Raw genomic sequence first — 72,089 nt, 5'->3', positions numbered from 1 at the left:
TTGTGCACCAGGATTCAGAGTCTGATCGGAGGGTCCTGAGATGGAGGATTGTCTCCGCGGATCACGAGCTTGTCATGGGCTAAGTTGGGACACCCCTGCAGGGTTTAATCTTTTGAAAGCCATGCCCGCGGTTATGTGGCAGATGGGAGTTTTTAATATTCGGTTGTATAGAACTTGACACCAGACCCGAAATAAAATACACCAACCGTGTGCGTAACCGTGACCGTCTCTTTTCGAGTGAGTTCGAGAAGAGAACACGGTGAGGTTATTTTTGAACATAAGTAGTTCAGGATCACTTCTTGATCATTACTAGTTTGCGACTGTTTGTGTAGATTCTCATCTTACTCTTGTACTCGTAAGTTAGCCACCATACAATTCTTAGTCGCTTGCTGCAACCTCACCACTTATCCTTTCCTTACCTATTAAGCTTTCCTAGTCTTGATACCCATGGTAATGGGATTGCTGAGTCCTCATGGCTCACATATTACTACAACAACAGTTGCAGGTATAGGTAATGCGATGATCTGACGGGAGAGCGACGTTTGCTTGTTTTGGAGTTCTTCTGCTTCTTCTTCGTTCAGGGGATAGGTTCCTGGTCAGCAGCCTGGGCTAGCAGGATGGATGTCGTTTGAGTTTCTGTTTGTGTTTCATCCGTAGTCGGATGTCTCTCTTTTGTATGATGTTTGACGTATTCATGTTGCATTTGTATGCCTCGTATGTATCCCCAACTATTATGTAATGGTACGATGTAATGATATCCGCCTTGCAAAAGCATCTTCAATATGCGGATCTATCCTTGGTGGGACCTTCGAGTTCCTCTCGGATAGGATCACATATTGGGCGTGACATGGGGTGTCCCAACTTAGCCCATGACAAGCTCACGATCCGCGGAGACAATCCTCCATCATGGGACATTCGATCAAACTCGGGATCCCGGTGCACAAGACATTTCGACAATGGTAAAACAAAACCAGGAAGGCCGCCCGATGTGCCGACAAATCCCGATAGGAGCCGCACGTATCTCGTTTCTCAGGGCACACCGGATGAGCGAAGCTTACAGGAACCAAGTATCCTAAGTTGCCTAGGGGCAGTCCCGCACGGTGCTCTAGTTTGGACCAACACTCAGAGGAGCACCGGCCCGGGGGTTGATTAATTATCCTCGGGTACTAGTCGGTCCCTATGCAAGTTTTAGTTGTTATTAGGCAAATGGTAAAACCAAGGTTGGGCCTTGCTGGAAGAGTTTTATTCAAAGCGAACTGTTAAGAGGAGCCCATAAACCCTCATCGTGTTAGGGACGCAAAATCAAGGAACATAACACCGGTATGATGGAAACTAGGGCGGCAAGAGTGGAACAAAACACCAGGCAAAAGGTCGAGACTTCCATCCTTTACCTAGTATATAGATGCATTAATTAAATAAGAGATATTGTGATATCCCATAATATCCATGTCCCAACATGGAACAACCTGCAACTGGCAACGCTATAAGAGGGGCTGAGCAAAGCGGTAACATAGCCAAACAATGGTTTGCTAGGATGGTGGAAAAGGTTAGAGGCTATCATGGCAATTTGGGAGGCTTGATAAACAAGTGGTAGGTAGCGCGACATAGCGATAGCATCGAGACAACTAGCATAGCAAAGATAGTAGTGAGATCCAAGGTGACGGCCATCTTGCCTGAAACCCGCTAGGAAGAAGATCGAGTCCATCAAGAAGACGAACCCACGTAGTCAAACGAATACTCATGGTCGCAACAAAACAGGAACTATCGAGAAGTAGCACAACCGGAAGGAAGCAAAAGACATGGTAAACACACAACACATAAACATGACATGATGCTCACCCAAGTATGATGCATGTCCATTTTAATGAGGCATGGCATGGCAAAGTGCAACAAACAATACTACAAATTAAGTGGAACTCAATATGCAACGAATTGCATATTGACGAAACACCACATTCAAATATTTAGTTAACTCTCGTTTATGTACTCATCAATATTAAATGTTGTTAAACATGGCGAGAGGTGAAGCATAATTAATCTAACTATTTAGGCAAGTTTAAATGAGGTCGAAAACATCAAATAATAATTCCAAAAAATCCCCACATGACATTTAGCAATTTAATGCAAACAACAATTTTACACATTTTAAATGTTGTTATCATGATGCGAATGACATATACAAGTTTATGCAATTTTATGAAAATGTTGACATGAGCATGTTATGAAGCATTTGGTCACCATGGCGGAACGAAAGCGGTGCCATGGCAACGACAACGGAAATGATGCCACGGCAACATTCCAATGATCTGACAACTCATCGAGATGTCGGTGCAAAAGAAAGTGTGGATGTACGGAACATGCAAAAGATGGTGGGATGATCCCGGTTATCGGGTTCCCACGGGTAGGCGGCATGGTAAATGAGGAGGAACGTGCAGTGACAACTCAGACATGGTGCAAACACGAGCATCTCATAGAAGACCCATGCATTCATTCACGGGCGTCTCCTCGGGGTTATACCTTTGAAGCGTGCATTTTTGGAGAGGATCGGATTCGAGGCGGTGTAGGGGAAGTAGACGTTCTCGGGACGGTCATAGTGGAAGTAGTGGTACACGGCGACGGTAGTTGTACACGAGTTGTAGAGGAACTTGATGGGTCCGATGTCTCCGATGTAGTGGTACATATTTCGTAGACACTGTGACGGAACATGGGTGCCGTGGTACTTGGTGATATCCGAGACGGTCTTGGCGTATCCGTGCGTAGTGGTACTTGGCGATGTTTCCATGAAGCACAAAACGAAGCACCCGCAAATAGAGGCAACCAGTGCCCCGATGCTCGGGACGACTGTCGATGCACTTGTGGCCGGACAGAGGAGGGACCAGGGCATCCAGGAGAAGCATGGAGTAGCCTGCAAGGTCGCCGTGGTGATGGTGGTGCAATAGGTAGAGGAGGGTCATGGCAGCTGCAGCAAGCAAGCACGGAGGAGATGGTGGTGGTCGAATGAGTCAGGGGCAGCTTAGTCATGTGCGCTGTGAAGAGGTCAGTGAAGCCGTCGTGGCGATGACGGTCGGAGGCGTTCAATAGGTTGACGCAGCCAACTCCTTGGGCTAGAACATGACGGAACACGAGCACGGTGACACGCGGGTCAGCGATGCGGTAGCGCGGGCATGCAGGAGGCGAGCGGACGGATGCGGGCAAAGGAAGGGCTCGGCGAGGTGGCCGGAGTAGAGGACGCAAGCGGCGGCGCCGTCAGCAGCTAGGGGAGGCCGGTGGACGACGGGGACGGACGGAAGTGCAGCAGCAGATGCAAAACAGCTGCAGTAGCGAAGAAGCCGGCGGCAGTTGGAGCAGATCGAGCGCGAGGAAGGGGCGGCGCTCGGCGCTAAGGAGGTGGAGCAGAGGAGGTCGGTGGGCGTGCTCCGGCGGCTTCGGTCGCCGGCGGTGCTTCTGGCAGGGGAGGCGCGCCATGGGGATCGGGCGCGGGCGCTCCTCCTGGCTCTGGCTGTGTGTGTGCATGTGTGAGTGGCGGCGCTGCGTAATCGAGAGGGAGAGATCGAGAGGAGGGGGTCGGGGCTAGGGTTAACAGGGCACCGGCTGGGCTGCGGATGGGCCTTGGAGGCTGGGCCTAGGAGGTTAGATGGGCTGGTTACAGCTTCGGAGCAAAAAGGCCAACCTTCTCGCTATTTCCCATCTACAGAAAAATAGACAGAAGAAAAAGGGAAGGAAAGAAATAGCTAGGGTTTTTGGAAAATGCTAAACTTCTCCTACATAGTCTAAGAATTATACTTAGCCCAAGAAAAGAAATTTCACGCGATATGGAAGAGTTTAATTCAAACTCATTTGAATTTAATTCAAATAGTTTGAACTAGGACGAGGTTTTAGGAGTGTCAGAATTTAGGAGGAGCCTCGATAAATGGAGAAAGAATTATGGAGAAAGTTTGGAGAACAAACATGAAGCAAAAAGGCATGAGAACTAAAATGCAAGTGTGTTCTGGTTAATTCCAAACTAATGGATTATTTTATTATAGCTCCCTAAAATATTGGGAGGATATGTTATAAAGGGAAATCACCATGTGATTTCCCTCGATTTAAATAGATCAACGATCTATGCAATTTATTTAGTTGAGTTTTCAAAAAGGGGGTTGCATGATGACATGATGCAATGACGGATGCAACAAACAAAACAAAGCACACGACGAAACTCGGAATACATGAAAGGCATCTGGAGCGCCGGTCTCGGGTCGTCACAAGGGGGCAGCTCTGTAGGGTGATCTTGGCGACATCAAGTGTCAGCTGGAGGCCCAGCGGCAGGAGGTTGTGCGCATGTCGACGTTTTCCACCGAATCCATCTGTAAGTCATTGGGCTGCGTCTGATCCAATAATATTTTACTGTGATCTTGTGTTCTGGCTAATTGCTTTCGACTTCTTGTTCCGCAGCTGCTAAGGAGTCTGCGGACTTATAGCAGAAGCTGCAAGAGTCGGAGAAGTCACGTGGCGAGCTCCAGACTGTAGTGGGCATCATGGATGGCGAGCTCAAGGAGTACCAGTAGAAGGTAGTCATCCTTGAGAGCTTGCTGGCAGCAAAGACGTGGAGCTACTGAAGCAAGCGGTTGCCCTGAAGCAAAAGGAGGCCGCCGCATAGCAGGCCGGTGAGGCCCGACGTGCTATTCTAGGTGAAGAAGTTGATGAAGCGACTTCAGGACCTGGAGACCACCGCTATGCGTAAGCTTTTGTTTGATTTGATTTATTTCGAGGTTCCCCTTGCTTGAACTATGGTCTAACGGGGTCTACTTGTTATAGTGCCACTTCTTGATGTCGTCCATGTAGACGCGGTGAAGCAGATCCAGCATGTCGCCGACCTCGCATAGCGGACGCATAATGTGCTAGGTATGGCGTACGAGACACTATACCATGGTGAAGAGGACCTCGATGACACCTTGAATGGCGTCATCAAGTTGCTGGTGTGGGCACCTTGCAGCTCCTTGACTGGCAGTACTCTGTGACGTATAGGGCACCATGCGGAAATTGGCTAGTGTGAGGGTGCAGCTGCCTGCTGCCGATTTGGGCCTTATCGTCCATGGCACTGCGTAGTGTCCTCCACTGGATCCATTGTAGGAGGAGGCCGGGGCAGAGGCCAAATACGTCGTGGACGCCTACAAGATGGAGAAGATTCTGAAGCGGTGCTCGACTAATGAGGAGGCGAATCAACCTCTTATAATTTGAAACAATGTTACTGTATTACATACATTGTTTTTGCGTGTAGTATATGTGTGTCTCTTGCCTATGTTGGACAAGCATCCAAGTTAGCTATTGAGAAATGCGACCCCACTGCACTGAAAGCGTCAACATGTGTGTGCGGGAAGCTCCTGTTTGAGCCCGGCAAAACGCAGAACGATCATAAATCACCGGAGACCTTTTGGCTAGGGTAGTATTCTCAGCTTGTTAGGAGATGGGCATTGCAGAACTCACAGGCAAAAGTGAGAGGTTGGCCTTATGCGGGTCCACATGGGAGGCCTTTGGGTTAGTAAGGCCCCTGTGCGGGTTGTACTGTGATACATTGATACGTTTCCAACGTATCAATAATATTTTATTGTTCCATGCTATTATAGTATCAATCTTGGATGTTTTATATACATTTATATGCTATTTTATATCATTTTTTGGGACTAACCTAGTGCCAAGTGCCAGTTGTGTTTTTTATTTTCAGAAAATCAATATCAAACAAAGTCCAAATGGGGAAAAAATCTTTGGATTTATTTTTTGGACCAGAAGGGACCCTCGAATCTTCGGGAGGAGACCAGACGAGATACGAGAGAGCCACAAGCTCATGGGGGCTTCCCCGGAGCTTGTAGGCCCCACTTAACTCCATTTGACCTAATTCCACTTATATAAATCCCCAAATATTCCCAAACCAACAGAGAGCCACCCAAAATGCTTTTTTCGCCGCCACAAGCTTCTATTCTTTCACGGTCCCATGTGGAGGCCTTTTCCGGTACTCTGCCAGAAGAGGAATCGATCATGGAGGGCCTTTACATCATCCTTGCCGCCTTTCGATGATGCATGAGTAGTTCACCACAGACCTACGGGTCCATAGCTACTAGCTAGATGGCTTCTTCTCTCTCTTTGATCTTTAATACCATGTTCTCCTCGATGTTCTTGGAGGTCTATCTGATGTAAACTTCTTTTGCGGTGTGTTTATGATCTAATATTCATGAGAAGTAATTGAGTCTTTTCTGAAATTTATTATGCATGATTGTTATAGCTTTGTATTTCTATCCGGTATATCAGTTTGGTTTGGCCAACTAGATTGATTGATCCGCTACTAGGAGAAAGCCTATAGATAGAATCTTAGGAGTAGCGAGGGGACAAGAGATGCGCTAATCCTAATTATTAGTAGCGAGGTACAAGAGAGCATGCTACAGGTAGAGAAGTAGTAGTAGCACGTGTAGGCCGCGCCATGCTACTGCTAAGTGGTCCCATGGCCACCGACGGGGGCTGCCCATAGTAGTAGCAGTGGGTGCAAAACCGCACTACTACTATAGCAGTAGCAGTAGTGCGTTTTTGCGACCACCGCTACCGCTGTGTGTGTACGGCGCCAATAGGTGGCCCCCACTTAGCAACAACGATGTTCCGCCGACATGTGCTACAGCTATGGTGATTAGCAGTAGCGCCTTTAGCTGTCCCCCACTACTACTACATGTAGCAGCCACCTTTTCCCCACCCTCCCTCTCCCTCTCCCCCCTTCCCCTCCCCTCTCCCTCCTCTACCTCCCTCACTTATTAGTTCTTCCTTCTCCTACCTCTCTTCTCTCCCCATTAATGCCCCCATACACCATCTCCTTCAATAATGACCTCTCTTTCTAGCTAGCTTCTTCCTCACTTTATTTGTCTCTCCCTCCTTCCCTTTCCACTCCTACCTTTGTCTCACTAGCTAGCTCTGCCTCCCTCTCCATTAGTTAGGTAGAGCATCTCCTTCCAACTAGATCTAGCCATTTTATAAGTAAGCCATGCACGCATCTTAGTCCACTACTTTTGATCCCTAGATTGCGGCATCGGCCGCCATCTACCATGTGCTCGATTCCTCTTTCGCGCTGATGGTGGGTGAGTAAAAAGTTGTGCTTTCCAAGAATGGAAATATGTGTGTTTGCGCTATATGATGGTAGGAATGTGCATGTGGCATGCTTGAGTTTCCGCATACATATGTGTATTTGTCGGATCTTGCATGACATAATGAGTTGCCTATGTTTTGCCAAAATGTCGATTTATTTCCGTTTCGGCGAATTTCGGGCAAACTCTATATGTCCTTTTTAGGGAAGGTCATGCATAATTTTCATATGACTTTGATGCATTCATGCATGGATGCGTTTATAATCCTTTTGCTTATTAATTATACCACGCAGGTGATCATGAAGGTCAGCGGAACGCTGGTGAAAGATGGTTACGATCCGCGGTGCAAGACATGTATGAAAATAACTGAAAGGAGATTTTAAGTCTGTGTCGAAAATGCAAAGGAGGAGTCTTGCACGACCCCTTTCAGGGAGGTCATGTGAAAGCGCACCTGCTCATGCATGGTTTCGTGGATGGCTATACTCGGTGGATAAGTGAAGATGATGACGTCGATGGGGCAGCCAATGACGACATTGTTGGGCTAGACGAAGAGATGACAACCGATAATGGTGGCGGAGAAGAGGCCGGACATGGCGCCAGAGAAGAGGCCGGACATGACAGCGTAGAGGAAGCTGCACATGGAGGCGGAGATGAGGCCGGACATGAGGGAGAAGCCACGAACACACCTTAGCCTTCTTTGGTACTAAGTTCAATCATGGGGAACCCTCATGTTCGAGACCTGCTTCACAAGAAGACAACTAGCGACAGAGCTACTTCTAGGGAGGAGTCCAAGCTTGAGCAACTGGAGAAAGACTCAAAGAGTCCATTGTATGGTGGTTGCGATCCAGAGGTGACCCGCTTGAGTTTCATGCTGGAACTTCTAAATATGAAGGCTAAAAAGAAATGGACCGACAGAAGTCTCGATGAGCTTCTCAAGTATCTAAAGAAGGTTCTCCCCGAAGGGCACCCGTGTCCTACTAGTGTTGACGAGGCCAAGAAAAATAGTGTGCCCTCTTGATCTGCCGCATGTTAGGTACCACATATGCATCAACAATTGCATCATTTATCGGAAGGAGCACGCAGGAAAAACCTGTTGTCCGTTGTGCAATGCTTCTTGATACAAGAAGGCAGGAAATAAATGTCCTCAGAAAGTTGTATGGTACTTACCAATCACTCCCCATTTGCAGCGTTATTTCATAGATCCTAGGGAAGCAAAGCTAATGCGTTGACACGCGGAGAGGAAAAACCCGACGATGGAGATGATCCGAAACTAAGACCCCTCGTGGATGCAAGCCAGTGGAGAGCGTTCAATGCCGCATATTGATTTTTCGAAGGAGATGCAAGGACCATAGTGCTTCATGCGAGTACCGATGCCATGAATCCATTTGGCACCTAGAACACCAACCATAGCACATGGGCCGTGTTTGTATGGATGTACAAGCTCCCCTGGTTGTGCATGAAGTCAAAGTACATACACATGAGCATGCTGATTCAAGGGCCAAAACAACTGGGAAATAATATTAATCTGTATCTGGGGCTACTGCAAGAGGATTGAGACACGTTATGGAAAACACTAGTCAAGACATGGGACGCCAGCAAAGGAGAGTATTTATATATGAGAGCCGCACTGATCACGATGGTGCATGACTATGTCGGTTAAGGGTATCTAGCAGGACAGGTGTGCCACGAATATTGTGGATGCACCCGGTGCGTGGATGATACAATGTCTCAGCAGCTAACGAAAGATGGCAGGTCTGGGAAAATTATGTACATGGGGCATCGAAGATGGCTCGAGAAGGATGACCCGTGGAGAAACCATGGAGATCTATTAAATGGTGAGGCCGAGCATCGAGGACCTCCACGTAAGAGGAGCGGCGCTGAAATCTATGAGTTGTTGAAAAAACTGGAAAGAGTTCCCCGCACTGGGAAAGATAAAAAAGCACTGGAGCCGCTGCTGAAGGTATGGAAAATGAGGCCAGTTTTCTGGGACTTAGAGTACTGGCCCAAACTCAACACGCCTCATTGCCTTGATCCAATGCATATCACAAATAATGTCCTTGAGAGTTTGCTTGGGACAGTGATGAACATGCCGGACAAGACCAAGGATGGGCCGAAGGCAAGAAAAGACTAAGAAGATTTAAAAATCGGGGCAGATCTCCACATGCCCAGTAAAAAGTCGGCAGAGGACACGGAGGCGGAGACGGAGGCGGGGGACAGGGACAAAAACTCAACTATAAGGAAGATAAATATTGCCCCCTTCTTGCTTCACCTTAAATCCGAAGGATGTGGATCAATTCTTCAAGTTCCTTACAGAATCAAAGTTAGCTCTGGTTAATGTGGGAAGACAAGCAGATTTCTAGACACGAAGAAGAAAAGGTTCAGCGGTATGAAGTCTCATGACTGTCACGTGATGATGAGGCAGATACTTCCTATTGCCATTAGAGGGATAATGGACCAACACGTCCGTTACATGCTTACTGGTCTCTGCAACTTTTTTGATGTTATCTCTCGAAAGTCGATCAATGTGAAGCAACTCCGAAGGCTACATGAAGAGATCGTTGTCATACTAAATGAGCTTGAGATGTACTTCCCGCTTGCGTTCTTAGATGTCATGGTGCATTTGTGTCTCCACATTGTGGATGACATCATCGACCTCGGGCCGACATTCCTGCACAGCATGATGCTGTTCAAGAGGATGAATGGGGTGATCAAAGGATTTGTTTGTAACATGTCCCGTCCGGATGGAAGCATCATCCAAGGCTTCTTACCCAAGAGTGCATCTCCTTCTGCAAGAATTATCTAGGCATCAGAGACCCTGTTGTTGGTTTTCCCGTCAACAAGCACCTTGGGAGGCTCGAAGGTGAAGCTCGCACCAACGGCCGGAGGGAACTTCATGTGGACACGATGGTAGACGCAACGACTTTGACATATCAAACTTCATAGTTCTACAACACCTAGATGTGGTAGATTCTTTCGTATCACTGCACAAAAAAACCGCCGCAAGAAATACCCATGACCAGGGGCTATGCAGGACGGATGCCGAAGTTATTAGAGATCACAACCTCACTTTCTTTACTTGGTTCAAAAATCATGTTCTTTCTAACCCCACAGAAGAGGGCTCTACCGACAGATTGCTCATATGAACAGTGATTACCAAAACTCAGGGATGCATGACCGACAACAACGACGCAACTGAAAGATTCTATGGAAGGGTCGAAGAGATCTGGGAGCTTGACTACTCTCGACTACACAGTGCGACGATGTTCCATGTCAGATGGGCTAAGTCCGTCCAAAGAGAAAACCGTTTTTTCACCACCATGTCCATACCCGACGCCAAGAGCGCTACTGTGAATGACATCGCCAAAAATGAGCCATGGGTACACGCTAAGCACATGACACAATGCTTCTTCCTAACCGCCCCGAGCAATCCGAGCGTGTTGTCGTGAGGAGAGGCAAAAGGAACATCGTCGGAATGATGGAGTCGCCAATGAGGAAGTCTACGACCAGTACGGCAACCCTATGAGGGAAGTTGACAATGACAATGAAGCTTACGTCAAAAGAAGAATCAAGACTACATTACCGAAGAAAGATCGTAATCCGGAAAAGAAAATGTAACAATGAGGGGCTCAATTATTCGACAGCGAACAAGAAAGGAAAGAAGTTCACTCAGAAACGAAAACGTCGCCGCTGAGTACTAAACAACATTTATATTCGTACCTATTTTGTATCCACACTCAACCGCGTTATCGGTCAAATGATGTACCTATATGTTATGCACTATTAATATACCCGCGTTACGTACAAGTCAAAGGAATAAGGAAATGAAAAGAAGAAGCAAAAGGAAAGGAATAAGAAAATGATAAGAAAAAGAAAAAGGAAAGGAATAAGAAAAAGAAAAGAAAAAGAAATTGAAAAGAAAAAGAAAATAAAAAGGAAAGAATAAATGGAGAGGAAAACGCGCCTGCCTCTAACTTCACATAGGAGTAGCACGTCTTTTAGAAACGCCCTATAGCTAACTTAGCTATAGTGTGTGTTGTGAAAAAGCTTGCTACCGCTACTAAGAATAGCAGTAGTGCGCTTTTCCTGCCCGCACTATAGCTAAGTTAGCTATAGTGTGAGTTACTAACCCTTGCTACTGCTATTTTAAGTTAACCACGCGCGGGCCTCCCATTTCTTCCCCCAAATCCCCCTCTCTCCATAGTTTCCTCGATTCTTCCTGTCGCCGCTGTCACGCCCACACCGTCATCGACCTCGTGCCCTCGCCGTCATCGCCGGACCCCTCCCAGCACCATGGTCGCCGCACCCTCACCCTAGCCTCGTCATCATCGCTGCGGTCTCCCCTGCCACCCGAGGTCACCGAAGCACGGGCCGTCGCCACTCGAGCACGCCTCTTCTCCTCGTCGCCGCCTCCCCCTCCGCCCTCTGTAGCCCTCCAGTGAGCTCTCTCTCTCTACCCTCCCCCTCTCTTCTGTGTAACACTAGCTAGGATTCAACAGTAGCTAGGGTTCCTGGTGGTCGTTAGCTAGGGTTCATTAGGATTTTAGTTATAGGATTTTATTTTAATAGTAGGATTTAGTTACAGGATATTAGTTCAACTGCAGCCCATTATAGTTCAACATTAGGATTTAGTGGATGATGATATATATATGAACCCTAGGTGCTGCTGCCGTTAGGATTTAATTAGTTATAGTGCTCTAGGGTTTCTTGTTCACTATTTGACAAGTGTTGAAATTATGAGTGTATGAACCCTAGGATTTCTTTTTACCGTTCAGAGTGATTTAGGGATAAGTATTAGGAATTTTTGATGTGCCAAATTCTGCAATATGGTGTTGGCTGTTGTATTTGCCATATATATATGATGTGCCAAATGATGGCTTTATTTCTGCAATATATGATCTTTCAGGGAATCTCATTCCGAGTGGCCTATGTTTTACCGGAATGTTGATTCATTTCCGTTCCGGCGAATTTCAGGCGCTCGATATGTCCACTTTTAAGCAAAGTGTTGGGGAATGTAGTAATTTCAAAAAAATTCTACACACACGCAAGATCATGGTGATGCATAGCAACGAGAGGGGAGAGTGTTGTCCACGTACCCTCGTAGACCGACAGCGGAAGGGTTATCACAACGCGGTTGATGTAGTCGTACGTCTTCACGATCCGACCGATCAAGTACCGAACGTACGGCACCTCCGAGTTCTACACACGTTCAGCTCGATGACGTCCCTCGAACTCCGATCCAGCCGAGTGTTGAGGGAGAGTTTCGTCAGCACGACGGCGTGGTGACGACGATGATGTTCCACCGACGCAGGGCTTCGCCTAAGCTCCGCAACGGTATTATCGAGGTGTAATATGGTGGAGGGGGGCACCGCACACGGCTAAGAGATCTCAAGGATCAATTGTTGTGTCTCTAGGGTGCCCCCCTGCCCCTGTATATAAAGGAGCAAGGGGGAGGCAGCCGGCCAAGGGGAGAGGCGCGCCATAGGAGGGGAGTCCTACTCCCACCGGGAGTAGGACTCCTCCTTTCCTTGTGGGAGTAGGAGAAGGGAAGGGGAAAGGAGAAAGAAGGAAGGGTGCGCCCCCCTTCCCTAGTCCAATTCGGACCAGACCATGGGGAGGGGTGCGGCCACCTTTTGAGGCCTTTCTCTCCTTTCCCGTATGGCCCATTAAGGCCCAATACGAATTCCCGTAACTCTCCGGTACTCCGAAAAATACCCGAATCACTCGGAACCTTTCCGAAGTCCGAATATAGTCGTCCAATATATCGATCTTTACGTCTCGACCATTTCGAGACTCCTCGTCATATCCCCGATCTCATCCGGGACTCCGAACTCCTTCGGTACATCAAAACTCAATAAAACTGTCATCGTAACGTTAAGCGTGCGGACCCTACGGGTTCGCGAACTATGTAGACATGACCGAGACACGTCTCCGGTCAATAACCAATAGCGGGACCTGGATGCCCATATTGGCTCCCACATATTCTACGAAGATCTTTATCGGTCAGACCGCATAACAACATACGTTGTTCCCTTTGTCACCGGTATGTTACTTGCCCGAGATTTGATCGTTGGTATCTCGATACCTAGTTTAATCTCGTTACCGGCATGTCTCTTTACTCGTTCCGTAACACATCATCCCGCAACTAACTCATTAGTCACAATGCTTGCAAGGCTTATAGTGATGTGCATTACCGAGTGGGCCCAGAGATACCTCTCCGACAATTGGAGTGACAAATCCTAATCTCGAAATACGCCAACCCAACAAGTACCTTTGGAGACACCTGTAGAGCACCTTTATAATCACACATTTACGTTGTGACGTTTGGTAGCACACAAAGTGTTCCTCCGGTAAACGGGAGTTGCATAATCTCATAGTCATAGGAACATGTATAAGTCATGAAGAAAGCAATAGCAACATACTAAACGATCGAGTGCTAAGCTAACGGAATGGGTCAAGTCAATCACGTCATTCTCCTAATGAGGTGATCTCGTTAATCAAATGACAACTTATGTCTATGGCTAGGAAACATAACCATCTTTGATTAACGAGCTAGTCATGTAGAGGCATACTAGTGACACTCTGTTTGTCTATATATTCACACATGTATTATGTTTCCGGTTAATACAATTCTAGCATGAATAATAAACATTTATCATGATACAAGGAAATAAATAATACTTTATTATTGCCTCTAGGGCATATTTCCTTCACAAAGGTCATGCCAAAATTTCCCATGAATTTCGGCACGACTTGTACTAGAAAGAAGGACATATCGAGTGCCCAAGAATTGCCGGGACGGGAATGAAACGGCATTCCAGCAAACCATAGGCCTTTTTAATGTCATTATCCATTTTATTATATATAGTTTGAGAATTGAACGAGCAACTAACCCATACGTAGGAATATGTCAAACAATGACGAAGTTTGGGCTTCCGATTATCATGTGGTCAGCAATCCCTTACAGGGTGAACACAATTACCTTGACTTTTCGTGTACTCGGGAAGGACAGGGCGCCGACCCCCTTGTCATAGCGGACGGTGCTACTGCCATCGACCCCGACACTGGCTCCAGTGGTACCGACACCGGTGCCGAGACCGGGCCCGATACTGGGGCTGAAGCAGAAGAGTTCGAGGACACGAAAACCTAACATGCTTGACACTGGCAGAATTGCGGTTATAGAGGTACGCCCCAGGAAATTTGAGCCACTATTGCCGGTTGAAGCTTGCATGAACTACGACAACCAACTCGGATGCATCCTACGGGAAGTCGCGAGCATCAACGACAAGGAGTTCAGGGCTAAACCAAAAAATATGGTGCACCTCCTCCTAATGAAGTTGCACTAGAGATACCATTTCCCCGGCTGGGATTACGTCAAAGATCCATGGGAAGATGATGGCATGAAGAAGATAAACAACGCCGCTGTGGGGAAGTTCAGCGACACTTCGTCCGCCTGGAAAGTCAGGGTGAAACGATCGATTACCAAGAATGAACCATACTCCAAGATTTTTGAGGAAAATACCACACTTTCGGAAGAGGACTTTAAAAAATTAAGGAAACTTGCGCCACCAAAGATGCCAAGCATAAGTTTGAGAACTTCAAGAGGCTTTAGCTAAGGAACACTGGGAACCACTTCCTCAGGAGCCTTGGTTACCTTGGCAAGAAACCCATATGGGATAAGGACGACGTGGAACGTGAAGCCGCGGGGATCTCAGACCCCTTGGCGGAGTTCACCGACCAGCTGGAGCATTACATCATCAGGGCTCGGTACAAGTGGGACAGAGTCAAAAAGGTTTTCTACACTAACGAGCCCACGAGGAAGTTGATGAGAATAATAGTAATTGCCACCTTACTTATATTAGTTATGATCAATTCGACTACACATTGTGGTAACATTTCTAAATGGTCAGCTCTCGTTTTGCAGAAAGATCAACACAACAAGCTTGCGGCCAAAAGCGACTCCTCGTCTCATTCGTCGGCGAGGCCCAAGTGAGACACCACTCTCAACCGGGCCTTGAACATATTCAAGGGACTTCCTGAGGGCCAGGGGCCGCAGTATGGATGTGTGCACGGCGTCGGACACGACGCCACATGGACGTACTACTACCACGAGGACCCAGAGGCCAAAAGGAAAAGAAGGAAGTTTAGTCAGGTGAACATCGATGAGAAGGTGGCAGTTGCGGTCGACTAAAGAGCAGCTGAGAGCCAAGAAGCCATGAAAGCTGAGTTGGCCAAAGCGACAGCTGAGAGCCAAGAAACCATGAAAGCTGAGTTGCTCAAAGTGGTAGTCGATGCAACAGTATCTTCCTGCAGAGTAGATTTTCTATCTTCGGCGGAGGCCTTGGTTCCAGCTGTTGTCGAGTGGACGAAGAAAAAGCCAGACAAAGGGCCACAAGACTTTGCCATGTCCAGCTTCATCGGGAGCAACTCGATGGACATCGCACCAATAGTACCTACTGCCGCTACCACACAAGGTCCCACACCTGCTCATAGCAGCCCATCCTCTGTCTGTGGCGTGCAAGGTGGGGTTCGACTTTGCCTGAGCTTGAAGCCCTCACGGTAATTACGCATCCGACCAACATATCTATAATATTCTGCTTCCATTGCCTTTCAGATGTCTGACGTCGCAGACATGTCTTTACAAGCCGACCAAACCCCATGCACCATACTGTACATGATCAACGGCTAGAAGATGGACGTGGGAACCGTGACGATAGAGAAGCCCAAGGAAAGCTTGTTCCACGGCTAACCGATCCCTGTTGGCGCCTTCAGGATTTCCTTGGTGAGTGTCAAAGCGGGCCACGAGGGTTTGGCTCCTCCAGTATGGCTCGGGGGAGAGGATGACGAGACCTCGATGTGGCTTGGTCAATGCAAGGGTTGGGTGCTGCTGTGGCCGAAGAATCTTCATCGTGTGGAGGCGGCCGAGAGTACACCAACGACAACATCACATCAGCAAGGTATGAAGTATGAAAACCACCCCTCCTATGCAATTACCAGTGCCTGATCTCGCACTACTGCAGGATGCTGCTAATGCGACACTACGATAAGAGACCATTCGACGAACTGTGTGCGATGCATTAATCGCAAACGATGATTGTAGGTGGGAACGCCACCTATGGGGTCACTGGGATCCCTTCTATGGTCGGCGGGCGCGAGGTTGTGCAAAGAGCAGGTCTGACAGGCAGCACATGGGTCGTTTACCCAGGTTCGGGCCGCGAAGATGTGTAGTACCCTAGTCCTACTTTGGTGGATGTATTGAGTGTTCTTGTGTTCTTGAGCTAGCTACGGGGTGCAACTTGCCCAAAAGAGCCGAATGCCCCTCCAGTATGCCTCGGGCCTCCTTTTATAGTCGAAAAGGGGTCGCCACAGTGGCATACAGGAGGTGGAAAGGTGTACAGTGCGTGAGCTTATCGCCCGGCATTACGGGACAAAGCGAATAAAATGCACTACTTAGGTGTCCATTAGCTTTATCGGGGACGGGAACGAGGCCCATCCCGTCCGTTGCCGCTCCGCCTTGCATCGACACGCGCCCGGGCCAGCTATGCGTGCGGTGCCATGTAGGCAGGCAGGCAGCTGAGGTGGCGCGGTGGCAGGGCCTTCACAAAGATCTGCATGCCACCACGCAGGTGCTGGCTGAGTTGTCCTAGAAGTCGCATGTTGCCACGCAGGTGCCTGCCCAGCTGGTTGGTCTGGCATCTGCATGCGAACGACGGCGGAGTCTTGGTTGATGCGGACCTGGCAGTGGCCCCGCTGATGCCTTCGGCAAGGGTCTTGCCGGGGGCCCGACAAGGGTCTTGCTGTGGCGTTGCAGTCGTCCCCGGCAAGGTGCTTGCTGGGGGTCTTGTGGATTTCCTCGGCTAGGATCCCGCCGAGGGTCGCCATCTTCTGGTCCTCATTTGATCTCATATGTTCATGATCTTGACGAATATCTGCAAGCCACCACGGAGGTGCCTCTCGAGCCTTGGTTCCAATGTAGTTGTTGGCGGTGTTTGGAACTCCTGGGCTCAAGGGTGGCTCGCTTTGTTGGTGTTGGGCAAGCTGCCCCGGCAAGGCTCTTGCCGGGGCCGCGGAGGTCGCCCCGGCAAGGGTCTTGCCGGGGGAGTCCAGCTCGCCTCTCTGCTCTTTGTGTCTCTGTTCTTGGCATTGCCTTGGTTTGGCTTGTGCTTTGGCTTCTCTCCGGCTTCCCTCCTCTGCACTGCTAAGTGTGGCCGTGGCACGTGGCTCTGACTGCCCGTGCACAAGTAAAGGGGTCGAAAGGAGAGCCCCTACTTTTGTACACTGACAGGAGCCCCCGGGTCTGGGCCACACATAAGCGCGACATGTTGTTGGGCCAGACCCAAAACGATGCGCGGGCAGTCGGGGCGGGATTTTTACTGTGCTAACTTCTCGTCTGCTGCACTTCCCCACGACCCGCGTTGAACGCGCGACATGGAGAGTCGTGCGTGATGTGGGGGTCATGCGTGGGGCGGTTCCTGCAGGCATGCGTCACATCGCAGTTAATGGGAAAAGAGGCGGCCCGCGCCTTCCCCGTAAAAAGGAATAACCGCGGGCGCGCTGCTCATTTACCCTCCGTCCTTTCCCCAATCTCGGAACCGCCGTCCCCTTCTTCCTCCCTCTCAAGCTCTTGCCTTCGCTCGCCGCCGCCGCACTTTCGCCATCCTTCATTCCTCGCCACCCGCAGCCGCCATGGCACCCAAAACCAACAGAGGCAAGGGAGTGGCCAAGGATGCCGGGACAAGCGAACCGCCAGAGAGTGAGTTGGCGGTGCGGCGGACGCAATCCGCCTACTTCCCCACGGCGGTCGACGCGGTCCACCTCCGGGACTACTTCAAGCATCTGTGGGGGTGCAAGACGGGAGGGGAGACGACGGGGCACCCGCCCACGCACGTCATCCCTGCTGCCTTCGCCAAGGCTGGCCCAAATCGGTACCCGTTCTTCGTTGACTACTTCTCCTGCGGCCTCTGCCCCCCTTCTTTGATTTCTTCAGCGACATCATGCACACCTACGGCTTCCACCTTCTGGATTTTACCCCTAATGCCGTGGCGTGCATGGCTCTCTTTGCACACCTCTGCGAGGGCTTCGTCGGGGTGCATCCCAACACGTCGCTCTTCCGCCACTACTTGTTCCCTCGGATCCAGAAGGGGGCCGCCATTTCCGGTTGCATCACCTGGATCCCAAGGTCCAAGGGGACATACCTAGAGGGCACCCATAAGGAGAGGTGGGAAGAATGGCGGGGCCGGTGGTGCTGGATCGAGGAGGAGGATCCACCAGCATTCTGCGAGATTCGCCAGGCGCCGCCGGTTCATCAAAGTGACTAGAGCGATGTTGATGCCGACGATGCGAAGCTTATGATCGCCACCGCCAGGATTCTTCGCCTTACCGAGGCCGGGCTTACCCTTGAGATGATCGGGGCAGATTTCATCCGCCGCCGAATCGCCCCGCTGCACAACAAGGGGAGGCCGGCCTGGCTTTTCACGAATGCGGCTGACATCATGAGGCTTCGCCCCGGCCTCGACCACAACCTCACGGTGATGGGGCACGCCCACTTTTGCCAGCGGCTCTTCCAACTCGACGTGAACCGCGACGGGAAGGTCGAGCGGTCCGGCAAGTCCACGAAGGCCACCGTGAAGGCTGGCAAGGTCGCCAAGGGGCCCTTGTTTAAGTTGCCGGCGTGGGTGGTCCTGCTGAGCAACAACTCGCGTCGAAATGACATCATCGCCATGATGCCGGAGTTCAACGCACACGGCCTCGTCCCAAATTGGGCTGAGCCGCCGGAGGAGCAGGTGCAGGAGTTTTTCGACACCCTAGAGGAGAAGTACGTCCACGATGAGCCGCGGCTCGTCCAGGACACCACCCAGGCGGAGCTGGATTACATTGCCGCCAGGGCGGCGGAGGCGGAGCTCGCCAAGGAGGCCGGCAGCGCCAGCTGCATGGAGGATAAGACCGCGGCGGCCGCGGAGGAGAAGGAGCTTGCCCAGTGGGCGGAGTCCGCTGGGAAGCCAGCAGCGCCGGCACCGGGGCCCCTCTCGTCGAAGATGTGGTCGACGAGTCGTCGTCGGAGGAGGCCGAGGCTGTCGACCCTCCGGTCATGGGGAGAGGGCGAGTCCTGCGGTGGGACACCTCTGGCGAGCCGGTCCGGCCCGGCAGGGCCGTTCAACCACGGCAAGCCCAGGAGGGGTCCGCGCGCCAGACAAGGGCCGCGACGGCGAAGAAGTTGGTGAAGGCCGTGGTGGCGAAGAAGAAAGCATCTGCCTCTTCTTCGTCCAAGCACGTTCAGACTCCGCCTTCTTCCCCTCCTCTGGCAGACGTCGACGCGGAGGTCATCTTTGACTTCGGGTCCCTCAGCCCAAGGAGGAAGAGGAAGGCAGCAGAGGAGGAGGTGGTGGAGGAGTAAGCTTCTTGTTCCCTTTTGTCATCCCCGTCTCCTCAAACTGTGCTGCTTATCTTGGATTGTTTTCATCTTTGCAGGGATACAGAAACACTGGCCCAGAGGGTGAAGAGGCCCAGGGCTTCGACGAGCGGCCAGCCCCCGGCAGGCGCTTCCGGTACACCGATGGTGGTGTTGAGCAGCCCGGACAGCAGCCCCCGGCACAGCCCCAAGCGTAAGCTCACCACTCACCCCTCATCAATGTGTGTTGGGGACACGATCCTTTGGCGCTGACATTGCCGTGGTTGCAGGAGGAGGAAAGCAGCAGGAGGAACCACTGAGGGCTACCCCCAACACACCGCCCCATCGACCACGCCGCCCCAAGGGGCGTCCCCGGCAAGGGTGCCAAGCACCGAGCCCATGCACACGGAGGAGGAGGAGGCAAACCCGGACGCTAGTGGCTTCGCCTCGGCGCCGGATGTTGGCGGGGAGGGGGCCTCTGCTTCCCAGCTTGGCACGGGTAAGTCACCCGCCTTTTGTCCCTGGCCTTTTTCTGTTCTTTCCAAGTCTTGGTCTTGGCTTCAACTCATCCCCTTCTCGGTATCCAGATCCTCCCTCGGCGGATCCGGAGGATATAGACACCGTCATCGAGGATGTCGCCAAGGCCGCCGAGGTGGAGGCCGAGAAGATTGCCGCCGAGGAGGCCGCCAAGGGCGCTGCTGAGGACGCCGCCAAGGGGTCTGCCAGGGAGCCCGATAAAGCTACTGCCGAGCAGGCCGGCAAGGGGCTTGCCGGGGAGGACGGAAGTCCGATGCCGAGGAGGAGGTGGTTGATGACCAGCCTTCCTCCTCCGCTGCCTCTGGCTCCGGCAGGTATCTGAAGGTGAGCGACGACCTTTTCGTCCACCTTCCAGGGTCGTCAAGCTCCAGGCCGCCCATCGAGGGAGAGGTGTTCGATGAGGAAGTGCTTGCCGCCGCCGGGCTTGAGGTTGTTGACGAGCCGAGCGCCGGTGGCGATGGTTCTTAGGAGGAGCGGCTTCTTCAGGCCATGGGCGCCAGCCTTCGGAAGCTCCAGGCGCTCCACCGCGCCCGCTTGGACAAGGCCATGTCCCGGATGGCAACGGTGGACAAGGCGGAGGCGGACCTCAAGGGACGCGTCGCCGAGGCGCAAACTTGGTTCGGCCAAGCTTGTGAGGAGCTGAAAGCCGCCCAGGGCAAGTTGGCCAAGTGCGAGGTGGAGCTCACCATGCAGCGGGCCAACATCGAGAAGGCCCAGGAGACGGCGAAGAACCTGGCCGCCGAAGCCGAGGCCGCTCCAACCCAGCACCAGGCCGTGCTGAACTCCCAGGAGGAGGACCTTGTTGCCCGCGAGGAGAAGCTTGCCGCGACTCTCCGCGGCAAGGACGAGGAGGTGGAGAAGCTCGTCGTGCAGCAGACCCAAGAGCTAGAGCAGAGGCACGGAGAGGCACTCAATGCCCAGGCTCTGGTTCATGCCGACACGGTGAAGGAGCTGGAGGTGGAGCGGGACGGGCTGAAAAGGCCAGGTCCTGAAGTTTTCAAAGGAGAAGGACACACTCAACAACGCTCTGGTTGAGGCACAGGGCGCGGTCCTCAGCCGGGCTGGGCAGCTCTCTGATGACCCACAAGTGTAGGGGATATATCGTAGTCCTTTTGATAAGTAAGACTGTCGAACCCAACGAGGAGCAGAAGGAAATGATAAGCGGTTTTCAACAAGGTATTCTCTGCAAGCACTGAAATTATCTGTAACAGATAGTTTTGTGATAAGGTAATTTGTAACGAGTAACAAGTAACAAGTGTAAATAAAGTGCAGCAAGGTGGCCCAATCCTTTTGGTAGCAAAGGACAAGCCTGGACAATTTCTTATATGAAGGAAAACGCTCCCGAGGACACATGGGAATTATCGTCAAGCTAGTTTTCATCACGTTCATATGATTCGCGTTCGGTACTTTGATAATTTGATATGTGGGTGGACCGGTGCTTGGGTGCTGTCCTTACTTGGACAAACATCCCACTTATGATTAACTCCTATTGCAAGCATCCGCAACTACAAAAGAAGTATTAAGGTAAACCTAACCATAGCATGAAACATATGGATCCAAATCAGCCCCTTACGAAGCAACGCATAAACTAGGGTTTAAGCTTCTGTCACTCTAGCAACCCATCATCTACTTATTATTTCCCAATGCCTTCCTCTAGGCCCAAACAATGGTGAAGTGTCATGTAGTCGACCTTCACATGACACCACTAGAGGAGAGACAACATACATCTCTTGAAAATATCGAACGAATACCAAATTCACATGACTACTAATAGCAAGACTTCTCCCATGTCCTCAGGAACAAACGTAACTACTCACAAAGCATATTCATGTTCATAATCAGAGGGGTATTAATATGCATAATGGATCTGAACATATGATCTTCCACCAAGTAAACCAACTAGCATCAACTACAAAGAGTAATCAACACTACTAGCAACCCACAGGTACCAATCTGAGGCTTTGGGACAAAGATTGGATACAAGAGATGAACTAGGGTTTGAGAGGAGATGGTGCTGGTGAAGATGTTGATGAAGATGGACCCCCTCCTGATGAGAGGATCGTTGGTGATGACGATGATTTCCCCCTCCCGGAGGGAAGTGTCCCTGGCAGAACAGCTCCGCCAGAGCCCTAGATTGGTTCCGCCAAGGTTCCGCCTCGTGGCAGCGGAGTCTCGTCCCGAAAGCTTGCTTATGATTTTTTCTCGGACGAAAGACTTCATATAGAAGAAGATGGGCACCGAAGGGCCACCGGGGGGCCCATGAGGTAGGGGGGCGCGCCCAGGGGGTAGGGCGCGCCCCCACCCTCGTGGCCAGGGTGTGGGCCCCCTCTGGTATTTTCTTCGCTCAGTATTTTTTATTATTTCCAAAAATAACTTCCATGGAGTTTCAGGACTTTTGGAGTTGTGTAGAATAGGTCTCTAATATTTGTTCCTTTTCCAGCCCAGAATTCCAGCTGCCAGCATTCTCCCTCTTTATGTAAACCTTGTAAAATAAGAGAGAATAGGCATAAGTATTGTGACATAATGTGTAATAACAGCCCATAATGCAATAAATCAATATAAAAGCATGATGCAAAATGGACGTATCAACTCCCCCAAGCTTAGACCTCGCTTGTCCTCAAGCGGAAGCTGATAACGATAAATATGTCCACATGTTTAGAGATAGAGGCGTCGATAAAATAAAATACGGACATGAGGGCATGATGATCATTCTTATAACAGCAACATATATGGATATTGTCATATTATTTCTTATGATAAAGTAACAATCTATCCACAATGTCAAGTGTGAATCTGAAACTTCATTGAGAACTAACAAACTATAATCTCAGTCATTGAAGCAATTGCAATTTGTCATAACATCATAAAGAGTCAATATAAGAGCTTTTCAGCAAGTCCACATACTCAACTATCATTTAGTCTTTCACAATTTCTAACACTCATGCAATACTTGTGGTTACGGAGTTTTAATCGGACACAGAGAAAGATAGGGGCTTATAGTTTCGCCTCCCAACCTTTTACCTCAAGGGTAATGTCAACAATATTAGTTCATGCTAACTTACATCCAATCTAACATTCTTAAGAAGTTGCTCCCCACTTCTACCTATTGTTTCAACATGCACACTGTCCACATCAGCTTTGTGCCACATCATCAATCAGTTTGTAAAACCAGCCAATCAGCCTTATTCCTCCTATGGTCAGCGATCGACTGTGTGCAAAGCAATCACATTAGCGTTCAGTTACCACCAAGAGAAGGACCCACCGTAGGCTGACCACGGGCTCCCTCATAAGGCCGACCCTCGCAACTTCTCGGTGGCTTAGATCTACAGCCGAAGAGTTGACCTCTGCCGTGCTCCACACCTCTCCCGGTGGGTCTTCCTTCCTTATCTTCTCACCTCCCAATAACTCCATCGATTGATTTTCCAACATTTCTGCCGTCCTATCGTATCTCCAATTATTTCTCCATCGATTGATCTTCATCTTTGCTAAGATAAGGGAACCGGCACCTCGTGAGCGAGGTCATCGGCGCTATCGAGGGAAAGGTGCTCCCGGATGGTACCATGGTGTGCGCCCGCGGGATTAGCGGCTACGTCTCCTACGCGGGTGGCGGGGGGGGGGGTCAACGACTAGAGGTACCATCCCTGTCGGCTGCGGCGCCGCTGGGATTCCCGTGGACCGTCGATGGGGTCGTCATCGCTGCCGCCGCGGGGGCTCTGATCGTGCTCACACTATTTTGATGAAGCCCGTCAACATTGCTAGCTTCTGGCCAGACCGATGGATTGGCGGCGACGGTGCTGCGGATGACTATAGCGCTAGCCATCCTGTGCAGGTTCTAGCTCGTGAAGGGCCGCCATCAAGTACCACATGATGACCAATTGATCTAATCCATTGTGCACAACCTCAAGCTCAAGTTGCAGATTGGCTACTGACTATTCCATTTTTCTCTAGCATATTCTATCAATCGTGTAACTTAAGGTAACTGCAGTCCCTCAGTTTTGTTACCAGGATTACACTGATTTTCCCGAAGACATGTGAAATTAGCTTGCAATATCCTTTGATGGTATGGTTCCCATAATCTTCTTTGTCGTTCATCACATCATCTATTGTGATTACTAATGTATTCTGCATGTATCTCTACATAATTAAAATAGTGTTTGCATGTTACTTTTGTTATTAATTTCTTCTTAATGATGGGAAATTCTAACCTCCTAGCCATGTTATGGTGATACAAATCTCCTTTGATGCATGGTATGGCTTCCGCACACCTCCTTTGTCATTCAACACGTAATCTGCTAACGTGTGAAGAAATTAGCTTTATTTGCTGTTCAATAAATCATCTATTTGTGATTACTGATGTATGCTGGATGTATCTCTAGATAATCAAAATATCATGTGTTCGCAATGTTACTTTTTTTGGGGTCAAAATTCCTCTCAATGATGGGCAATTCTAACCTGCTAGACACGGAATACATTTTTATTTTTCAAGCGAGTTGTGCATGAAATTGTTTTACTTTAGCTGGGAGACAACATGCTTAACAGGTGTTTCAAATTATTTATTTTTCTTTGTCTAATATATTCAATTTTTCGGCTACAATTTCCGCTGCAACGCGCGGGGTATCATCTAGTTATATATATATCACGATCTTTCCAACACACTGTGCTTGCCGAAGGATAAAATGTAAAAAGGAAAGGTGAAGATCACCATGACTCTTGCATAAGGTAGAAGATAAAATTAAAAGATAGGCCCTTCGCAGAGGGAAGCAGAGGTTGTCATGCGCTTTCATGGTTGGATGCACAAAATCTTAATGCGAAAGAACGTCACTTTATATTGCCACTTGTGATATGGACCTTTATTATGCAGTCCGTCGCTTTTATTTCTTCCACATCACAAGATCGTATAAAGCTTATTTTCTCCCACACTAATAAGTCATACATATTTAGAGAGCAATTTTTATTGCTTGCACCGATGAGAACTTACTCGAAGGATCTTACTCAATCCATAGGTAGATATGGTGGACTCTCATGGCAAAACGGGTTTTAAAGGTATTTGGAAGCACAAGTAGTATTTCTACTTGGTGCAAGGAATTGGCTAGCATGAGGGAGAAAGGCAAACTCAACATGTTGGATGATCCATGACAATATACTTTATCTTAGATATAAGAAAACATGACCCATTACGTTGTCTTCCTTGTCCAACATCAACTCTTTAGTATGTCATATTTTAATGAGTGCTCACAATCATAAAAGATGTCCAAGATAGTATATTTATATGTGAAACTTCTCTTTCTTTATTACTTCCTATTAATTGCAATGATAACCAAAACCATGTTTGCCAACTCTCAACAACTTTTAATCATCATACTCTTTATATGTGAAGTCATTACTCTCCATAAGATCAATAAGATCTCTTTTTATTTCTTTTTATTCTTTCTTTTTCTTTTATTCACTCATAATCATAGCAAGATAATCAAGCCCTTGACTCAACACTAATCTTTATTATATAGCTCACGGACTCGATTATATAGAGGGATCATAAAGCAAAACTCAAAACTAGATCATACCAAAAACTTTATTCTACTAGATCGAGATAATACCAAAAGGATCGAACTAAGAAAATGGTAAAGTTAGGAGTGTGATGGTGATACGATACCGGGGCACCTCCCCCAAGCTTGGCGGTTTCCAAGGGGAGTGCCCATACCCATGTGATTATATCTCTTTTGCGGGTGAAGAGGATGGTGGTGATGATGACAATTGTGCTTTCAGCTTCTTCATGTTGTAATTGAGAAGAGAAATTTCCTCCTTTAAATCATCGACCTCCGAGTCCAGCTTCAAGATCTTGTCGCATAAATCTCCTTTGCTTTTCTGCCGAAAACGAGAAGGAATAGATCGGTTGTTAGACAGTTTAGCCCTCTTGGGGACACTAGACTTCTTAAACTTCACGTGCATATCCCAAGGTTGAGGTAGAGGGACATCTTCCTCCTCCGAACTTGAATCTTTGATCTTCATCACATGAGCATCCTCCTCCTCATCCGTAGTTCGACCACAAGGAGATAGATCTCCATAAGTCTTGGGGTCAACAGTGAGGTGTGAGACATAGCTCTCTCCGTCAGAATCCTGAGATGACATCTTGCTCTAATCTGCGGCAGAAACAACTCTAAACAAGAATAGAGGATATTTGCGTGATACAGGAGTCAAAACCTTCGGGAGATTATGTAATGAATTTTTACCGACCAAAATATGTATCGTGCAAGAAAACGGAGTCCGGAGAGCGCACGAGGTGCCCACGAGGCAGGGGGCGCACCCAGGGGGTAGGGTGCGCCCTCCACCCTCATGGAGGCCTCGTGTCCTTCCCGGACTGCTTCTTATTTTCCTATTTTCTTAAATATTCCAAAACGGAGAAAAATTGCCATTAGAACTGTTTTGGAGTCGGTTTACTTACCGTACCACATACCTATTCCTTTTCGGAGTCTGAAACGTTCTGGAAAGAGTCCCTTATGTATTCCTCCGGGGTTACGGTTTCAATAATATTAGTTTCAACATTTATAGGATTACCTGAGATATAATGTTTGATTCTTTGACCATTCACCACCTTTGGATTTGTGCCTTCAAAGTTGTTGATTATTATGGCACCGGAATGATAGACCTCCTCGATAACGTAAGGACCTTCCCATTTAGAGAGAAGTTTTCCTGCAAAAAATCTTAAACGAGAGTTGTATAACAATGCATAATCACCTACATTAAACTCACTCCTTTGTATCCTTTTGTCATGCCATCTTTTAACTTTTTCTTTAAACAGTTTGGCATTCTCATAGTCTTGGGTTCACCATTCATCAAGTGAGCTAAAGTCAAATAACCTCTTCTCACCGGCAAGTTTAAAATCATAATTGAGCTCTTTAATAGCCCAATATGCCTTATGTTCTAGTTCGAGAGGTAAGTGGCATGCTTTTCCATAAATCATTTTATACGGAGACATACCCATAGGATTTTTATATGCAGTTCTATAGGCCCATAATGCATCATCAAGTTTCTTGGACCAATTCTTTCTAGATCTATTAACAGTCTTTTGCAAAATTAATTTGAGCTCTCTATTACTCAATTCTACTTGACCACTAGACTGTGGGTGATAAGGAGATGCAATTCTACGATTAACATCATACTTAGCAAGCATTTTACAAAAAGCACCATGAATAAAATGTGAACCACCATCAGTCATTAAATATCTAGGGACTCCAAACCTCGGAAAAATAACTTCTTTAAGCATCTTAATAGAGGTGTTATGATCAGCACTACTAGTTGGAATAGCTTCTACCCACTCGTCGGTACCGCCTTCTGTGCGGCGCGATAGTCGCACCGCCACTCCGTTGCTGACTCCAGCCGCTGCTTCGTCCTTACATGCTTGTCGCGGGCCGGCAAACACGCAGGCTGCGTTGCAGATGGCGCGTGAGCTTCTGCCCTATCGTCCGGTCGATGACCTCTACGAGGACTGGCTGAACCACATCGCCGAGCTCGTCGGCGCCACTGGAGAGGCTCCTGTGCCGTCTCGCTCGCTGCCTCCCCCGCCGCCTCAGGCGGGCGATGTGGCCCATAGTGCGCCTCCCCCTCCTCTCCGACGCGATGTTCTCCTTGAGCCAAGGCATGAGGCCCACCTGCGCGACCCACCGCGCAGGGCACGACGCGCGACGAAGAAACCTGTCAGGTGGTGCAACGGCCTCAAGGAGAGGCGCGTGTGCTCCCAGCACCGCCACGTCAAGACCGTGTGCCACCCGAGGTGGTAGCACGCGGGCGCCAAGACTAGGCTCCCCGTCCGCAGCGGGCTCCCGTGAGCGCAGTAGGCTGCCGAGCGTTTACTCCGGAGCTCCGTCGCGTCGACTGGCCCGGCAAGTTCAAGCAGGATCCGCCTCCGCGCTATGATGGCACCCCTGACCCTGTTGAGTCCCTCCAGCTCTACGAGCTGAGCATCGAGGCGGCGAACGGCAACGAGAAGGTCATGGCGAACTGGTTGCCCATGGCACTACAGGATGGCGCATGCTCGTGGCTCCTGAACCTCCCAGTGGGATCGATCTCCTCCTGGGATGAGCTACGTGAGCGCTTCATCGCCAACTTCCAGGGAACTCGCGACCGCGCTCCCGCTGCAGGCGAGCTATGGTGCATTAAGCAGCAGCCAGGGGAGACCTTGCACAAATACATCCAACGTTCGCCTCAAGATCCCTAAGGTGTCGGACGAGGCCATCATTTCACCATTCACTGATGGCGTTCTGGATGTCAAGATGAAGGAAGAACTCGCCATACACGAGGACCTGTGCTCGGCTCTGGAGATGTTCAACACGGCAACCAGGTGTGCGAGGGTATAGGAAGGTCGCCTCTTCCTCCTTGAGCTCCAGTAGGAAAACTCTGAAGAAAAGAAGGCCAAGGCCAAGGACGTGAAGCGCAAGGGCTTGGCTGTGCTTGCGTCCAAGCCTGAGATGAAGCGCGGCTGCGACCACCCCGAGTCCACCAAAATTAGTCGCTCGTTCTGCATCTTCCACAACATCCACAACCAAAACACTAACGACTGCCAAGAGCTCAAGGCCATCCGAGACGGGCGCCTTGGCCGCTGCCCTGAGTGCAACGACCGTGGCTACAGCCGCGGAGGAGGCCGTGGTGGAGGTCGCTGGGACAACTGCGACCCCTGCCAGGACTGGCATGATCAGCCTTTTGAGGACCGCTGGCAGGGCCAGCCTCGTGAGGATCGTCCTCAGGGCAACGCCGGCCTTCCTCCGCTGCCGCGGCCACCAAGGAGGAACGATGACTACCACCAAGATGATGGGGCCAGTGGCTTCCAAGAGCCTCGTGCTATTGCCTATATCCTGGGTGGCACTCAGGCCCCCGCCTCCCATCGCGTCTTCAAGCATTTCACTCATGAGGTGAACGCGGCCATCCCCAAGCTCGGGGCGTCTCGTCCCCTCAGGTGGTCCAAGTACGCCATCACCTTCGACTCTACGGATTAGCTCAAGTATGCGGCCACCGCCGGCGCGCTCCGAATGTTGTGCTCACCGACCATCAGCAACGTCTTCGTTACCAAGACACTCATTGACGGAGGTGCCGAACTGAATGTCCTCTTTGCTGAGACGTTCGAGAGGCTCCAGGTGCCCTACGACTAGCTCCTCCCCACCAAGCCCTTCTCAGGGGTGACCGACGGCTCCACCGTCCCCCTGGGGCAGATTTGCCTCCCTGTCACCTTTGGCAAGCGCGACAACAACCGCACCGAGTTCATCGACTTCGACGTCACCCACATTCACCTCCCGTACAATGCCATCCTCGGGTACCCGGCCCTCGCCATGTTCATGGTGGTGACTCACCACGGCTACAATGTCCTCAAGATGCCAGGAAGTAGCGGCATCATCACGATCGCCTGCGATGAGAAGGATGTGGTTTGCTCCCAGGAGGGTGGGGTGTCTGATGATCGTGCCGCAGGACCTGCGCCCACTGCTGGGGCACCCTTCCCTCTCGCATGGGAAGGCACGCCTGGCGGCCCTCTCAGCTTAGGCTCGGGGGCCCTCCCCTGGAGGGCTTCTGACCTGGCCAGCATCACGGGGGAGGCGTTCAGGCACCATATGGAGGCGTGCTTCAATGCGCGCTTCCACGAGCAGGGCGCAGGGCGCGAGGCGCCAGGTGCTCAGGAGTTCATCACCAAGGAGATTGGAGAGCTTCAGGAGGCGCAAGCCATGCACGACGAGCGCCGTCCCGCATCACCCAGTGCAGCTGCCGCCCCGGATGTGGGCGGTGAGCTGCGCGTCTGCGTCAACATCACGGGGCTCAACATGGCTGCTTCTCAGGAGGTCTTCTAGCCGTCCCACGTTGGCCGATGCGAAGGCTGCCCTCCCAGCTATGTTCGCATGCTCTTCGGCCTGCCGAACGAAGATGCCGCGCACCAGCGCCACATGTGGGGCATCCTGGAGGCTCACGAGCCCAGGCGCCAAGCGATGTTAATGGCGAAGGTGCCGACCCCTCGCGAGCCTCCCGGACCTTCGGAGCCTCGCGAGACCCAGGACCCAGACGACTCGTGAGGGGCGACTTCTGCAGCGCGCATCTTCAGCCACCCCAAGACTTCTTTAGGACGGTGCCAGGTGCATTTTTGTTTGTTCAATTGAGGGCGCCCCTCGGGCTGCATTATCCTCAAGCTGTACGGGTCCATCCCTACAGCATGTATTGTCTTGTGCATATATCAGAACTAGCCTTACCCTTTCATGCTTTGCTTCATGTTACCACCTGCATGTCCGGTGCTTCGCCACCATGAATATCGTGCGCCCTCACAAACCCTCCTGCGACCGCCTCATGATTAAGGACTGGCACGACGTCTGTGCTCGGGTCCGTCCTTGCAGCGTCGCTAAATCCATGTAGATGAACTCTGTTTCGCGGGCCAGCGCCCGTGTACGTAACCTCCCATGGCCCTTGGTGCCTTGTTCTCGCATGAGCTAATCGTGAGTGGTTGAGTTAGGGCGCGCGACCCGGTGCCTCGTAGCCGCGGCAGCCGCGCGCCAGCTGTCCTTCTGTAGGATCATTGCATGAGAAGACCGGGTACGACGTCTATGCTCGGGTCCGTCCCTCCTGCGTTAATTAACCCAACGGCTGAGCTCTGTCTGGCAGGATGGCCCCATTCATGACACCTCCTGGGGTCGTTCGTGTTTGGCCTTCTCATGCGATATCCTCCGGAGATTCACTTCGCCCAGGTCCCCTGACCATCTCGCAGGACCCTTACGAATATTCCGAACCAAAAGTCCGGGCGTAACCCGCCTTGAGATAGGGCCCCGTGAGTCCCGCGCTAGCTCACGGGTGCCCATATACACCTCCTCCATGCCTGCCGTGCAAGCCACGTGTCAGGACGGGGCTGTACATGCCCCGGAGTGTCCCCTCGGAGGGAGCTCCCACCCACACACCAGTGGAATCCCCATGCTCCGCGCTGGCGCACGAGACGTTCGAGAAGTGGCTATGCCCACGCAAGAGTGGAAGAACCATGCTCCGTGCTGGTGAATAAACAACTGAGGGCACCCTAGAGGTTGCAGTAACCTCAGCAGGGCTCTGAAGCCCGCCGTCTAGCCTCACCGCACCGCTTTCCCCACGGGAGAGTCGCGCGAGGGGGCTGGGCACGGGGGCTGCACCCAGCTCACGCCTGGAGGATGCCACCTCACCAGGTCTCTCGTACCTGGTCTTCTCGCGACCCCCCACATGAAAGCTGGCAAGGAAAGGTATGAGGGCTCCGGATAAACCCAGACGCTGCTCGCATTTCCTTTATGAGGGCTATTCGTACGTCAATGGGGACCCCTGAGCATCGCGACTCAAGGGCCTCACTTGTCATGTAGCTCCTCACCCCTTGGCCTCGTCCTGGTGATCCGGATGCCCCAACGGCAGTTGGGTATGCGCGGGGCTGGGTTCCGCCGATGCAAAACACTAAAAGCAAACAGAAAGGAAATCGAGCACGGAAAGGCCACGGAGTCCTAACGGGTTATTACAAAACATAATGTCTCGCAAATTCAAGCAGAAGTTTTCACTCCTCCACGAGGAAAGTCAAATGTCGCAGGGTCAAACTAGGAGGAGGCGCCGCCATCACCTCGGTTGCCGGTGTCGCTCACCGCGGGAAGCTCATCATCGACAATGCTGCCACCATCTCTGCCGCCAGCTTCAGTTGCCACAACTTCACGGTCGACGAAGAGGAACTTCTCCAGTAGGGTTTTTACCTGCTTCTCCATGGCCTCGGCAGTTGCATCGTGGGACTCAGGAGCCACCGGCTCGATCAGAGCGCCATGGTCGAAGCTTGGATCCTGAAGATGGAGATGGCTGAAAACACACATCACGGCCGCAGTGAAGAGCGTGCGGCACTCCGGTAGCGATGCCCTCGAGCTCCTCGCTGAGCTTGGCAAGAAGACCGGCAAGGCCATCCTTCGGAGTCGCCAGCGGCTTCTCATACCCTTCTCCATAAATGGAGTGCAGCGCCGTGCGGGACCTCAGCTCGAGGGAGGCGAAGGCGTCTCGCCCCACGGCCGCCGCCTTCTCGCTCGCGGTGAGGGCCTTCTCCCTGGGCTCTGTCCGCCTCCTCCTTCAGCTTGCCCAGGCAGCTCCACTTCGTGGCCTGCTCCTGGGCTGCCTGCTCCAGCTCGGCGTTGTGATCGGCGAGCGTAGTCAACCAGGCCTTGACCTCCTCCTCCTGCTCCTGAAGCCGATGGGTGCGGGCGGCCTGCTCTTTCTGGAGGGCCTTCAGCTCGGCTCCCACTAAGGGAGTCCTGGACTAAGGGGTCCTCGGGCGTCCGGCCTGTTATCCGTGGACCGGACTGATGGGCTGTGAAGACATGAAGACCACAAATTGTACACATGTCCGGATTGGACTCTACTTGGCGTGGAAGGCAAGCACGGCAACCAACTATGTAGATTCCCTCTGGTGTAACTGACTCCATGTAACCCTAGATCTCTCCGGTGTCTATATAAACCAGAGAGCGTAGTCCGGATAGAGGTACTCATTACCATATTCACATAGGCTAGACTTCTAGGGTTTAGCCATTACGATCTCGTGGTAAATCAACTCTTGTAACACTCATATTTCATCAAGATCAATCAAGCAGTAAGTAGGGTATTACCTCCATAGAGAGGGCCCGAACCTGGGTAAACATTGTGTCCCCCGTCTCCTGTTACCATCGATCCTAGACGCACAGTTCAGGACCCCCTACCCGAGATCCGCCGGTTTTGACACCGACATTGGTGCTTTCATTGAGAGTTCCACTGTGCCGTCGCCAGGAGGGTTGATGGCTCACCTTGTTCTCAAGGATAATATAATCTCCGGAGGAACCCTGGCCCCAGGCCAAACCCTCCGACTGGGCGGCTTTGTCATGACCGCCGGGTCGGCTCTTAAGCCGACGATGACCTCTCAAGTCATCGAAAATTGCCTCCGCGTTGATCCCGAATACTCCGCCCGGATGGATCCAACGGAGTTATCATCGTTGAACGAACTCCTGGATCGCATGGCCGCCTTGGGGGTCGCTACAGACTATGATCAGGTTGGGCTTAAACCCGACCAGAGAGAAATTAAAACTCCACCGATCACCCACCAGATAGCGGTAGTTGAGGAGCGGAGCAACTCTTCTACTATATTGAAGACGAACTATGTTCGGATCTCTGATCTTGAAGGGCCGGATATTCTCCGGCAGAAAGGCATGTCCCATCCCCCGAACATGGAGTCAGACGATGAGCCTAAAAAATCAGTCGATATCCCGGAGCCCGAACTGCCAGGTCTGGTAGATCTTCAAACTCCGAATCCAAAATCGGGTCAGGTTTCGGATTTCGTTCCACCCACCCACCTGGACATAGACGCTCTCATGAGCATCAAACAATAGCCTCAGGAAACGGTCCACCACTTCTGGGCCAGATTCCTCCTTGTCAAAGATAAGGTAAAAGATTGCCGCGACGAAGACGTGATAGCAGCATTCGGCAACAACTGCGCAGACGAAAGTATCCTCAACGCCATCAATCGCCGCCGCATACTAAAGTTCGCTGACTTAGCAACTATCGTACAAAAGTACAGCGCGATGGAAAGTGCCTGGAAAACTCAGGCAGCTCGCTGGGAACCATCGGTCCCAACCCAACTCATCCTACAGGCGAAGAGGACGCACCCCCGTAGCACGCCCAGCCGAACAGTCAAAAAACATAATCCCATCACGCTGCACGACACCGTTCTGGAGGGATGGCTCAATGGCCCATGCAAAATACACACGACGCCGGATACCGTGGCAACCCACAGCCTTAGAGCATGTTGGATACTTCTGCAGGTAGCCAAGAGCGGCGAGGACATCCTTATCAAGGACACCCAAGAACAACACCCTCCAGCAAACGACGACACTAGAGTATTGACAGTCTTCGAGACATTCGCTTCAAACAATAAGCGTAAAAGGGCACTGCGCGATCTCGCCGAAGTTTGCCAGGTCGCCACAATTGACCCCTGGAACGACACGGCCATAACCTTTAACGCCAGCGACGAACCCAAATACAGAACAGTCCGAGCGCCAGCTGCATTAGTCCTCAGTCCCATCGTGGACGATTTTCGGCTTACAAAAGTCCTCATGGGCGGCGGCAGCGGACTAAACCTCGTTTATGAGGACACGCTCCACAAGATGGAAATAGACAGGAGCCGCATCGAGAAAATCAGCACGACCTTTCGAGGTATCATTCCCAGTCGGAAAGCGCGGTGTGCGGGGAAAATTACACTTGATGTGGTATTCAGCACGCCGGAGAATTATCGGTCCGAAGAAATAACTTTCCAGGAGGCCCCTTTCAACAGTGGATACCACACCCTGTTAGGGCGAGATGCCTTCATGTGCTTTCAAGCCATACCTCATTATGGGTATATGAAGCTAAAAATGCCCGGGCCTAATGGAATAATCACCCTCGTCAGCGATCCGGATATAGCACTCCGCGCCGAGAACAAAACCGCATCCTTGGCCCTCAAGGCATTATCTGAGGCCCTTGCGGCTGAAGAACTAACCGCACTACGCTCCACTGTGGATAGAGACGATGTTATCCTGGACAAACAGCCCAAATCCACTTCCTTCAAGCTAGTAGAAGAAACGGTCAAATTTCAGGTCCATCCAACAGACCCGAAGAAGATAGCCTCTATCGGAGCGCAACTCAGCTCACAGTCGATGCAGCACTGCGAGACTTCTTGCGCGAAAACTGGGATATATTCACCGGCACCCCTCAGATATGCCAGGAACCCCGCGCGAGTTGGCCGAACACAGCCTCAACATCCTAAAGGGATATAACCCGGTCAAACAAACACTGCGGTGCTTTTCCGAACCCAAACGACAAGCTATGGGGGAGGAGCTAGCCAAACTCATCGAGGCCGGATTCATCAAAGATATTAAACATCCGGACTGGCTGGCAAACTTGGTAATGGTACCAAAGAAGGATAAATCCTGGCGCCTATGTGTCGATTTCAAAGACCTTAACAAGGCTTGCCCTAAGGATCCGTTCCCCCTTCCTCGCATTGATCAAATCATTGACGCTACCGCAGGACACGACTCGCTGTGCTTCCTTGATGCATAGTCCGGATATCATCAAATCAAAATGAAGGAGTCCGATCAAGCCGCAACAACATTCATTACACCATACGGGCCGTTTTGCTTCAACACCATGCCTTTCGGGCTCAAGAACGCCGGCGCCACCTACCAGCGCATGATCCAAACATGCCTCGAGAAACAGATCGGCAAGACGGTGGAAGCCTACGTGGACGACGTCGTCATCAAAACTAGACTCGTCGAAACACTAATAGACGACTTGCGTCTCACATTCGACAACCTCCGCGCATACGACATCAAGCTTAACCCAGAAAAGTGCGTCTTCGGCGTCCCCGCCGGTAAACTACTGGGCTTCATCGTTTCCAATAGAGGAACTGAAGCAAATCCAGCCAAAATCTGAGCTCTGTCACAATTGGCCACGCGAACCGAACTCAAACAGGTCCAAAAACTCGCTGGGTGCGTGTTTAAGCCGCTTCATCTCCAGGTTGGGGGAAAAGGTGCTGCCCCTTTATCGCCTTCTACGGTGCACCGATAACTTCGAGTGGACAGACGCGGTGACAGCCAGACTGGAAGAAATAAAAGCCCTTTTTGGCAAGCAACCCAATCCTGGCCGCGCCAAATGTCGGCGAACCAATGCTCCTATATATATCGGCAACACATCAGGTGGTGAGCGCCGTACTCGTCATCGAGCGAGATAAGGACGGACACAAATTTCCGCTCCAAAAGCCGGTACACTACGTATCCTCCGTCCTCACACCATGCAAATCCCAGTACCCTCACTATCGAAAGATAGCATATGCAGTCTTCATGGCATCTCGAAAATTGCGACACTACTTTCAGGAGTGCTCGATCACGGTGGCTTCCAAAGTGCCCCTCAATGATATAATCAACAACCGGGATGCAACGGGCCGGATTGCCAAATGGGCCATTGAGCTCCTGCCATTCGACATCACGTAAAAACCATGTCGAGCCATCAAATCCCAGGTACTGGCTGACTTCGTCGCCGAATGGACAGAGGCCGAACTCCCTAAAGAGTACGACACGTATTCCAACTGGGTTATGCACTTTGACGGCTCCAAAATGTTGGCAGGGCTAGGGGCGGGCATCGTATTAACGTCCCGCACGGGAGATATCGTCCAGTACATACTCCAAATATTATACACAGACTCCAACAACGCAGCCGAATACGAGGCCTTGCTACATGGCCTTCGGATGGCCGTATCAATGGGCATACAACGCCTGTTGGTGTGCGGGGACTCAAACCTCACAATATCCCAAATTAATGGAGACTTTGATGCCAAAGATCCAAAGATGGTAGCTTCGCAATGCCGTCTTAAAGATGTCGGCTCGGTTCGAGGGGCTCGAATTTCATCACGTCGCCCGCAATGTAATCAGGCGGCAGACGTCCTTGCTAGCATCGGTGCTAAGAGCGACCCCGTCCCACCTAATATCTTCCTCGAAAGGCTCTTTAAGCCATCCATGGTGTGGCAAGGGGGAGACAGCAACGACAGTCCCGTTCCGAACACAAACATAGATAGCGAACACGCTGATATCATCGGAGGCTCAGCCACCGAAATAACACCATCAGCCCACCTCATCATGGCAGTAATTGCCCCGTGGACCGAACCATTCTTGGCCTACTTTAATAGGAAGGAGCTCCCAGAAGATCAGAACGAGTCTCGCCGCATTGTTCGGCGTTCGAAGGCCTATAAAGTTCATGAAGGAGAGCTCTATAAGAAAAGCATTAACGGAGTCCTTCAAAGGTGTATCTCCGAGGAGGAGGGGCGAAAACTCTTGGCAGAAATTCATGCCGGTCTCGGTGGGCACCACGCCGCAGCCCGGGCACTTGTCAGCAAGGCCTTCCGGACATTATTTCATTGGCCTACGGCTCGAGCAGAGGCACAGGACCTCGTCCAACGTTGTGTTGGATGCCAACTCTTCGCCAACCAAAGCCATATGCCCCCAACCGCCCTACAAACAATCCCCATTACATGGCCCTTTACGGTCTGGGGCTTGGACATGGTTGGAGCCCTTAAAGGGGGAAGCCATAAGAAAAAATATCTGCTGGTCATGGTTGACAAATTCACCAAGTGGATAGAGGCTAGACTAGTTAAAACGGCCGAGTTTGGACCGGTGATTGCATTTATATCCGATGTGGTGCACCGTTATGGTGTCCCGCACGGCATCATCACTGATAACGGTTCCAATTTCACAGCCGATGAGGTGAAAACCTGGTGTGCTAATCTGGGCATTAAGTTCGATTACGCCTCTGTGTACCACTCGCAAACTAACGGTCAAGTCGAGCGAGCCAATGGTCTTATTATGAGCGGCATCAAACCGAGGCTAGTGCGGTCTTTGAAAGAATCAGACAAGCACTGGGTCGAGGAGCTCGACTCCGTACTCTGGGGGCTATGGACCACGCCCAACCGTACTACCGGATACACACCTTTCTTCATGGTGTACGGTGCAGAGGCTGTATTGCCCTGCGATATTATACATGACTCACCTCGAGTGCGTATGTACGAAGAGAAAGAGGCCAAGTTGGATCGGCAGGACAGCCTAGACGCCCTGGAGGAGGAGCGCGACGTTGCCAAATCCGTTCAACATTTTATCAACAGCAGGCTCGAAGATATCAAAGCAGAGAAGTACGGGCCAAGACTTACAACGTTGGCGAACTTGTTCTACGCTTGCCGGAGAAGAAAAAGGAAAAACTCAAGCCCAAATGGGAGGGTCCCTTCATAATCGACGAAGTTCTTACCGGCGGAGCGTACCGTCTTCGTGATGCATCAGACAATCGCCTAGAGCAGAACCCCTAGAACGCGGCCATACTCTGAAGGTTTTATGCCTAGCGCCGAATACTTTGTTCGTCCCCTTCTCCCCTGTAGTTTCCATTACTTTTTCTCTCTTTTCCACCTTTATTTTTTTTGCTTTAAAGCTCTCATACGGCTCGACCGAACACCGCTGACGTACACATCTTTACATATGTACGTCTATTATACTTGGGGGCTTCTTGAACAGAAGCTTGTTAAAATTATTTTCCGAGCGTCAAGCTCATCATACATACACGTTTTTCCCGTATGTCTTTTCTTCACCATTATATGCATCGATATGAGTTAAGTTTTGGCCAAGCTGGGTTGCCTGGCTCCTGTGCTTACCCCTATGTTCCCGATTGTTCGGCTAGGTGGTAAAGGGAGCACCTCTGCGATTGTTACTACCGGGTTATCCGGATGTGTACCTCAGACTGGGTGAAGCCGAAAGCTAGCATTCTTAAGGGAATATTCGGTCGGTGGATGAAAAATATTCTTTGCACCCACTCTATTGTGAACCCCTAGAAGCTATACACACCGTGATTTTCACATCACAATTCGGACATGTCTACTAATGCATGCACATCTAGGGAAAGGAACCCTTAACGGAACTATTCTCCCTGGAAGATGTTTCTTACAATCTCAATGTAATATAACATAACTAGCCAGATACAACTTGTCTGTTCAAGCAACTATGACCTCTACGCTTAGTTTTCCACGCATACCCCGGCCTATTCGGCCGTGACGGTATTCAGAAATACTCCGCACCTTTGGGTCCGAAGGTTGAAGCGAAAAGGTCTGCCATGACAAATGATATACAATTCATCTAGAATTCCACATGGTGAGGAAAGTACATAGTCACTTGGACTCAAACACTTCCTCCTCTATACCATCTAACAGGCAGTCTAACTTACAATCCTGTTGGGAATATTTGGCGGCCACCTCTACTTGGTCATATACTAAACATACAAGAATTTCTTTCCCATTTGGCCCTAACGGTCCAACCCGGGCCATGTGATTAGGATTCAGCTTGGTGTATCGCGTTTTCACCATGGCCCAGGCCTCTCACGCACCCTCTCGGCAGGCCGATATCTTCCATAATCGGATACGCCGCCGCGCTCCCTTGAATAGCTCTACAAGCTCCTCCATACTTCCTGGAGGGGAGGCGGATGGCCATAAGGCCTTGGCAACACTCCGCATGGCCAACCAAGGATGCTCGTGCACTTGCGACAGTCTTTGCACCAGATCACTTGCTGATCTGGACACCTCTTCTTCAGGACGGCCCGTCAATATACCTGCAAACATAGCTATATCAGTTCCATTTATCTCCTAACTACTTAACAAAAAAAAGTTTGGAAGCATACTGGATATGCCGCCCCGCAGCTTCTTGTTCTTCTTCACGGAGTAGGCTAGCTGGTCCCGCACATCTTTCAACTCTTCACCCAACGTAGTGTTGGAATCTTGTAGCTTGTTTTTCTCGTCCCTGACGCGGGTCAGCACACGCTCGCCTGCGGCGTGTTGCCTCTTTGCCTCTCTTTCTCCCTCTTGGGCGGTCTTCAACTTCTTCTCAAGTTGATTAGGCAACCCTATTATGCGATCAGTGGCAGTATTAGCACAGTTGGTATACAATTATTGTTCCTCGATGGAGGGGAACGTTACAAGTGGACAGCTTCTTGAAGTATTCCAGTTCGGCGGTCGCAGCATTTAGCTGCACCCGACACTGTTCTAGCTCTTGGGTTAGCAGGTTGTTCTTCTCTGTAAGAACCTGGTGATACAACGGTCCTTAAATCAGTTGTACCAACTGCTTTCAGTCCCGGGGGCTACTGGCATACGGCTATCCTATTCGGACAAAGAAAACTTACCCGCACGTCTGTTAAATGCTACTATGTGGCTCTACTAAGCCCGTTTCGAGCTGCTCGGATGTACGCATCAGCCAAGCTGAACGCATTGAATGCCTCTTCCAAGAACTCAGGGTCTCGTAAAATAGCCCTACATCACCGATGATTCATGGTGTTCTCCACTTCCGAGTTGGTAACGGACATATTCTCCGAACCCTCGGCCGAAGGACAGTCCAACACCGTTCCTATATCGGCTTCCGCCTCTCCAACGGGGTCTAAATCCCGGGCGCTGGGAGTACGGTCGGCTGGACCCTCGGACTTAGTCCGGTGAACCTTTTTCCTGGTACCAAACAGATGTGCAAGTTACAGTTGGATGTGACTACTAAAGTATACCTTCAAATCCTTACCTCTTTGACGAGGGACCGGTCGTGTCTTCACCGACCTTCCTTTTGGAAGCCTTGCTCGGCGCCGGAGCTGCTCTCTTTGGAGCCACCCCCGGAGTAGTGTGACATGCCGAACGCCTCCCCTATGGAGCACGAGACAGTGCGATGGGTAAGGCAGTGCGAGGAAGCTCTTGCGAGTGAGATTTTCTCTTGATGACTTACGTGGGAAGCAGGAAGAAGACCAAGGTAATCGGCGAGAATGGCCACTTCCGTGCCATCGTAACTCGCCTGGTAAAACACCCCTTCCGCGAGTACCACGAATATATCCAGATCTTCTTCGAACCCAGGATCCAGCTCCCGGTTGTGGTTCTTAGGCTCTGGGGCGGGGCTGTGAAACCCCTCGGTGATTTTTCGCCAATGCTGTTATAAGCGGATTAGAAATTTATCAAAGGTAATCTAGGAGGTAGAAAGAGTAGAGCAGAAGGATTGGGGCTTACCCAACTGGGAGGATTATACACAGAATATCCATCTCTGCGATTGATGCGAAGAAATTCCTCTTCCTCCCCTTTGAACAGCTCGACCAGTATCTTGGCTAGAGCGGCAGGGGTGTCCGGACCTTCCCGACCACAGCGGGAGGCGTCGTCCTCCCCGTTGTAGTGCCACATCGGGAGCGCTCTATATTGAAGTGGCTGAACCCCTCGCACTAGGAAGATCGCCACCACCTCAACCATTGTTAATCCGGACTGGGCCGGCGTCTTTATCTTGCCCACGAGCTGATGAACCTCCGCGCTGTCATCCTTTTCAAGGCTCCGGGGACGCCAACTATGGCGTTTCTTTCGCGGGACGCTTGCAAATTCAGGGAGAACCTTTTGAACTGGGTCGGGAAGCGCAACGTCCTCAATGTAGAACCATTCGGAAGGCCATTCCTTTGCTGCCCTCCTTGGTGTGCCGGACAGGTATCCGGTATCGGCGATGCGCCACACTTCGGCTCCGCCCACTTCAAATATTGACCCCTCGTGGTTGCGCGGGACAAGACAGAACCATTTTCTCCACAGTTCGAAATGGGCTTCAACACCCATAAATAACTCGCATAGAGCAACATAACCTGCGATGTGCAGGATAGAGGTGGGAGTGAAGTTGTGGAGCTGGAGGCCATAATATTCCAGAAGCCCCCGGAGGAACGGATGGACGGGAAATCCAATGCCTCTTAGCAGGTAGGGGACGAAGCACACTCGCTCCCCCCCGGATGGATTATGGAAGTCCTCCGCCTGAGTCACGCCATTGAAGGAGGCCGACCCTGCTCGGACAGGGACCAGATCCGCGGGAGGAAGAAATCCCTGCATTTGCAACTTTGCTAGTTGACTATGAGTCACAGAGCACTTCTCCCACTCGCTTCTCTTAGGGCAGGAGGAGGAGCTGGCAATGCTAGCCATGATGGAATGGTTTCTCCTGGCAGTCTCCGGGGATTTTCTCAGCGCAGTGTCGCCTGGATCTAAGATCCAGTGTCTTTAAATAAGCGCTCTGCCTTGCGTGGACAGTGTGTTATTTGCAAAAATACCCCGACTTTCTGCATTCGCTTGACACGTGGAAGACGAAGTTATTAGCGCACAGAAGCCGAGGGGAGCGATATTGGATCAACGGCCGAATATATTACTTGGAGAAGGAACCCGCCTTGCAACGCCGAAGACAATTTGCGCGCCGAACACCTCGTCGTTGAAGCCTGGTTTGGGGGCTACTGATGGAGTCCTGGACTAAGGGCTCCTCGGGCGTCCGGCCTGTTATCTGTGGGCCGGACTGATGGGCTATGAAGACATGAAGACCGAAGAATGTACCCATGTCCGGATTGGACTCTACTTGGCGTGGAAGGCAAGCTCAGCAACTGACTATGTAGATTCCCTCTGATGTAACCGACTCCATGTAACCCTAGATCTCTCCGATGTCTATATAAACCGGAGAGCGTAGTCCGGATAGAGATACCCATTACCATATTCACATAGGCTAGACATCTAGGGTTTAGCCATTACGATCTCGTGGTAGATCAACTCTTGTAACACTCATATTTCATCAAGGTCAATCAAGCAAGAAGTAGTGTATTACCTCCATAGAGAGGGCCCGAACCTCGGTAAACATTGTGTCCCCCGTCTCCTGTTCCCATCGATCCTAGACGCATAGTTCGGGACCCCCTACCCGAGATCCGCCGGTTTTGACACTAACACAAACCGTGCTGCAATGTTCCTTGGCAGACGCCGCGTCGACCGGCGCCGCGTCGCCAGCTGCTATGGCCTCGTCGGCCTCCTTCCTGCCCTCTGTGACGGCAGCCTCGACCTGGTCCCTGGCCGTCCTGACGGACGCGTCGGCCTGGAGCCACCCTGAGATCAGCCCAGGACGCCCCGTCACCACGCACCTGTCGGTGCCCTAATGATTGGTCCGGAGCTGGTACAGCGTGGCCTAGGCCTCCTCCGAAGTGCCGGGCCTGGCAGAGGAGCCATGGTCCGCCAACATGAGGGCTTGGGGAGGAGGCGGCACCGGCGCTTGGACTGGCGTCGCCACAACAGCAAGGGTGGCAGGTGGCTCTAGAGCCCTCAATCCCCCCATGAGTACAACGGGGATGGGTGCGTCCGGTGTCTGCTGGGCCATAGAAGCGGTCTCCTCCTGAGGCTTTGCCACCGAGCTCCGAGTGGCCCGTTCCGTCGTAGGTAAATGTTAGGCGGCCTCCTCCACCTGCGCCAGGGTCGCCGCGGCCAAAACAGATCGCTTGGCCTGGAAGGCCCCGGCTTCTTCCTTCCTCTTCTTCACCATGGGCTTCAGCCTGGTCACCAGGAGGAGAGTGTCGTGGGCAAGGCATCAGGAATGGAAAACAAAAACACCAGAGGCGATGTAGGCCCTTTTTCTGGCCAGGATGCTTACTCGTCAGCGGCGATGTACGCCCTTTTTCTGGCCAGGACCATGGCGCCCCGAGTCTTCCCGAGCGCGGGCTTCGTGGCACCCTGAGAATCAGTCGGGCGCACGGCGGCAAGCCCGGAGTGGCGACGACGGACGATAAGGCGGGGGCGTCGCCCCGAGGAAGGGACATCGCCTCGCCTTCCTTCGGAGTCTATCGACTCAGCCTCCGCAAGGGGATGCCCTCAGACCTCGTAGCGACCCCGGTGGAGCGCGAGAATCCCTCGACCAAGTAATCGGCGGCGGTGTCGTCATCGGAGAGATCGCGGAGGAGCGCGCTCTGCGATGGAGAAGTCTCCTCCACATTGTCCACGGTCGCCTCTGAGACCTCCTCCCCCTCTTCCTCGGAGCCCTCGCCAAAGGACACTGGCATCGGGGAGTTGGGGAGCTTGGGCAAAATGAGCCCCAGATCGTTGAAGACGGGCATGGCGGTGGCCAGCTCCACTCCATTGCCGCGGCGGTACAACGGGATGTAGGCTGCCCGGAGGCTGGCTGGATCCTACTCAAGCAAAGTACGCATGGCCTTGCCCAGCTCCTCTCTTGTCAGGCTCCCTCGGCGTAGCCAGAGGTCATCCTCCGTGCCCTTGAAATCCCACAAGGCGCGTGAGTGGGCCTGGAGCGGGGCCAGACGCAGCGTCAAGATCTACCTCACAATCATGGCCCCTGTCAGCGCCCCGGACTCCAGGTCCGCCTGCATCAGCCTTAGGACTAGCACCGCCCAGGGGTCGGTGAACTTCTCATAGGCCCACTGGTCCAGCTTCTCCGGCATCTTGGTCGGCAGCTCCAGCCGAGCGCGGAGGCCCTTGGCGTCCATGTAAATCCATTTACGCAGGAAGTTCTCCACCTTCTTCCCGGCCCTCATGAGCGCGTTGCTGCCGTGTGGCGCGACGAAGGAGACACATATGGAGCGTTGGGTCGAGTCATGTTTCCGGAGGGAGAAGAAGTGGCAGAGCAGCGCAACAGAGGGCGTCACACTCACGAACGCCTCGTAGTAGAAGGAAAAGATTGACAGGAGAAGGATGGAGTTGGGCTGGAGGTGTAGAGCGTGATCCTGGTAATGATCAAGATGGCTAGGAAGAACTTGGAGAAGAGCGGGACTAGCCCTGCGAAGACGTTGTGGAGGAAGAAGGGATAGAATGTCCTTGCCAAGGTCTCCCTCTTAGTGGAGCCGGCCCGAAGCACCGTCTCCCTCCCCTCGTTGTCGTTGCTCGCCGTCAGCAGGAGCACGGCAGCAAGGTGCACCGCTCCAGTGATGGAGGACGTACTGAGGGCCGGCGCGGGCGCAGAAGAAGAGTGTGTGGTCGGAGCGGCTGGCTTCACCATCTTGGACGTCATCAGCGAAGAGCTTGAGGAAGAAACTCGACGGATCTGGGCACTACAAAAAAAGACACATCCGTGAAATTTTGGGCCGAAAAAAAAAAATTCTGCATGCTTGTGACACTTCTATGATGAAAATTGTGACAAAACCCAGTATCATCATAGATGTGGTGGGCTCCTACTTCTATGACAAAAAATCATGACAAAAATGGGATTTTCATCCTGGGCGGGCTGGAGACGTAGCTGCATGACATTCTTTGGCCCGTCCATGACGTAAAAAAGCGTGGTAGAAGCGAGGGTGAGGAAAATATCGGGGAGTTCCTGGTTACGGTGGGTGGTGTAGGCCGAGCGATGCACAGAGCGATTGCGCGTTTCTCTTGTACACGTACGCACGTCGGTGCAAGGAGTTGGGCTCTAACTGAACCCGAGCGAGGCGTTCGCCTACTGAACCCGAGCGATTGCACTGCAGGCTATGCATTACTGAACCCGAGAGATCGATCGATCTGGCTGTTAACTGAACCCAATCGAGCGATTCCTTCGCTACTGCTGCTAACTGAAGCCGATCGAACATGCTGCCTCTTGATGAACAGTGACCGTTGTTGGGGGTTGGATGAACAGTTTCGGGTGGGGGTTGGATGAACAGGACCCCGTGGTAATAGTGGTCGTTGCCGCTGGATGAACATGACCCCGATCGAGCCGGTTGGGGGTGGATGAACAGGACCTTGTGGAGGGCTGGATGAACAGCAGCCGGGGGAGGGCTAGTTGAATAGTAGCCGGTGGAGGGCTGGATGAATAGTAGCTGATGGAGGGCTGGTTGAACAGTAGCCGGTGGAGGAGGAGTGGAGGCTGGATGAATAGGAGCCCGCGGATGAACAATAGCTGGTGGAGGCAGGAGGGAGACGTCGTGGATGAACAGTCGCAGGTGGAGGCTGGAGGAGGTCGACGGTGGATGAACAGTAGCCCGTGGAGGCTGGAGCGAGGCAGTAGACGGTGGACGAACAGTAGTCCATTGAGTCCCGTTTTGCGGTACGCCACACCCCTCCCGATGAATAGGACCCCCGTTTCGACTGTAGGAGGTCGAAGAGAAGTCCGTTTCCTCTGTTTTGCGGTACGCCACACCCCTCCCGATCAACAGCACCCTGTTTCGACCGTAGGACATCGAAGAGAAGTTTGTTTCCTTCGTTTTGTGGTACGCCAGACCCCTCCCGGTGAACAAGATCCCGTTTTGACCGTAGGCGATTGAACACAAGGCCGTTTCCTCTGTTCTGCGGTACGCCAGGCCTCGTTTTGGCTGTTTCGTCCAAGCTGGTTGGCTCCCGTTGAACAGGACGCATTCCGTTGCCTTCCGATGAACCCGACAACGCAGTTTCTCCGTTCCGACCCAGCCGGTTGGCTGCCGATGAATAGGACGCCGTTGCTGCTCTCCACTGCCCTCTCCGTGTACACGAGCCCTGGCCGTACGTATGCACGAGTAGGCGTTCGAGACCCCACCCGTATGTTCGTACGTGGCCGTATTTACTTTCTTGCACCCTGGTTGCATATACGTGTACGCGATATTGACGGGACTGCGTGAGATGCTACATCCGCGCCTCTACTACGACACGTGCCCTTCCTTACTCGGCCACGGTTCATCGCTGCAGCCTACAGACAGACCGATCGACCAGTATGTATGTACACGTTCGCGACCAGAATGACAACGCTACGTACGCTTCGACTAGGTGGGTCCCGACTATCAGGAAGGATAAGGAGGCACTTCCTTGCGTGCGAAGTAATTGTTGGTGGGTCCCAGCTGTGATAGCCCACAAGTATAGGGGATCGCAATAGTTTTCGAGGGTACAATATTCAACACAAATTTATAGATTTGACACAAGGGGAGCCAAAGAATGTTTGTAAGTATTAGCAGCTGAGTTGTCAATTCAACCACACCTGGAGATTAACTATCTGCAGCAAAGTGATCAGTAGCAAAGTAGTATGATAGTTTGATAGCAGTAGCAACAGCAATAGTAACGGTAGCAGTAGTTACTTAGCAAGATCAATATAAGGAAATTCATAGGCATTGGATCGATGATTCGTTGGATGATATTCATCATGTGACAGTCATAACCTAGGGCGATATGGCACTAGCTCCAATTCATAAATATAATGTAGGCATGTATTCCGTAAATAGTCATACGTGCTTATGGAAAGAACTTGCATGACATCTTTTGTCCTACCCTCCCATGGCAGCGGGGTCCTATTCGAAACTAAGGGATACTAAGGCCTCCTTTTAATAGAGAACCGGAACAAAGCATTAACACACGATGAATACATGAACTCCTCAAACTACGGTCATCACCGGGGGTGGTCCCGACTATTGTCACTCTGGGGTTGCCGGATCATAACACGTAGTAGGTGACTGTAACTTGCAAGATTGGATCTAGAACATAGATATAGTGGTGATAACATAAATGGTTCAGATCTAAAATCATGGCACCCGGGCCCAAAGTGACAATCATTAAGCATGTCAAAGTCATAGCAACATCAATCTCAGAACATAGTGGATACTAGGGATCAAGCCCTAACACCAGTGAGCCTACGAAGGAATTACTCAATCCCGGTGGGGAGCATCATGGAATTAGCGATGGACAAGGGTTGGTGATGACAAAGATAGAAGATCCCCCTCTCCGGAGCACAAACAGACTCCAGACTTGGCCTCCCGATGAAGAATAGGAGACGATGGTGGCTCCATCTCGTGGAACGCGATAATTCTTTCTCCCTGTTTTTTTGGAAAAATAGGATTTTATAGCGTTGGTTTCAGGGTCTGCGGCGCCACCAGGTCGGGACAACCCACCTAGGCACGCCTGGAGGGGGGTGGCGCCCTGGTGGATTGTGCCCACCCAGGTGGCCCTTCCGGTGGTTCTTAGCTCCAGAAATTCTCTTTTATTATATAAAAAATCCTCGCAAAGTTTTGTTCCATTCTGAGATCTTTTATCTCTACACAAAAAACAACACCATGGTAGTTCTGCTGAAAACAACGTCAGTTCGGGTTAGTTCGATTCAAATCATGCAAATTAGAGTCCAAAACAAGAGGAAAAATGTTAGGGAAAGTAGATATGTTGGAAACGTATCAAGCTGTAAGGGGGACAATCATTTTTTTGCCTGTAATATGGACGCACTTCCTTGCGTGCGAAGATGTAGCTGGTGGGTCCCAGCAGTCAGGGGGAAACATTTTTTTCATGAAATACGATGGCCCATCCAGTGGGTCCCTGCTGTCAGGTGGAGGAATAATTATTTTACGTGTAATAAAGTTGCACTTCCTTGCTGTGGCCGTGGACCCAGGTGTCAGCCTCTCCACGTACAATACTTTTTCGATGGAAGTCGTTCCTTGACCACATTGACCATGCCACACCGAGAGCACCAAGGCGGTGGCCAACGGTGAGTGAGGGAGTCCTGGACTAAGGGGTCCTCGGGCGTCCGGCCTGTTATCCATGGGCCGGACTGATGGGCTGTGGAGACATGAAGGCCGAAGACTATACCCGTGTCCGGATTGGACTCTACTTGGCGTGGAAGGCAAGCTTGGCGACCGATTATGAAGATTCCTTCTTATGTAACCGCTCTATGTAAACCCTAGATCACCCCGGTGTCTATATAAACTGGAGGGGGTAGTCCGGAAAGGATAGACATTACCATAGTCATACAGGCTAGGCTTATAGGTTTTAGCCATTACGATCTCGTGGTAGATCAACTCTTGTAACACTCCTATTCATCAAGATCAATCAAGCAGGAAGTAGGGTATTACCTCCATAGGGAGGGCCCGAACCAGGGTAAACATCGTGTCCTCCGTCTCCTGTTACCATCGACCCTAGACGCACAGTTCGGGACCCCCTACCCGAGATCCGCCGGTTTTGACACCGACATTGGTGCTTTCATTGAGATTTCCACTGTGCCGTCGATGAAAGGTTCGATGGCTCCTTCAATCATCGATAGGGACGCTGTCCAAGGAGAAACCTTCCTCCCCGGATAGATTTTTGTGTTCGGCGGCTTCGTACTGTGGGCCAACTCGCTCGGCCATCTGGAGCAGGTCGATAGCTACGCCCCTGGCCATCAGGTCAGATTTGGAAGCTTGAACTACATCGCGGATACCCGTGGAGACTTGATCTTCAGTGGGTTTGAGACCGCAGCGATTGCTCTCCCTCGCCCCGATGAACATGACTTAGATCTGTCATCGGATCACATCCAGGAGATGGTTCCTGTTGCTGCAATGGCCTTAGAACCGAAGCAGATCATGCCCTCCGAGGCCACAAAGTCCACGGTGTTGGAGCCACACACGGACTCGACATCCTGCAATGTTTGCGTCAATGGAACTCCGGACTCGTCTCCGGCTATAAGTTCCGGACCAGGTACGCCTGCGGACAACGAGCTGGATCGGTTATCGATTTTCGAATTCAGCGCGGCACACATCTTCCAGCACTCACCTTTTGGTGACGTGCTAAACTCTTTGAAGAACTTGTCCTTGGAGGAAGACTCACAGCCGAACTATGTTCGGTTCGAGCTAAAGGCAGATGACGAGGAACTTTGCTTCCCACTCGCCACCCACTTCATAGCCACTGTCGAAGACTTAACCGACGTGCTTGACTATGGCTCCGAAGACATCGACGATATGGACGACGATGCCGACAAGGAGCAAGGCCAAGACCCGCCATTCACTGGACGTTGGACGACCACCTCTTCGTACGACATGTACATGGTTGATACACCTAAAGGATCTGGCGATGACAAAGAAGAGCCAGATGCGAATAAACCCTCTGAGATGCAGTCCAAGCGCTGGCGGCCCAAACGCCGTTCTAAGCCCCGTCGCTCAAAGGATGGCAACACCGGCACCAGAGAAAATAGTACTCCGGGCGACGCTGAAAATAATGAAGACCCAGTCGGAGCTGCATCCGAACAGGAGGAACACGACAGCGGGCAAGATAACCCTGATGAACAGGCCATAGAAGATGACTCGGAGGACGATAGTTACTGTCGGGACCCCGATTCCAAGTCACACCGATCTAGCCTGTAACACCTCATATCACTTTGCGGCCTCACGCACGGTACTCCCACGGGTGTCGCCTTACCATGGCCCGAGACCGTTTGCGCCTTTTGGCTCACGTATATGACAATGTCGCTAGCATCCATATGACATAGAACCCGGGCCGACATGGCTAGTCGTGAACCCAAAGCGGCACTAACGTATGGGGACAGGCATACATGAATCAACATCGAACGTGTCGGTCAGCAGCGTGCGAATCCGGGCTGTAGCACTGGGCTAACAGGACTCCGGGAACCCGGGCTGTAGCAGGCTAGGCAGGACTCCGGATGTCACCGCGTGACATTTCCCCGAAGGGACAGACACAGGAACTATATGAAACACATGCCGGCAAGTCAAGTGTCCAGAGCAGTAGTGCTGGGCTAGCAGGACTCCGGTGAACCGGGCTGTAGCGGACTACTATGGCTCAAGGAGGCACTAGACTACATTTCCCCATAAGAGAGGCTGCTAAGGATAGACAACTAGATTGTCGGATCCCACACATACCAAGCATTTCAATCATACACACAATATGCTTGATATGTGCAAATACAACATGGCATCACAACAAGACTCTATGACTCAGAGTATTTATTCATTAGGCTCCGAAGAGCCAGATATTACAAACATGGGTCTCATGACCCAACATTCAGAGCATACAAGTCAAAGCACATGCGGAAGCTTAACATGTCTGAGTACAAACATCTACAAAAGAAAAAGGCTGCGAAGCCTGACTATCTGCCAGATCCTGCCGAGGGCACAAGATCGTAGCTGAGGTATCAAGCTAAACGTCGAAGTCCACACAGAACTACTAGCGAGACTGACGTCTCTCTGCAAAACATAAAATAAGCAAACGTGAGTACAAATGTACCCAGCAAGACTTACATCAGGACTATCTATATATGCATCGGTATCAACAAAGGGGGTGGTGGAGTTTAACTGCAGCAAGCCAGCTTTGACTCGGTGGCTATCCTGAACTATGACTGCAAGTAACTCTTTTGAGGTGGCGCACACGAGTCCACAAATTCACCATATCAATACACCACTATGGATCCGCTCCCGTCTCCCTACGAGAACGCCATCCATAGCACTCACGCTTATCTTGCGCATTTTAGAGTATCCACTTTCACTTGTCTATGAACTGTACAGGCAACCCAGAAGTCCTTTACCGCGGACACGACTATTCGAATAGATCATATTAACCCTGCAGGGGTGTACTTCGTCACACACGCTCTTGCCACTTACCACCATGTACACGTCGTGTACCTTGGCAACCTTCAAGCGGAAGCCTGGCGAGGGAGTCGGCCACGACCTGACTAACCACACAAGTCTCTGGTCCAGGTTTATCGCCTATTCGGGTTCCATCCGCAAGGAGATCCGGCCGGGGTGTCGCTCACGGCCCCAAACGATGTGAACAGGGTTCCCAAGCCCACCTCGACGGATGGATCTACGCTTGGTACACCGTGCCACGGTGCCTAGTCTGTCCCAAGCCCACCTGTACCGGGTACCACTTGGTAGACTACTAACACAACCTACAAACACCAGAAACTAGTTGCAACTCCTGGACAGAGATCGAGGCGGTTAATAAGCCGAGAGGGGTCGAGTTACCGGAACCCAATGTGTGGTAGTAACTGTTCATGGATCACAAACACAGAACTCAGTTCCTGAGGACGGTTTCAATGAGACAACCCACCATGTACTCCTACATGGCCTCTCACCGCTACCTTTACCAAATCGTGTTCACACCCTTAGCTCTCACACAGTAGGACATGCTCACCACTTTCCAATTCATTCCCGATGAATCAGACCTGACACAACTCTAAGCAATAGCAGGCATGACAAACAAGCATGAATGAGTAGGCACATCAGGGCTCAAACAACTCCTACTCATGCTAGTGGGTTTCATCTATTTACTGTGGCAATGACAGGTCATGCAGAGGATAAGGGGTTCAACTACCGCAGCAAGTAACAGATGAATCGTTGTTGTCCTAATGCAGTAAAAGAGAGCAGGAGCGAGAGAGTGGGATTGTATCGGAATGAACAAGGGGGTTTTGCTTGCCTGGCACTTCTGAAGATAGCATTGAGTCTTCATTAGTGTCAGCGATCACAACGTCGGAACATCGTCTACTGAGGGGGAACAAACACCGGCAACAGAGAGGAAACACAATCAATGCAATGCAACAATATGATGCATGAATGTGACATGGCAATATGCTATGAATTGAGCTAATGCAGCTAGCAACATGTTAAATGGAGTTGGCTTGAATCCTAGGTTCAATTCAAACTCCATATGTGAGGGTTTAAATGCCATTTATATGACTTGGCCTAAACAGCAGCCATAAGTTGTTCTAACATGCATGGAGATGGTACAGATGGATAGATTGGATTTTTCTGATCATTTTTCATATGTAAATTATTTGATTTGGAGCTACGGTTGAATTTCTATGAATTTTAGAAGTTTGCACTATTTTCTGGAATTTCCTGTATAAGAATAATTCCAGTAATTAGATTACTGCGTCAGCACTACGTCAGGATGACGTCAGCTGGTCAGCGGGGTCGTCCAGGTCAAACTTGACGTGTGGGGGCCACACGTCAGTGACACGGGGACTAATCCCGGTCAAAACCAGCGCTGATTGGGTTTGACCCTGTGGTAGGGCCCACTGTCAGTGGCTGTGAGGTGGCTAGTTAAGGGATTAGCCTCTAATGACGAAGCCACGTCATCATCGCCGGACTCTGGCCGGCGGCGACCATTCCGCACGGCGGAGCTGCAGCTGGGCGGCGCTAGGGGCTGCGGTTAGGTGCGGTGCGACCACCAGGAGGGAGCCCATGCTCGTCCGCATCCAACGGGGTAGGCAGCAGCGACTGGGGTGCGATGTACTCGCCGGAGACGAGCTCGCGGCGGCGGCCGGAGTTCGGGAACATGCGGGGGTTCGGTGTTCCGGTGCACGGGAGAGCTAGTTAGGGGCTGCGTTGGACTCATCGTTGCTCCAGGAGCACGCCGGAGGCACAATCTTGAGCGGAGATGCATGGTGGCTGCGAGAGCAACGACCATGGCAGACGGCGGCGCTCGGGTACGGCGGCTGGCACGACTAGAGGCGTAATCGAGCTCGGGGAGAGGGGGTTACGACGCGGGAGCTCACGGTGGTTGCAGAGGTCGTCGAAGCGGGCTCGGGGAAGGCTTGACGGCGTCGGAATCCCGGCGGCGATCTCCTGTGGCCGAGGAAGAAGATGAGGACGTCGAGGGCGTTGCGGTGCTTCCCAGCTCACGTGGCTTGGTGGGGTAGATGGGGACGGCGTGGCGGAGCTCTCGAGCACGTTGGAAGGGCGAGGGAGGCCCGGTGGTCGTGGCAACAGCGAGCGGCGGCGACGGCATACTCGGCCATGGGGGAGGGGGAACAGAGGAGCGAGGGGAAGGGAGGTCCAGAGAGCGAGGGAGAAGTGAGAGGGGGTCGGGGAGGTGGCGTGGCACTCGTGGAGGCGTCCAGAAGCGGCGGAAGCAGGAGGTGGCCTCGCGCGCGGCGACCACACGCCCGGCGTCCCTCTGGCGTCCTTCTGGCGCGAGGTGGGAGACGGTGGCGGCTCTGGTGGGCTGGGCCAGCTCCTGGGCCATGGTGGGGCGCCAGGTGAGTCCAGGTGAGGGGCCCAGTGGCCTTCTCTCTCTTACTTAATTGTTTCTGTTTTTTCTATTTTATTTCTCTGTTTTGAATTAGTAAAAATACTAATTCATTTTGTAAGATCCTGAAAATAATTGTGGGCACTTTTGAAACTATTTCCAACAGCCCTCAAATGCTTTCAAGATTATTTGGACAGTTAAAATATTTTATAGAATTTAAATGTCCAAATTCAAATACTTATGATTTAATTCGAAAATCCAGAATGTCCTAGAAAAAGTGTGCACCATTTTTGCCCGGGGTTTTAGCCCAATCCAGAAATGATGAACATTTTATGAAGGGCATTTTGGGTTCATTGAAACCAATTTTAGTAAACCCTAGTTGGTTTCAGGGGGTGCTGGGGGTTCTGTCATCCCCATTTCAACTTTCAATAAATTTAGACATGATGCAAGCATGACTAGCTAGCTTAGTGCATAGCAGGGCTAGGGATGTGACAACTCACCCCCACTAAACAAAAATCTCGTCCCGAGATTTAAGCGTAGGGTAAGATGAAAGGGGAACGCAAAGTAACATAATCTTCACGATCCAATTGTTCTTCTCGAAGATGTTGACTCATTGCATCATCCTGATCTTGACATCTTTTCTTTCGAGAGCTTCATCCAACTATGATGACGGAAGAGAGGGAAACTCTACAGGATTGATCTTCTCGAAGATCGAGCTATACAAGACCAACTCGCGGAATGAGATGTTGAAACATCTCGAGTTGAGACACCAAACACATCGAGAGGGATGGAAGAACAAACGATGAGGTTTGATTTGGTGGGCAACAATCCCACGCTTAGATAATATGGTGCATGGGTTCCAAGGCAGCGAGGAGTTAATTGCCATGACTCCATAACGGGGCACCTTAGGAAAGGTGACTCGTTGAATTATCCCTTAAGTGGCAAAAAGAATTACTTTTGATTCAGAGATCATTGAAACTCTTCATACCAGCGTAAGGCAATTTACAAATGATCGTTTGAAAGAATTCGAAAGAATGGCGCACTCAATTTGGAATGGAAACTATGGTTATAGAACAACTCGGCAAATGGAAGGCACATTCCAGTTGATACCAAGCATATAACCTAGTGACTGAGCGTGCTTTCAAGAACTTGAGCATTTCCACATTCATCAAGGTTTTACCAACATCCGTGCTGAGGATCCTGGCAACACATCATACTACCATGATGAACAGTGATGGAGGATGCAGATGCAAAGGAAGATAACACTTTCTTAGATTTTTCCTTAGCAATGCCAAAGAAGCAAATCTGGATGATCGACCGAGAGACATTTAGCACTCCGCTTCTAATGTTCTCCTTGATTTGCTAGCGTAACATGGTCAATGCTTAAAACATCAACACGGCCATCAAGTAAAGGTCGAACTTCGGGAACACAAGAATCCATAAGGAATAACTATGGAAGTAAATCCTACGGAATCCTTATGGGGAGGTGGCCAACTTTATCAATCAGAATACTACAATAATAGGTCTTCCGGCTGGTTGTGTTGGCTAGGACATCCACTTACCGGGTTATAGAGAGACCAATATTATAATTCTTGGAAAAGGTTCCAACCATCATATCTGCCCGAGATTCAGATCTGGTTGGTGTCAGGATATTCCAGACTCATCAAGTCTAGAAGGAAAAATGAAAGTTTGCAACACAAATCGACGAGATGACGTTGCGAGATTCTCAGGGGATGAACTACGATAGCAAGCTCCAAAACATGAGTTGGTTCTGCTAAACACATGTGAACACGCTGTCCCAGACAAGCATGACCACATAGTAGTCTTATGATAAAACACTACCGAGTTCAGGTGGGGAACCATCCTCGAGGATATTGGAGTCTTGTGCATGATCTAGAATTAGCACAACAAGCTCCTTTTCCTTGAACAATCAATCAGTGGCTTGGTGTGCTAGGAACACATATAGAATGGAGGTAGCGAGCCTATCAAACCATAGCATACTTCGCACATGCATGACTGACTTGGGATGGTTCCAGAGAAAACAAAAACAATCTTTCTCGGATCCACGGCGACACCTTACATCAAGTGCACGTGAATTAAAGAAAGTCACTTCTTTCATCCAAACATACCCTTCATGAGATAGCATGAAGAAAATGCTAGCACAAGTTTCCAACACTAACTTGATGTTCAACACGAGTCATGGAGAAGATAAGAATGTTGCCGATGGGCTCAGCAACAATTTATCAAAATTCCAATGGAGATGGACTTCCATAATTATGTGAACAAGTGATAGCATTGGTCAGACCCAAAAGATATAATGGTGTATGCTCGAGGGATCAACCGCGAGTAAGACAACATTACGAACATCGTTGGTTCTGATTTGATTTGACGATAGCCCATGTTCAAATCAAAGTCTTGATACGACAATAGGTCCAACAACTGATCACAAGGACCAATCGATGAAGATATCACCTTTCTTCGACACACACACACACAAGGATATCCCTTTGGAAATGAACTAAGTTAGACAAGTTTTTATCTTCCAACTCTCCAAGTTGTTGTCTAGCTTGACCAACTAGCTCAGGGGTATCCAACACAGATTCTTGGAGAATGGGTGGTTTGGAAGAAAACCAACATGATCACGAACTCAACATAGCGGTCAGGTGACAACCTGGTAATACATCCAAGAAGATATTCGGAACATCACGAACCACCGATATGTTACTAAGCTCGAGAACAATCTTGCTCTTCAGGGCAAGACGATATGATCAACTGAGCAAGGGTTTAACAAAATCCTAACTCATTGATTGAAGAGTGCACCAAAAATAAGGACTAGGTAGGACGATCAATCTTAGGATGACGATTCGATAACCAGCACGCTAAGAATGAGAGTATTGCCATTAACTGCCAAGCAACGAGTTGCTCAGAGTATTGATTTCACACCTCACGGTTCACTTGTCGGTATTCCGGTTGTGACAACATGGGACCGAGGAATGAATAATGATGGCGAGAAGTATCACTGCGTCAAGAATTCATAAGAGGTGGTGCAATTCTCATGACACTCTTGACATAAGGATGGTAACACTCCAAGGTAGAGCAGAGCAAAAGCTGGATTGGCATTTTGGTCTGCGGGATACAACTGCTTTGACCCAATCCTAGATATGGGCGAGGTTCTGGAGTTTGTTTCTCCTAGTCATTCCGGATTAGAATGGCTTGACAGACCACACGAATATTAGGCATCGATAACACAAATGCACAATTACTCCTGACTATCAATTGATAGACGAGGGCCAGGAAATAACTAAAGAGGGACAACCCAAAGGAACATATGATTTTCTGAGTTGTGGATGCATGGTTTAGCATGTCGAACAAGTTCAACATATTTCTTCCGGATAACCCATGCAGAGGAGGAAGGACTGGCAGATTCACAATTTGAATGGAGAACTCGTCAAGAGCACTCTGGTTGTGATCTTTTGGTTCAAGAGAACTTCTGCCATAAGCAGTTCATGGTATTTGGAAGAATGAAATACCACAGACCTCGAGGACTATCGCAAAGGTTACTAATATCTTAAGGGAACTTGCAAATACTAAAAACATGAAGTAGGGTGAATCTCGGGTCCAAGAACCCAGGAGTAGAATACCTACTACTAAATGGCATCACGAGATGCTTTCGAGAATGGTGGCCAGAATCATCACACTGGGGATACAAAGCATGGCTAGATTACTAGGTGACTCCCTAAAACACCTAGGGTCATAATAATAGCTCCAACATATATACCGAGGCAATAGAGTGCCTCAACGCACCGATAGTGTGCTTAATCTGGCCCAAAGGGACGCAAAAACAGAGGGAAAGGATGTTGCAAATGCATCAGATTGTTTAGAAACCTGGGATGACTCGGACAACATAACGGCTGTAAAAGCTCAAAAGGATTTGAGATATCCTGCAAAATGGTGGCATAACCACTCATCATCATAATATCAAGGTTCCGAGATCAGCTATCAACACACGGAAGTAGTAGAAACTGAACTGAGGCTTCAGACCAACAATCCTACGAGTCTACGGATTAGTAACACGTGATCCTGATAGAAAGATGAGAAGCCTAGTTCTTAATCCCCGTAGAAGAGAAGAGGGTGACTCAGATCAGAAGGGCATAAGGTAAAGGAGTAAAAAGAGCCTTACGTTCCCTTCCACAATCAATTCCCTTCTATAACTAAAGCATTTCTAGACTCAACTTCGACCAGTTTGGCTTGGTAATCCTACAGGCAGTCAGGCTCTGATACCAAAGCTGTCGGGACCCCGATTTCAAGTCACACCGATCTAGCCTGTAACACCTCATATCACTTTGCGGCCTCACGCACGGTACTCCCACGGGTGTCGCCTTACCATGGCCTGAGACCGTTTGCGCCTTTTGGCTCACGTATATGACAATGTCCCTAGCATCCATATGACATAGAACCCGGGCCGACATGGCTAGTCGTGAACCCAAAGCGGCACTAACGTATGGGGACAGGCATACATGAATCAACATCGAACGTGTCGGTCAGCAGCGTGCGAATCCGGGCTGTAGCACTGGGCTAACAGGACTCCGGGAACCCGGGCTGTAGCAGGCTAGGCAGGACTCCGGATGTCACCGCGTGACATTTCCCCGAAGGGACAGACACAGGAACGATATGAAACACATGCCGGCCAGTCAAGTGTCCAGAGCAGTAGTGCTGGGCTAGCAGGACTCCGGTGAACCGGGCTATAGCGGACTACTATGGCTCAAGGAGGCACTAGACTACATTTCCCCATAAGAGAGGCTGCTAAGGATAGACAACTAGATTGTCGGATCCCACACATACTAAGCATTTCAATCATACACACAATATGCTTGATATGTGCAAATACAACATGGCATCACAACAAGACTCTACGACTCAGAGTATTTATTCATTAGGCTCCGAAGAGCCAGATATTACAAACATGGGTCTCATGACCCAACATTCAGAGCATACAAGTCAAAGCACATGCGGAAGCTTAACATGTCTGAGTACAGACATCTACAAAAGAAAAAGGCTGCGAAGCCTGACTATCTCCCAGATCCTGCCGAGGGCACAAGATCGTAGCTGAGGTATCAAGCTAAACGTCGAAGTCCACACGGAACTACTAGCGAGACTGACGTCTCTCTGCAAAACATAAAATAAGCAAACGTGAGTACAAATGTACCCAGCAAGACTTACATCAGGACTATCTATATATGCATCGGTATCAACAAAGGGGGTGGTGGAGTTTAACTGCAGCAAGCCAGCTTTGACTCGGTGGCTATCCTGAACTATGACTGCAAGTAACTCTTTTGAGGTGGCGCACACGAGTCCACAAATTCACCATATCAATACACCACTATGGATCCGCTCCCGTCTCCCTACGAGAACGCCATCCATAGCACTCACGCTTATCTTGCGCATTTTAGAGTATCCGCTTTCACTTGTCTATGGACTGTACATGCAACCCAGAAGTCCTTTACCGCGGACACGGCTATTCGAATAGATCATATTAACCCTGCAGGGGTGTACTTCGTCACACACGCCCTCGCCACTTACCAGCATGTACACGTCGTGTACCTCGGCAACCTTTAAGCGGAAGCCTGGCGAGGGAGTCGGCCACGACCTGACTAACCACACAAGTCTCTGGTCCAGGTTTATCGCCTATTCGGGTTCCATCCGCAAGGAGATCTGGCCGGGGTGTCGCTCACGGCCCCAAACGATGTGAACAGGGTTCCCAAGCCCACCTCGACGGATGGATCTACGCTTGGTACACCGTGCCACGGTGCCTAGTCTGTCCCAAGCCCACCTGTACCGGGTACCACTTGGTAGACTACTAACACAACCTACAAACACCAGAAACTAGTTGCAACTCCTGGACAGAGATCGAGGCGGTTAATAAGCCGAGAGGGGTCGAGTTACCGGAACCCAATGTGTGGTAGTAACTGTTCATGGATCACAAACACAGAACTCAGTTCCTGAGGACGGTTTCAATGAGACAACCCACCATGTACTCCTACATGGCCTCTCACCGCTACCTTTACCAAATCGTGTTCACACCCTTAGCTCTCACACAGTAGGACATGCTCACCACTTTCCAATTCATTCCCGATGAATCAGACCTGACACAACTCTAAGCAATAGCAGGCATGACAAACAAGCATGAATGAGTAGGCACATCAGGGCTCAAACAACTCCTACTCATGCTAGTGGGTTTCATCTATTTACTGTGGCAATGACAGGTCATGCAGAGGATAAGGGGTTCAACTGCCGCAGCAAGTAACAGATGAATCGTTGTTCTCCTAATGTAGTAAAAGAGAGCAGGAGCGAGAGAGTGGGATTGTATCAGAATGAACAAGGGGGTTTTGCTTGCCTGGCACTTCTGAAGATAGCATTGAGTCTTCATTAGTGTCAGCGATCACAACGTCGGAACATCGTCTACTGAGGGGGAACAAACACCGGCAACAGAGAGGAAACACAATCAATGCAATGCAAAAATATGATGCATGAATGTGACATGGCAATATGCTGTGAATTGAGCTAATGCAGCTAGCAACATGTTAAACGGAGTTGGCTTGAATCCTAGGTTCAATTCAAACTCCATATGTGAGGGTTTAAATGCCATTTATATGACTTGGCCTAAACAGCAGCCATAAGTTGTTCTAACATACATGGAGATGGTACAGATGGATAGATTGGATTTTTCTGATCATTTTTCATATATAAATTATTTGATTTGGAGCTACGGTTGAATTTCTATGAATTTTAGAAGTTTGCACTATTTTCTGGAATTTCCTGTATAAGAATAATTCCAGTAATTAGATTATTGCGTCAGCACTACGTCAGGATGACGTCAGCTGGTCAGCAGGGTCGTCCAGGTCAAACCTGACGTGTGGGGGCCACACGTCAGTGACATGGGGACTAATCCCGGTCAAAACCAGCGCTGATTGGGTTTGACCCTGTGGTAGGGCCCACTGTCAGTGGCTGTGAGGTGGCTAGTTAAGGGATTAGCCTCTAATGACGAAGCCACGTCATCATCGCCGGACTCTGGCCGGCGGCGACCATTCCGCACGGCGGAGCTGCAGCTGGGCGGCGCTAGGGGCTGCGGTTAGGTGCGGTGCGACCACCAGGAGGGAGCCCATGCTCGTCCGCATCCAACGGGGTAGGCAGCAGCGACTGGGGTGCGATGTACTCGCCGGAGACGAGCTCGCGGCGGCGGCCGGAGTTCGGGAACATGCGGGGGTTCGGTGTTCCGGTGCACGGGAGAGCTAGTTAGGGGCTGCGTTGGACTCATCGTTGCTCCAGGAGCACGCCGGAGGCACAATCTTGAGCGGAGATGCACGGTGGCTGCGAGAGCAACGACCATGGCGGACGGCGGCGCTCGGGTACGGCGGCTGGCACGACTAGAGGCGTAATCGAGCTCGGGGAGAGGGGGTTACGACGCGGGAGCTCACGGTGGTTGCAGAGGTCGTCGAAGCGGGCTCGGGGAAGGCTTGACGGCGTCGGAATCCCGACGGCGATCTCCTGTGGCCGAGGAAGAAGATGAGGACGTCGAGGGCGTTGCGGTGCTTCCCAGCTCACGTGGCTTGGTGGGGTAGATGGGGACGGCGTGGCGGAGCTCTCGAGCACGTTGGAAGGGCGAGGGAGGCCCGGTGGTCGTGGCAACAGCGAGCGGCGGCGACGGCATACTCGGCCATGGGGGAGGGGGAACAGAGGAGCGAGGGGAAGGGAGGTCCAGAGAGCGAGGGAGAAGTGAGAGGGGGTCGGGGAGGTGGCGTGGCACTCGTGGAGGCGTCCAGAAGCGGCGGAAGTAGGAGGTGGCCTCGCGCGCGGCGACCACACGCCCGACGTCCCTCTGGCGTCCTTCTGGCGCGAGGTGGGAGACGGTGGCGGCTCTGGTGGGCTGGGCCAGCTCCTGGGCCATGGTGGGGCGCCAGGTGAGTCCAGGTGAGGGGCCCAGTGGCCTTCTCTCTCTTACTTAATTGTTTCTATTTTTTCTATTTTATTTCTCTGTTTTGAATTAGTAAAAATACTAATTCATTTTGTAAGATCCTGAAAATAATTGTGGGCACTTTTGAAACTATTTCCAACAGCCCTCAAATGCTTTCAAGATTATTTGGACAGTTAAAATATTTTATAGAATTTAAATGTCCAAATTCAAATACTTATGATTTAATTCAAAAATCCAGAATGTCCTAGAAAAAGTGTGCACCATTTTTGCCAGGGGTTTTAGCCCAATCCAGAAATGATGAACATTTTATGAAGGGCATTTTGGGTTCATTGAAACCAATTTTAGTAAACCCTAGTTGGTTTCAGGGGGTGCTGGGGGTTCTGTCATCCCCATTTCAACTTTCAATAAATTTAGACATGATGCAAGCATGACTAGCTAGCCTAGTGCATAGCAGGGCTAGGGATGTGACAGTTACCGTCCTCCCTCCGAGGAGGAGACAAGCCTCGGCAACGAAGACTTCATCGTGCCTGCGGATCCTCTGGAGTAGGAGCGCTTTAAGCTTCAGTTCATAGCCACTGCAAGGAGCCTGAAAAAGAAACAACAGCAACTTAAAGCTGAACAAGATCTGCTCGTCGACAGATGGACTGATGTCCTGACAGCCGAAGAATACAGCCTCAAGCGCCCAGCCAAGAGCTACCCGAAACGCAGACTGCTACCTCAATTCGATGAGGAGGCGCCGGAGCACATATCTCCCTCGCGTAAAGCGGAACGACCACCACGTGGTCGAGACAGGGCGGCCGACCGGCCACCCCGCGGTCGCGATAAAGCAGCAACTCAGGCCGAATAGCAGCCTGCCCCACCGCACCGTAAAAATAGAGACGGAAGAGTTCGGGGTCAACGTACGACCTCCAGCAGACCCTGGACAGTAGAGCAGGGCATACAAGATCGATCTACGGATCGTGAGGACGTGCCTCGAGGCACGACGACGGCTACCTATTCGGACGTGACAAACCTAACCACGCCCGAGCCGAATGCTGTAGACGGACTCCATCAGAGCTACGCCGTGATGCGGCCCGATATAGAGGCGCCGCACACCCTCTCTGCTTCACAGATGAAGTACTGGATCATGAATTCCCTGAGGGGTTTAAGCCTGTCAATATTGAATCATACGACGGCACAATCGATCCTGCAGTATGGATCGAGGATTTTATTCTGAAAATTGATATGGCTCGAGGAGATGACCTCCACGCCATTAAATACCTCCCACTAAAGCTCAAAGGGCTAGCTCGGCACTGGCTTAACAGCCTGCCTGAAAATTCTATCGGCAGCTGGGAGGACTTGGAAGAAGCCTTCTTGGAATACTTCCAAGGAACCTATGTCCGGCCACCAGACGCCGATGACTTAAGACACATAGTTCAACAACCTGGAGAATCAGCCAGAAAATTCTGGGCTAGGTTCCTAACCAAAAAGAACCAGATTGTTGACTGTCCGGATGCCGAGGCCCTAGTAGCCTTCAAACACAGCATCCGGGACGAATGGCTCGCTCGCCACCTCGGCCAAGAAAGCCGAGGTCCATGGCAGCCCTCACGGCACTCATGACCCGCTTTTGTGCGGGAGAGGATAGTTGGCTGGCTCGCAGTACAAACACAACCAATGAAACGGGCCCCTCCGAGCCCAAAATCAGCACCGGCAAGCTCCGGCGCAACAGACATAAACACCGAAGCAATGGCGATAACACCGATGACACTACAGTTCACGCCGGATTCAGTGGCTCCAAGTCCGGCCAACGAAAGAAGCCCTATAAAAGGAGCGGCGGAGAACCATCCAGCCTGGACCGCATACTCGATCGTCCTTGCCAGATACATGGCACCCTAGACAAACCGGCCAACTATACTAACAGAGATTGCCGGATCTTTAAACAAGCCAGCAAGGTTAATAGCAGAAACAAGGAAGGGGAATCACAGAGCGAGGGCGATGACGAGGGGCCCCGGCAGCTGAACACTGGGGGGCAAAGGAAATTTCCCCTCAAGTCAAAACGGTGAACATGATATACGCTACACACATTCCCAAGACGGAGCGCAAGCGCGCACTCAGGGACGTCTATGCGGTAGAGCCAGTCGCCCCGAAATTTAATTCGTGGTCACCATTCCCGATCACCTTCGACCGCCGAGACCATCCAACTAGCATCCGACATGGTGGTTCAGCCGCACTGGTCCTCGACCCAATCATCGATGGATTTCACCTGACACGAGTCCCAATGGACGGTGGTAGCAGCCTTAACCTGCTCTATCAGGATACAGTACGTAAAATGAGCATGGACCCCTCACGAGTCAAGCCCACGAAGACTACCTTTAAAGGACTCATACCATGCGTAAAGGCCCGTTGTACGGGCTCAATAATGCTGGAGGTAGTATTCGGTTCCCCGGATAACTTCCGAAGCGAAGAACTAATCTTCGATATTGTCCCTTTTCGCAGCGGCTATCGCGCACTGCTCGGACGAACCGGATTCGCTAGATTCAACGCGGTGCCACATTACGCTTATCTCAAGCTCAAGATGCCCGGTCCACGTGGCATCATTACAGTAAATGGAAACACGGAGCGCTCCCTCCGTACAGAGGAGCACACTGCCGCCCTAGCAGCAGAAGTACAGAGTAGCCTTCTCAAGCAGCACTATAATCCGGCTGTCGAACCCCTGGACATCATTAAGAGGGTCCGGACTACACTGCAACAGGACAGCTCGGCTCGTCATGAGCCGAATTAGCAATTTGGCCTCCATCCCAGCCCCGAGGAGGCAATGGCATTAATACCGCGCGTACATAAACTACGCACTCAAAACCCCATGGGTATTGACGGAGGCATAACTCGTTCACGATCCACAGTACGGCTTGACCGTGTCACACCCTGGTTTTCATGCCACTACACTTAAGCTAACAATCATGATAAAATGTGGTTTGACAAAAACTTTTGAGTGTTTTGTCTTTGCTTTGATTGAATGTTTGACTGCTGTTTGCAAGTGCTCTAAAAATCAAATAAATTCTCCAACTCTTATACTCCTTCCCCTTGATCCAAAAACCTTTCCAAATAATCATGCCATGTGTATAGGACATAAAAATAATTTCTTACAAAAATAATTTGGCCAAATAGTATTTTCAAAAATTAGTTTTCCAAAAACCCCTTAATTGAGATTTGCACAGCAAGTACTTAATTAAGGGCACTAAAAATCTTTCCAAAAATATATTTGACTCCTATTAGATATAGGACACTCAGAAACCACAAAAATATAATTTTAAAAGTTACTTTCCTATTTTATTTAAAGGCTTTTTCTTAAGTCCAGAAATGGTCTTTAATAGGTTAATTTTTTTAATGCTTTAAAAATATTTGGGAAAAACCTAGGGAAACTCAGTGGACATATATTGTCCATATATAAGAGTTTCAACACATGGTCATGTTCAAAATATTGGTCAAATCCCTCAAAAACCCTTTCTGGATATTTCAAGCTTTTGAAATATTTACAAAGGAAATATTCCCCAAAAATTCCAATAAAATTTTGGCATGTCACATATGACATGTTTGATGATCTTGCCATGTCTCATGTCATGGGGAATAGTATAACCCCATGAAATCTCCTCAAAACCATTTCTGTCCATTTTAATGTTTGAGCAACTTTACATTGGCAATCATGTCCAAATGCTCTCAAACTTGGTGAACATGCTCAAATGGTGTAATTATTCATCTATGCCAAATGGAACAAGTTGGAGAGAATGTTATCTTGATCAAAATGCCCCAAAACCCTTCCTGTCCAAGACCAAATTTGAACAACTCTACATTGGCAACCTTCTCCTTTTGATCTCAACTTTTGTGGACATGTTCAGAACCTCAAATGATGACATTACACCAAGGGGTGCATCAAGGAGAACATATTTGCATGACTAAATCTTGGAAAGTCCATTTCTGTTGATTTCTAGGGTTTACAAAAGTTGCATTGGCAACTTTGCCCAAATGGACTCAATCTTGGTGGAACCACTTGTTTTCTCATGCCATTTGGCCCTGTCAAGCCTTATGACAAGAGGAGTTTATCTTCTTTCCCAAATCAACAACAAACACCTTCTGCCATTTTTCTAAAAACACCAATTTGACCACTTCCACTAATCTCCATGAGTTCTACTTTTTACCACCACCCCTACTAGTTCCCATCTACCTCTGGTGTGCTTCCCTGCCCGAGAGGCAATGATGAAGGGGGCAGGGATCCACTTTTCTTCTCTGGGCAGCAGCATTTCCACTCTCTCTCAACTCCATCTCCCCTCCAGTGGATTCCCAGGGCATCCAATGCCATTGCCACATTGTTTATTCCCCCTTGCAGCTGCCAGACACAAGTGGGCGCGTGAGGACGCGAGAAAAAGCCGCGGGTGCCGGCCATTTGCGCGCTCTGGAGCACGTCAGCGTGCTCCCGACCGTTGACGCCGCGTCCCCCGACCACCTCGAGCCTCCCCTGTGCGCCAGTTGAGGTGCCTCGATGTCCGCAACACGCCACCATGCTGGCCCCCTCCTTCCCCTCTCTGTCCAGCCCATGCCGCGCGTGCCCAGAGCCGCCCGAGCCCGCCAATGCGCGTGCAAGCTCGTGGCTCCACCCGGAGCTCTCCCCGCTCCTTCTCTCCCTTCCCCTGGCCATAGACCATCTCTACCAACGCCCCGGACACGCACACGCGAGCCCCCATGACCCCTAGCAACGGCAACGACCTCGCCGGCGCACCCGTCTACGGTGCACCTCACCCCCTTCTATTTAAGGCCACCCCGAGCCCCCTCTCTACTCCTTTAGCTCTCTCTCCCTCCCGTGCATCCCCTGGACCAACCCACTCCCCTCCTCGCGCCCTCCAACCTTGTCCATGGCCGGAGCCGAGCCACCGACCACTGCCTAAATTCTCGTCATCCGGGCCCCCTCCTCCCCACCTATGGGTACTTTGCATCTCTACTGCCCCCGCGGAGCTCCCCCGCACTCCGGTTACTCCTCCCGACGGCCGGAGCGTCGTTCCCGGCATCGCCATCGGTCACGTCCGCCACGGTCGGCGTTCTCCTTGACCTGGTCCTCTCCGGCATGCGTGTGACCCATGGATGGATGCGCCCCTTCACGCTGACCAGACAGGTGGGTGGAACGTCGCCGGAGGCTGCCTGGGTCACCGGCGCGAGCGACGGCAAGTCGCTCCTGCCGCTGATCCGTTCGAGCGGGGGGAGGGAGACGAACCCGAGAGCCGGGCCCCCCCTGTCGGTCAGCCAGCAAGGCGGAGCCGTTGGCTAGTGGGCCTCGCCCCGCCCCGTTAAGTGGAGACGGGCTCTGCCTGCCACCGCCTTCGCTCGAGGAAGGCGTACTCCCTCGAGTGCGCCTCCTGCGTCGACAGCCCACGCGCGGCCAAGCAGCTGGGCCGGCCCGCTGCCTATCTCTCGCATTGCGCGCATGATAAGGGTAAAGCCCCCCTTTCCCTTTTTCTTTTTCTTAGTAGACTTCAAAAGCACTTAAATAAATCAAATTAACTCCAAATTTGATGATTCAAATTTCTAGGGGATCCATAAATCATGATCTATCACATGGTGTTGTTTGCACATTTTTTCAGGAAACTTTTCTTCACACATATTTCGTGAAACCCTATTTTCCTATTTCTGTGATGAACTATAGAAAATCATAGAGAGATCATCCTTGATCCAAATGCCATGATTCAAATTCCTAGATGCTCTTGAGTTCATAACTTAGTTTATGAACATTTTTATTAATACTTTCTGTACCATACAAAATAATGAGCCATTTCTTCATATTTGTCAACTTTGCAAATTCATAGGAAAATAATTTGAACTCCAAATCCAGTGAAACCAACTCCTAAATGCTTCTAAAATCAGGCCTTGTTAAATGGGTATCTTTGCTCATTTTTCAAAAATATATTTCTGTACACTTCTTGCAAATCCATAAACCCCTTGATTCCATCCTATCAAAATGTTTAGAAATATCCACTGACCCAATTCCAATGAAACCACTCTGGTTATTTTTCATATAACCAGATATGTCCTAGAAAAGTCAAATTAATATTTTTAGAGCACTTTTATTTTCTACCTTGTTGTGTTGCTTATTATGGTTGCTTCCGGCGTTAGTTGACGAAGTAGACGGAGTACTTGGAGAAGGACCAGAAGATTTCAAGGCCCTGATGAACCAGGTAAGTAGCCCTTTGACCATGTCTATGAAACCCTTTTTATGCATGTCATATAGCACCATATTGTTGTTGCAACGGAATCATGATGAGGTGGTAACCACTTGATGGGTTGCCTCAGTTACTTCCTCGCTGATACTTGCATTGTGCATGACCCTACCTCCTTATGAGGGTTATGCCGGTGGGAGTAGATAGGATGTTATAGTAGTGGCCACGCAAATGGGACGGGAATATGCATGGTGATGGAGACAAAGTATTTACAAAAGACTTTTCAAAAACCCTGTCGGGTGCCACTTATGCTCGAGGGAGATAATGAGTTGGGTAACCACTTGATGACAAAGTGGTGTACCGAGGCAAGTGTGTGTGTTGTTTTCAAAACGGATTGGTTTAAGTTGCGACCGTTATTCCAGCCTTACATGCGCAACCAAACTACCCTTATATGGGAAAGGGCATTATTGATTACCTAGGCCGATACTAGCTTGGAGACCGCATTACTACTGACGGGAGAGTTGTTGTTGTGCTCTCTCGAGACGGGGTCATGCCAGGTAGGGCGGCCAAGAACATTTTTATGGGCACCGGACACACCGTTGGTACCCCGTGCCAGTGGTATGTGATAAATATGGGAGCGAGGCTCCACAATTTTAAGATGTGAAATGTTGGGCATGGGGGTTACTACCAATCGAGTGGACTCCATGTTAGTGTCGTCTAGGGAAAGATAGTGATCGGGTGCTTACCCCGGGTACTTGAGGTACCGCGGGTCGTGGATGACACGAAAGTTCCCCGGTTCTTGTGGGTAAAGTGTGCAACCTCTGCAGAGTGTAAAACTATTCGAATAGCCGTGTCCACGGTCAAGGACAGTTGGGTAACCGCTCTTGGGCTACGTCCACATGTTTACAAACCAGTGTGTGTGTTTGGATGAGTGGGAAGAACTACTTGGGTCAAGTCAAAGGACTTGACATGATTGAGTTGGGTTGATGCCCACCCTATTTATGTTGATATCTGTAACCTGTCCTCATGGTTACTTGAATTCTCCTGATGCATGTCTTACAAGTTGTTGAACATGTCATTGCACTCAAAACTAGCTTTCTGCAAAAAATTTTTACCTATATCATGCATTGTTGTATCTTGAACCAAAACATGGGTTGCTTGCGAGTACATTCAAAGTACTCATTGGCTTGCCACTGGTTATTTTATTGGCCAGGCATGAGAGACAAGATGTATTGAAGAGTTCTTTGGTGACGATCGTGCGAGCTAGGACGCTTCCTAGTCAGAATGCCTGTAGGGTTAAGGCAGATGGCATGGGTCCAAGTTATCGACGAAGATTTCCGCTGCAAATTTATACTCAATACTTGACCATAATGGTCATAATTTATGTAAGACGGTATGTATGGATGAAAGACTCTTGTTATACAGCTTCTGTGTGTTCAGTGAGCATTGATCTCTGGGATCACTGTACACGTGCATTCGGTGATCACAACTTATGAGTCGGGGTCCCCAAAAACCGACCCTAGGATTCACACGCTTTTACTTTTTCTTTTACGGGTTACTTCTCTTTTCGAGGTCTATATGGACGACCCGCTTGCAGAACACACCAAGGATGCAAGGAGCTTTGGCGTACAAGGAAATCCCCAGGTGGTTTCTACTAAACGATTACCATGCTTGTTTTACATACCCGCACTCAGCTCGCCCTTGGTTACGGCATGTTAAATAGCCTTACTTGCTTATCACATCACTTGTACAAAGTACGCCTCGACGTACAAATCACATCACACTGGTGAGTAAATAATGACGTCAGCTCAGTACTAAATTTTTTCTCGTTTCCTCACCCTAATATTTATTACTCAGGACACACGTACACCATGGTACGTATTACTACGCCAGGGGCTTCATTACGCCCCGCATCATGACAATAAAAGTCCGAACACTTTTACAGTATAGTTCGGCACCCCGAACTTATAGCATTATATGCATCGGCTCCGAATCATGTCTTTGGTCAATAGTTGGGTTGCCCGGCTCCTTGGCTTGCTACCCTACGTTCCGCTCTATTGGCTAGGGTAGTAAAGGAAGAACTACTGCGATTGTGCCCTGGCCTTGACCGGACGAGCACCTCAGTAGGGAAAGCCGAAAACTGACTGTCATGATGCGGTGAGAGCCGGTCGGCTGCTCGAGAGGTTTGGAGATTTTTTCCGCTTCTTGCGAAGAATCGGTTCTTCCGATTAGGCGTGTATAACGCCCCTGGTTCGGCCTTCCGAACACCAGGGGCTTCGCAAACTTTCCTAGTTGTCAAACTCCTATGGCTAAGTGAGGGCGGTAAAGGCCACATAGTCCGATTGCCTTGTTCGTCGCGCTAAACACCTCCTTTAAGGACCAGAATGTGGAGTAAAGTGTGTTTAGATTTATCCCGAACACCCCAGTACTATCTACATGGGGGCAGAAGCCGATGACTGGTCAACCCTCAGATTTCATAAACGACCGCACAGGAGGTAGAATTTAAATCGCAAGCATTATAACATCATTTTTCCATATTACACGACAGGATAATACAAATGTTCTCATGGGAATATGACATCCTTCGAACATTGCTCCGCCACAAGGTGGGACCAATCTAGGACACCATCAAAATAGAGCTCGGGTCGACGATGTTCCTTGCCCTCCGGCGGCCCCTCGGTCATCAGCTTCTTGGCATCCAGCTTTGCCCAATGCGTCTTGACGCGGGCAAAGGCCATACGCGCTCCTTCAATACAGACCGACCGCTTCACGGCTTCGAGCCGCGGATAGGCACTTACAAGCCGCTTAACAAGACCGAAGTAGCTGCTAGGTACAGGTTCGGCAGGCCACAGCCGGACTATCAAGTGTTTCATGGCTAGCTCTACCGACCTGTGCAGCTCGACCAACTGTTTAGTTGGTCGCTGAAGGGTACCGGATGTTCGGGTCCAAGATATTGGGACCAGAACAGCTTCTCCGTGGACATCCCTTCTTCGGCTCTATAATACTCGGCAGCGTCGGATACGTTGCACGGCAGATCCGGAAACGCCCCTGGAAGACCCAAATTCGGATAAGTACAAGGAACGTTTCTTTATATACTTGCCTGGCATGGTGAAAGACTTACCCGCCGTAATCTCCTTGGCCGCCTGAATTTCCTGGAGGGCGTTCTGGGCTTCGGCTCGTGCATCCTGTGCGCTCTGGCGGACCTTCGCCAGTTCGGACTCTTGCACCTTACAATCACGCTCCAAGGACTCAAATCTCTCGATCGCGCCCTGGAGCTGTTACTGCGCCTCGCCCACCTGGGCCTCGCGCTTCTCGCGCGCGGTGCGCTCCTTGGCCGCTTTGTCCTCTGCCTTGGCTAACGCCTTTTTTTAGGGCAGCCACCTCGGTCGTGGCCCCTAACAAAGTTCATGGCATTTTCGTCAGCTTGAACAATTTACTCTTCAAATATACACGTAGGTCACTTCATACCTTCGCTATCCTGCGGCTGCTTCTTCACGCGGCCGAGCTCTTCCTCGGCCCGCTCCAGTTTCTTCTTCAGTCCAGAGACCTCCGCAGTTTGAGCGGTAGCAGCCCGCAACGAGGCCTGCTCATTCACATAGACATTTTATGTTAGACTCCTGCGAAAATTAATTTTGATCCTCTGTTTGGCTTTTCTTTCCGGAAACCGAACAAAGCATATTCTTCTTACAATTATGTGCTCACCTCAAAGCCTGCTAGAAGGCTAGCACAGGCTTCGGTCAGCCCGTTTTTGACGGACCGAACCATTTCAACCACCGTACCCATATGGGCACGGTGCTCATCCATGATGGAGGCGCCTTGCTGCGCTTCCAGTAGATGATCCAGTGCCTCTGGTTGGACAGAGGACACTGGTTGCACGCCCCTCCTTTCGGGAAGGGCCGTTTGCCGGATTCCGGAGCTATGTAGGTCTCCGGAATAGAATCCGGCTGAGGGTCGAGTAGAACTCGGCCCGCACCGTCCGTCTCTGTAGGGGCTTTTTGCCCCACGTGTCCGGCGCTCCGGGAGTCATCCTGGGGTGCCGCCCTGACGATCTCCGGAGGTTTCCCCCGGTCCAAGGAGGCCCTTCGAGACGCCTCCTCGTCGTCACCCTTTGCCGAGGGGGAGTAAGCGGGCGGCGGTGACATGCTGGCCCTCTCCTTTGGGTCTAGTGACCCTTCCGATGAAGATAGCGGAGAGCTGTCCCGAGCCGGACTGCAATAACACGACTTAAACATTGCAAGGCAGAAAGGACGGACGTTCGGGCGCGCGTAAGGATTCTTGATACTTACGATTTAGCTTGAGGCTTGGCCCGGGAAGGCCGCTCCGGACTGCTATCGACATCCCACGCGGAGTTATCCGCGGGGGGCCTTTTCCCCTTTTGGGCACCTTTGCCTCCAGGTTCTTGGAGGCCACCCTCTTTTTCCTCACCGCTTCAGGTGGGGAGTCATCTTCTTCTTCTTCCTCCTCTTCGTCGTCGTCTTCGGCGGACGAAGAGTGAGTCTCGTCTTCGGACATCGCGTCCGAAGCTCCTTTCCGGCGAAGGCCACTCCTGGTCCCCTTGGCTGCTTTCCTGGCCTTCTTCTCCGGCACGTCATAAGGCGCCAGAAACAACATCTTCGTCAGAAGTGGGAATTCTTGCTCCTCAGGAAGCGAAGCTGGACAGTTAATTTGCCCCGCCACCTCGATCCAGGCCTGGCAGAGTGGGTAGAAGAGCTTAGAATCCTTCCTCAAAATATGCAGGTGAAGGGTATAGCTTGAAAATATTAAAAGATTTACCAGATTGGCCTGGCGCTTTAAGCTAAGCCTGCGATCTTCAGTAGTAGGCGGTGGCGTCTTGCCAGCCTTGAAGAGCGCCTTCCAGATACCTTCGTGCGTCGCGCCGAAGAGCTCTAGCAGCATCTGGTGCTTGGCTGGCTCACACTCCCACAAATAG

Source organism: Aegilops tauschii, chromosome 4, assembly GCF_002575655.3.
Source record: "Aegilops tauschii subsp. strangulata cultivar AL8/78 chromosome 4, Aet v6.0, whole genome shotgun sequence".
NCBI lineage: Eukaryota > Viridiplantae > Streptophyta > Magnoliopsida > Poales > Poaceae > Aegilops > Aegilops tauschii.
This window is presented reverse-complemented; position numbering follows the sequence as displayed.